Source organism: Vulpes lagopus, chromosome 23 (assembly GCF_018345385.1).
Source record: "Vulpes lagopus strain Blue_001 chromosome 23, ASM1834538v1, whole genome shotgun sequence".
NCBI lineage: Eukaryota > Metazoa > Chordata > Mammalia > Carnivora > Canidae > Vulpes > Vulpes lagopus.
This window is the reverse complement of record NC_054846.1, coordinates 6,947,430-7,019,518: the sequence shown is the minus strand read 5'-3', so window position 1 is coordinate 7,019,518 and position 72,089 is coordinate 6,947,430. Positions and strand designations below refer to the sequence as shown.

At 33.7% G+C, this 72,089-nt stretch overlaps 1 non-coding gene across 1 annotated transcript; it reads right to left on the bottom strand.

Annotated features, from left to right (window-relative positions):
* Positions 1 to 51,129: 51,129 nt before the first annotated feature.
* Positions 51,130 to 51,293, bottom strand: LOC121481739. Its single transcript, XR_005985397.1, has one exon. It is a non-coding gene; the product is annotated as a U1 spliceosomal RNA (small nuclear RNA).
* Positions 51,294 to 72,089: the final 20,796 nt, after the last annotated feature.

The following is a 72,089-nucleotide window of genomic DNA, read 5'->3' as shown; positions in this document are numbered from 1 at the left end:
ACCTAGGAAAATAGTAAACCAAAAATAATAGTGCGTTTCTGGAGAAGTCTTTGAGTTTAGTACCACCATCAAAACCTTGAAGGATGTGGGGATAGTATTTCCTACCACATCCCCATTCGACTCACCTGTTTGGCCTGTGCAGAAGGCAGATGAATCTTGACCAAGGTCAGTGGATTATCATAAGCTTAACTAGATGGGGACTCCAATTATAACTGCTGTACTAGAAGTGGTTTCATAGCTTGAGCAAATTAACATTTCCTTTGGTACCTCATTGCATCTACTGATGTGGTAAATAATTTTTTCTAGATATCAGTTAGTGAAGAGCACCAGAGGCATCTGGCAAGGCCAGCAGAAACAGACGTTCACTATCTGCTGCACGGGCATAGTAACTCTCCAGCTCTATGACATAATTTAGTTCTTAGAAGTCATGGTTGCCTTTCTCTTCCATAAGATACCACTGATCAATTACATTGAGGACATTGTGCCTTTTGGATCTAGTGAGCAAGAAGGAGCAAATTCTCCAGACTTACTGATAAGACATTTGCAGTGCTAGAAGGTGGGAAATAAATCTGACAAAAATTCAGAGGCCATCTGCCTTAATGAAATTTCTGGGGGGTCTAGTGGTATGGGAAATGTTGAGGTGTCCCTTCTAAGAGGAAGGATAAGTTGTTGCTTCTATCCCCTTCTGTAATCAAAAAGATTACACAGGCCTCTGAATTTTAGAAGTAATGCATTCCGTATTTAACCGTGTTTCTTCGGCACATTTACCAAGTTACTTAAAATATCTGCTAGTTTTGAGTGTGGTCCAAAAGAAGGGAATTTTCATACTTGTACAGATCGAGTAAAAATTTAGTAATCTTTCTATCAATTTCACTTCCAGGAATAACATGATTAACTGGCCAACACCAGGAGTCTGAATTAGACTATTTTGACTGTTGCTTCGGTGCTGTTGCTATTACAATAACCACATCCACTTTGGTAGTTGAAGGCCGCTTTTTACCTCTTCCCACCTTGGGATCCAATTACATGACATTGGTCTGCCATTATAGTGACTGGAGATACCACAGAGAAGAGTGATTACAGAGCTCTTTAGGGATTCTGAGACTCCCCTCACATATTTCTTTCTCACAGTACTGGTGAAAGATGTCTCCTGTACTCTTGTAGTGTGGGTGAGTAAGTCTTAAACAATAAATCCATTCTAACATTCCCCTCTAAGCCTTCGAATTCCTTCCCCTACATTAAACCAAGGCAGGTCTTGTATTTCCAGTTTATTTACTATGGGCAATATTTTGATCTATGTTTTAGCCAACGAAACAAATTTTTAGGTACCTTCCCAACTTTTTGAGCTGCAATATAATTGGAGATTCTCTCCTTAGTGAGTACATTTCAATAAATTTGGCTTGATTCAACTTTATGTTTCTTCTATCATTATCCCACACCCTTAGTAGCCATTCTCATACATGTTCTCCAGAATTTCATCCATATATATTAGAAAATTTGAGTAGTTCTTTTAGAGTATACTCATGGGTCATGCTTTATGCCTAATCTTCAGACACCTGCCAGGGTTTGAACTAGTTTATGTCTAAAAGCAAACAATGGAGGGGTGCTGGATGGCTCAGCTGGTTAAGCCTCTGCCTTTGGCTCAGGTCATGATCCTGGGGTCCTGGGATTGAGTCCCGAGTTGGGCTTCCTGCTGAGCAGAGAGAGAGCTTCTCTCTCTCCCTCTGCCACTACCCCTTCTTGTATTCTCTTTATTTCTTTCTCAAATAATAAATGGAATCTTAAAAAATAAAATAAAATAACAGCAAACAACTGTGATAAGTTTAGAGCCTGAGAAACATAGACATGGTCTTGCATGACAACTGCCTCAAAAGAGGTCGGTACAGTTTCCTCAAGCAATGCAGATAATCTATTACCAAAAGTCTGATACCATTATGGATCAGAAATTTGCTTCAACTGAGATTGGAGAGGCATTTAGCAAAGAAGACTCATCAGAATGTAGGGTTTCTTGAAACAAACAAGCAAACAGAATCTTACATATATTGATTAATTTAAAATAAATAATAGAATAATTATTACTGGTGTATATTCAGGTACTTTAGTTTCTAAAAATAAAAGAAGAAGAAAGAGAAAGAAGAAAAGAAAGAAGAAAGAAAGAAAGAAAGAAAGAAAGAAAGAAAGAAAGAAAGAAAGAAGAAAGAAAGAAAGAAAGAAGAGAAAGAAAGAAAGAAAGAAAGAAAGAAAAAAGAAAGAAAGAAAGAAAGAAAGAAAGAAAGAAAGAAAGAAAGAAAAAGAATGTAAGGTTTCAATGTCCCATTTTCATCAACATCTCCCCAGTTGTGCTCATCCCAATTTAGAGGATCCCATTCTTTCTCAATCAATGCTGTTAACAGTAGGCATTCTGCAAGATTGGGAGTTCATGTTGTGCTCTAATTCAGCCAGTCACAGGAAAAGAGTCTAAATTTTATTTTAGCAGTCTCAGCCCTGCAGCTACAAGAGATAAGGGTCTCCTTCAGGTCACGCATAGAAACATTCAGTCATTTTTGAGGCACCTGAGAGGAGGGAATGTGATCCTTGAGCTTATCCTTTCCTTTCATCACTTGTCCATAGACAAGGGGGAGCAACCAGACAATTTTATCAAATTTGTTAGTTTTCCAAAAAAAAAAAAAGAAAAAGAAAAAGAGAGGTTGGAGACTGTATATACCTAATTCTTATAGAATATTCTAACAATTTTCATTGTGACTATAATCAATTTGGGGAATTGATTTAATAAATTTTGTATTCATATTAATATGATTATATGACTATGATTATCCTGAGATAATATATATTATGTTGGAGGTAAATAGGCATTAATTCAATGCCTATGTTCCTTACCTCCGCAAAAAAATAAAAAAGTGAGGATGAGGAACTTTGAAACAAACAAACAAACAAACAAAAAAAACATTTGGAAATATACAATCATCATCCCAGATCTTGGGGCTTATAAGTGATTGATTAGGAATATCCAATGGTGAGATTTTGCATATCTCTAGTGTCAGATCATGCCATGAGCTATTAGTGCTCTCTTTATCACTAGAAAGAGTCATTAGCTTCTTTAAATATAATCAGATTGGAGATCTAATTCCCAAAACCCTAGAACCAATTCAGAAAACTAATTATTTTTCTTTCCTTTCAAGATTTTATTTAAATTCCAGTTAGTTAACATATAATCAGAAAACTAATTCTTAAAATTCTGTTCCTTTAGAATCATTTTCAGCACACATACACACACCCCTATATATGGTTTAATGTAAGGAATTGTCTCAGGCAATTATGTGGGCTAAGATATGCCATGATCTATGGTTCAAAGGCCTACAAACCAGGAAAGCTGATGGCATAAATTCCAGTCTGAGTTTGAAGGTAGAAAACTGATTTGTTAACTTGAAGACCAGATAGAAAGAGAAAATTCTCCCTTTCACAGTTTTTTGTTCTATTCAACAGGTTTCATGAGGCTCATCGTTAGGGAAAACAATGTCATTTTCTCAGTCTAGCAACTTAAATATTAATTTCATCCAGGAACAATCTTATAGACACACCCAGAATAATGTTTCATCAAATATATGACATCCAATGACCCAGTCAAGTTGATATATTAACCATTATATGCATAATTTTAAAATACTTACAAATGAATATTAAAGTAGTAGTTACAAGTAGAATTATTTTTCTTAAATGCTTATTTTTAAAAAGAAAAAATATAAAAATTAGTGAGCATGTTGTCTAATTTAAGAATTACAAAATAAATTTAAAAAGCAAAATATGCCAAAAAATTAGAAGGAGCAAGAAAAATTATAGGAAAAAAATTAATGAAATTAGAAAGATACATTGGAGAGGATCTGTAAAGGTAAACTTGGTTCTTAAATGTTTAGCAATATCAGGTTTCTTGAATGAATGATGTATCCTCATGTAAAAAAAAAAAAATGAAATTATTTAACTTCTCCACCAAGGAAATACTAGAAGAAAATTGCTCTTCAAAAGTTCTCCATATTTTCACAAATTATACCATTATTATCTAAATTCACTGAGAAAATAGGAAAGAAGAAGGAATGCTTATTTTGCTTCCTATGAAAGCAGGCCTAGAAGGAAGACACTGGGGTAGGGTAGTTTATTTGGGGTCTGATGGCCATGGATGTGTGCCACTCAGAAATCCTTTAAAAGAATCTTCTGCAGCTTAGGTAACTAACCACCACAACTATTGCCCTTTGGAACCATAATTTCATGTGTGCTGAGACCATACTATTGGCAAAGTCCAGGTCGAAGGGGAACCTGTACCACTACAATGCTCTCTGTTGGATCGCTTTTAAAAACAAAGGCTGGTGGTAGTAGAGCTGATCATAGAGCCAACCTCTTTAATATCAATAGGCCGAATAAGACTGAAGTAATAGGAGCCAAGTGGCATTAGGTTCACTAGGTCCATGGTTCCAATCTGTGGTCACCTCTTCCATTCATGAGTATCTTCTAGGTCTGTTATAATAAAAAGTACAGACTGGGCGACTTAAACAGCATAAATCTATTTCTCACAGTTCTGGAGGCTGGGAAGTCCAAGACCAAGGTGACAATAAATTTGGTTTCTTATGTCTCTCCCCTGACATTAGACAACTATCTACTGTTAAGTTCTCACATGGCCTTTCCTTGGTGTGTGTGTGTGTGTGTGTGTGTGTGTGCATAGAGAAAAAGTGAAAGATCTCTCTTTTTTCCTCTTACTAAAAGGCTGCCAATCTTATGACATTAGGAACCCATCCTTATGACCTCATTTAATCTTAATTACCTCTTAAAGACTCTATCATCAAATAAAATCACACTGGAAGTTAGGACTTCAATGTATGAATTTTAGGGAGACACAATTCAGTCCAGAACACTGAGTTTATAATAGACATCTATATTTAAGACTATATATTGGAAAGTTGGAGTGTATTCTGATGTGATCTTTAACATACAGAGTTAAGTACTATTACAGTGAGGGAAGCTAAGTAGAAGTTCTGAGGATGCCCTCCTTCTGTCTCCACCCCGTGCAGCCAAGAGAACAAATCAAAAGTCAAATAACATCCTTGGAAGGATGATGGGGATAATGATGTCATTAAAGGTGTAAAGGATGCAGGGAGGAGCAGTTACATCTCAGTTTAATTCACCAATCTGGTTCTGGCGGAAACTAACTGGATCTTGGGCAATGACAGTAGCTGCTATGTTTAGGTGCTATTATTGCCAGGATGGATTAATAAAGCCTTAGCCTATGACATATCAGTCATTGACATGGTGAGTGTGTCTTTTGTTCTCTATGCCTCTTGGCATATAGAAGACCAGAGAGAGTTCACGTTCATTTGGAATGGACAACGACACTCATTTATATATTTTTCCACAGGGTTATGTTAATCCTCCTGCCTTCTGTAATAGCATAATCCCAAAAGATGTGGGCCATGTTGGCCTACTGCAGAATGTTAAACTGATCCATGACATTGATGTCATCATGCTGTCTAGCTAGTGCAAGCCATAAGTGGCTCGTATGCCAGAAGTCTTGATAACAACATGCAGTCCAGATCTTGGAAGATGAACTCTATGAAGTTTTGGAAAGTTGGTTCTCAGTAAAATGGATATGCAAGGATATTCCTTTCAAATAAATGACAAATTGCTGTATCTTGCATAACCACAGAGAAAGAAGCACCTGGTAGAATTCTTTTCCTTCTGGAGACAACACATTGTGCTATAGGTATACTGCTCAGGCCCATATATTGGGAGATATGAAGGCTGCCAAACTCAATTAAAGTCCAGAGCAAAGGAGCGCTAGGCTGCAGGGGTCTAGCAGCCCTGAAGCTTGGACTCTATGTTCTTTCAGACATTGTGTTATTGCAGGTCTTAGTGATGAAAAAAGGTACATCTTGAAGTTTGTGGCAAGTTTCGGTGGAAGAATTATGAAGCAAATCCCTAGGGTACTGGGACAGGGTCATGCCATTGGCAGTGAAGGATTATAAATGCCTTTTTAAAAATGTCTCTTAACATGTTTCTAGACCTTGATAGACAAAGAGCACTTGATCATGGCATCCTACATGGACATGTCTCCAGAACAGGCTATTGTAGCTGAATATAATAATTGAGCAAATGAGACTAGAGTGTAGGCAGCAAAGGCAGAAAGGCAGAGATACGTCATAGAACAGGCTAACAAGCTTCAAATGCCATGGCAAGATAGGGAACCAACAGGGTCTGATCTTTAATTCTAAAGGAGCGCTGTGGCTGCTATGGCCAGAATAGATCATGAGGGAACAATGTGGAGTGGGAAGTAGATCAGTTTAGAGGTGGTAGAGAATTGGATTAGTAACAATAGAGATAGTAAAAAGTTATTCTTTTCTGCATTTATTTTATACATAGAGTCCATAATAATGGATATAAATTGAATGTAGGTGATGACTTGTGGAAGTGTTTCTCAAACTTTAATAATTTTATGAATTATCTGGGGATCCTATTAAAATCTAAATTATCCATCTAAAGGGTTTGATTTGGGGTGTATGGTATTCATCAGACAAGTTCCCAGGTGATGGTGGTCCAATATCACACTTTAAGTATCAAGTGTGTAAACATTGAAATTGAGAACAATTCTGGAGGTTTTGAACTGAGTAACTAGATGGATGATGAAATAATGCAGATAGAAGATCATTGTACTGCTGATGCTGATAGGACAGTGGATTGAGTATTTTGTTTTGGCCAAAATAAGTGTAAGATTGTCATTAAGTACCCATGCAGAGATGACAAATAAGCAACTGGCTGTCTAATTTTGGAATGCAGAAGAGAGAGAAAGGACAGATTTGATATCTTAAGATCATCAATTTACAAACAGGATTCCAAGGCACATAATTGTATGGATAACTTACAGACAATGGGTAAATGGAAACAAATTGGCCCAAGACCTGAATTCTGAGTCACTCTTATATTTACTATATATATTATAAACCAAACACACATATTTTAAGGTTTAGAAACTGTCAGCTTTTTATTGCTTTGTTTTTAAACTTTTGACAAAGGAAAAAAAAAAAAGAAGCACAGTATCACAGCCATCTCAAAATACAAAGATATATTGGAATGTTATTTTATTTTATTTTAGGACAAAAATGACAAAGAAAACCAAACAAGCAAAGAAGACAAGTGATTTTATTTATAAATTAAGTGAACAATAGCAGGTACCATATTTTATATGACTACATCTTTCCTAGACTCTCATTCTCAAAAATATGATTCTTAAAAGCTTTCAAATGAAACAGCAGAAGTTTTTGGAGTTAATATAAACTCAGTGTTAAGCTTTTATTTCAAATGACTAAAAGCAGTCTCAGTAAGAAAATAATTTGGAGGAAACATCATTCTTTTATATTGAATGAGAGAAAAATACAGTACAGGCATTTTGCCACTTATAATTGACCACAGTCAATTTTAGAGTTAATTGTTTGTCTCAACCTCATTAGACAGCAGGCAGACTCTAATTTTTTTTCATCCATGGTTTGTAAATACTCTGATCCTTAGCTTTTCTGAATAGCTAAAGGAAATGATTTATAAAACAGAGTATGAACAGTACAATTTTATAACTAGGTAAAATACATCATCATTTTTAAGTTAATGTTGATTTTATCCAATTCGATGGATACTTATATTTCTGATTTTTTATTGATGAAAGAAGAGGATAATATTGTTTTGTTTTTTATGAAATTTGAAAGCATTTAAAAATTTTTATTTATTCATGAGGGATACAGAGGGAGGCAGAGACATAGGCAGAGGGAGAACTAGGCTCCATGCAGGGAGCCCAATGCGGGACTCGGTCCCAGGACCTCGGGATCACGACCTGAGTCGAAGGCAGAGGCTCAACCACTGAGGCACCCAGGTGGCCCTAAATTCTGAAAATATTTAAGAAACTTCAGTTCTATTCTCTTAAGTTTCATTCTGATTAAAACTGATGGATCCTTTCTTAACATAAAAACTAGTTAGATATAGACAGTGGAAGAGAGAGTAGAGAAGTGCAGGAGACAGTTGTATGGAAAAGGAGGGTGTCAAAAGCAAAAAATATTTAGTAGTAAAACACAAGAAAAACTCTTAATAAAAGTTAAAGAAAGCAAGGATAGCCACCATCACCACATTTATGTAACATTATTCTGGACATACTATTATATGCAGTTAAAATTAATGCACACTTGTGTGTGCATTGGATTATTATATGATGTAAATGTATATAGTATTTTATATTATTAGATGAAGCAACATATGTCATTTTTAGATAAGATGTTCAGATCAAATTATGTATAGCTGAAAACCCAAGAAAAATAGCTGAAAAGTTTGCAAGAACAATGTAAGGAAACAGCATTGTGAGCACTATCCTATATATATGAAGTAATACCCATTAAAACCACTGTAAAATATCATATTCGACATAAAAAATAAAACTCAAAAAATTGAAATTTGAACCCAATAAATGTTTAAGATATATAAAAACATTTTAAAACTCTGAGTGCCATAAAAAAGATTTTACCAATGTTCATGGAAAGACATCAATCTTTTTGGTAAATCATTTGACTATATTACTTAACTTGTCTTATAATTTCCATATTTGGGGAAATATTTGTATTGTATTCAATGCAACTTTTTCCAATGTTCTTGGTATGATAGGGGAAGTTTTAAATGAAAAGCTTAATAATTTTTTTCTCAAATTATGCCTGAAGCAAATAAGTAATATATCAGAATAATTTAAACAAAGATGAAAAATTATATACTTTATTTTCAGCAAACAGCATGAAGTATCTTTTATTTCCTTTCCTGACCTATGAAGAATGTGGAAATGAAAAACCAACCTTTCTTAGACACAATAGAGAATTGAGATCCAGAGCAAACTGCTGCCCCTAAAACTAGAGATACAGGTAAATACAGAGAATCACAGCTTACCAGGAGCAGAATCCTCTGGAGCCAGTAACTATAGGAACATTTAAACCAAGATTGATGAGTTACTGGAGGCTCGGTGTGAACTAGTTGAGAGTGAAAATGCAGGACCCAGTTTTATTGGAGTCCTACACTTTCTTGAGTTTTACATCCAGGAGACCTACCAGGTTTACACTGTGAAGATTCAGGAATATCCCATCATACTTCCAGCAGAGGAAGAGTAAAAATAGCTATTTGAAATACACCCACAACATTCTGTTCTTCACTATATTCTCTGTAATAAAATTTTAAGCTACTTTACCAAAGTCTCATTTCACCTGGGGAAAGGGAAATTAGGCAACTTTAACCCACTCTAGCCCTGCTGCTTAATGTAAGTAGAGAAAACAAAAGGCTAAGAAATTATCTTGCAAGTCACATCCCAGGGCTCTGGCATAGGAAAACAACAGAGATTTATCAAAAGATTATAGAATGCCTCTCTACCCCAATATTATACCACCACCACTATAGAGCTTCAGGATAGCAGTTGATTGTAGCTGAGAAAACTGGAAGACACAAACTCTGATTCAGAGGAGTTTATAGAAAAATCTAGTAACAACAGCAGAGAAAAAGCAAGAATACTAGGGAAATTGAAGCTGCTGACAGCTTCAACTATAGCAAACATTAAACATATCCTGGCTCCTCACCAGACAAAGACAAAACCTCACACTAAAGGACTCTGTACTTCAATTCCTTTTATCCTGTATGTTGTACTTGGCTGTCAACAAAAATTACACAGCATGATAAAAGTAAGGAAAAAGGCCTGAAGAGATAAAACAAGCACTAGAACATATTCTGATAAAAAGAAATTTTGGAATAGTCATACCAGGAATTTAAAATATAATTAATATGGTAAGATCTGTAATGGTAAAAGTGGGTAATGAAGGAAAAACTTGATAATTTAAGGAGAGAGATGAAAAACCTATGAAAGGATAAAAAGAAAGCTAGAAATAAAAGTACCAAAGAATGCCTTTGATGGGCTCATCAGTAGACTAGAAAGCAGAGGATAGATTCAGAGATCTTGACGATATGTCAAGACATTCCCGAAACTGAAATAAAATAAGTGAAAAAAATGAAACAGGGTATCCAAGAACTGTGAGACAGTTATAAAACGGATAACATGTGTAATAAGAGTACTAAAAAAGCAAAGTAAGGAAGGGAGGTAAGTAGGAATGAAGTAAAGAAAGAATAATTGAAGTAATAATGGCTGAAGAAATTCCCAAAATTAATAACAAATACCAAACTATAGATCCAGGAAGCTCCGGAGAACACCAAACAGAATGAATTATAAAACAAAGCAAAAGAAAAACAAAACAAAAACACTTCACCTAGTTATATCATATTTAAACTGCAGAAAAACAGAAACAAAATGTTTTAAAGAAGCTGGGGGTAGGTGGGTGAAAGTATTATTACCTATAGTAAAACAAAATTAAGAAACAATGAAACTTCTCTTCACAGACTGTTAAGCAAAAGAGAGTGGAATAAAAATTTTAAAATAGTGAAAGAAAAAAACCACCAACCTAGAATTCTGAACCAAACAAACTTATCTTTCAAAAGTGAAGGAGAAATATATTTTTTTAAACTAACACCTAGGGAATTTGTAACCAGCAGAACTGTCTTGCAAAATGTTAAAGAAGTTGCCCAAAGAGGAAAACAACATATAGGTGAGAAATTCAAACCTACATAAAAGGAGAAGTTTATCAGGAAAGTAATAAATTTAAATAAAATATTTTATTTTTCTTATTTCTTTTTAAAAGATTTTATTTATTTATTTGAGAGAGAGAGAGAGAGAGACAGCATAAGCAGGGAGAGATAGAAGGAATAGACTCCCCACTTTGCAGGGAGCCCAATGTGGGGCTTGATCCTCAGACCCTGGGATTATGACCTGAACTGAAGGCAGACACTTAACCAACTGAGCCACCCTGGAACCTCTATTTTTCTTATTTCTAAATGATCTAACAATAAGTGTTTAAAGAAATAGTAACAATGTATTGGTGATTATAGCAAAGAGATAAGTAAAATGGCAGCAATAATGGATGGAATGGAGAAATGAAGAATATTCAGTTATAAGATAACTACCACATTTATGAAACAATATATTGCTATATAAAAGTGGACTTGGATTGCTTGTAAATGTACATTTCAAACACCAAGACAATCAGTAAAAAAGTAAAAAAAAAAAAAAAAGATATAAATGATGTGGTAAGAGAGAGAAAACTGAATGAAAAAGGTTTCTCAAAACCAGAGAAAACAAAGAATGAGAGAAGAAAAGTGTGTAAAAAATGACACTTTACTTCATGTCATCTATAAAAAACTAACTTTAAATATAAAGGCACAGATAGATTAAAAGTATAGGATTGGAGAAAGATACACCATGTTAACAATGATCAAAAGAACACTGGCATATTGTTATTGATTAGACATAAAGCAGACTTCAGAACATAAAGAGGAGCATTACATTATGATGAAGAAGTCAATTCTGTAAAACAAACAAAACAAAACAAAAAGCCAGAAGTCCTTAAAAATCTATGCATCTGGGACATGCCTGGGTGGCTCAGTGGTTGAATGTCTTCCTTTGGCTCAGGGCATGATCCCAGGGTCCAGGGATAGAGTCAGACTGCATCAGACTCCCTCCAAGGATCCTGCTTCTCTCTCTGCCTATGTCTCTGCCTCTTTCTCTGTGTCTCTCATGAATAAATAAATAAAATTTTAAAAAAGTCTGTGCATCTGGGGCAGGTGGCTCAGTGGGTTAAGTATCTGCTTTTGGCTCAGGTCATGATCCTAGGATCCTGGGATCAAGCCCCACATCAGGATCCCTGCTTAGTGGGGAGTATACTGCCTCCAGCCCTCCTCTCTACTCATGTTCTCTCTTTCTGGCTAGCATACTCTCTCTCAAATAAATAAAATATTTTTAAAAATCTATATGTCTAACAACAGAGTATCAAAATATACAAGGCAAAAACTAGAGTATCAAGGAGAAATACACAAATTACCAATTATAATTGGAGACTTAACCACTCCCCTTTTGATAATTGACAGATACAATTGACAGAAAATTTGGAAAGAATAGAGCTGAACTGAACAACCCCATCAATCAATTGAATCTAACCGACAGCCATTAAATATCCAACAGCAGGAAAATTCATATTTTTCTCAAGATAATATGGAATATTCACTATGATAGATCAAATTCTAAGCCATAAAACATACCCTAACAAATATAAGAGAATAGAAATCCTACAGCATATATTCTTAGACCACAGTGGTCTGATTTCTAAGAAACAGAAACAAGAAATCAGTAACAAGAAAGATGACTGGAAAACTGCCAAATATTTGGAAATTAAATTAAAATAAAATGTTAAAAATAACATTTTAATCAAAGAAGTCTCAAATGAAATTAAAAATCTATTTTTTTTTCTTTTTGCACTAAATGAAAATGAGAAACAATGCCCAAATTTGTGGGATGTACTGACAATAATGCTTACAGGGAAATTTATAGTACAGAATGCTTGTAAGAAAAGGAATATTTAAAATCAATAGTTTAAATTTTTACCTTAGGAAACTAGAGAAAGAAGTGCAATATAAGCCTAAAGCAAGGAGAACAAAAAACAAATAATAAAAATTATAACAGAAAATAATAAAATTGAAACAGGCAAATACTAAAGAAGATCAATGAAACAAATAGCTGGTTTTTGAAAAGATAAATTGAATTGATGAACTTCTAATCAAGATAACTAAGAAAATAAAGAAGAACCAAATTACTAACATTAGAAATGAAAAAAAAAGGTCGGGATCTCTGGGTGGCGCAGTGGTTTAGCGCCTGCCTTTGGCCCAGGGCGCGATCCTGGAGACCCGGGATCGAATCCCACGTCGGGCTCCCGGTGCATGGAGCCTGCTTCTCCCTCTGGCTGTATCTCTGCCTCTCTCTCTCTCTCTCTCTCTCTGTGACTATCATAAATAAATAAAAAAAATTTAAAAAAAATATTTAAAAATAAAAAAAAAAGGTCATCTCCACCTTTACTATGGACATTTAAAAACTCATAAAGGAATATGAACAACTCTCTATCCATAAATTTGATAACTTAGATGGAAAGAACCAATTCCTTGGAAGATTCATCTTACAAACTCACACAAGATAATCTGAATATATGTTAAATACATTGAATTAATAAATAATAACCTTCCAAAATGAAATCACCAGGCCCAGATAGATTCACAGTTGATTTACCAAAAAAATTAAATAATTTAGATCAATTCTCTGCAATATTATCCAGAAATAGAAACAGACGGAACACTCTAGCTCATCTATGAAGTCAGAATTATCCTAATATCAAAACTAGTAAAAGACATGACAAGAAAATAATATGCAAATCAATATTGCTCATGAATATAGATGCAAATATTGTCAACAAAGTAGTAGCAAATAGAATCTAATTATGTACAAAAATAATTATACATCAAAACCAAGTGGAATTAATTCCAGGTATACAAGACTCATTCAACATTCAAAATCACTTGATATAATCAATTATTCATAAATATAAAATAGAAAAATATGATTCTATCAATAGACACAGAAAAATTATTTGATAAAATCTAACATCCATTCATGACAAAAACTCTTAGTAAACTAGGAATAAGGAGAAACTTCATTTTGATAAAGAACATCTACAAAAACTTGCAGCTCACATCATGCTTGAAAGCTGGAAACTAAATTCTTTTATCCTAAAATTGAGAGGAAGGCAGCTTTATACTAAAATTCCTAGCTAGTGCAATATGACAAGAAAAATAAATTAAAAGTATATTGATTGAGAGAAAAAATAAAAGTGTCTTTGTTGGTAGATAGATACAGTTACCTATGATGAAAATCCTACAGAATTCACACACACACACACACACACACACACACACACACACACATCTTGGAAGTATTAAATACCGTTGTAAAGGATAAGTTAACATATAAAAGTATTGATTTCCATTTTAGCAGCAATGAACAATTTGGATTTGAAATTTCAAACATAATGCCACTTTCATTATCACCAACAAATAGGAAAGACTTAGATAAATATATTTAACAAACATATTAGGAAAACTGTAAAGGCTGATAAAAATTAAAGAGCTTATTGGGATGCCTAATGGTTCAGTGGTTGAATATCTGCCTTTGGCTCAGGAAATGATCCCGGGGTCCTGGGATCCTGTTCTGCCTCGGGCTTCTGCAGGGAACCTGGTTTTCCTTCTAACTATGTCTCTGCCTCTCTCTGTGTCTCTCATGAATAAGTAAATAAAATCTTAAAAAAAAAAAATAAAGAGACTATAAATGAAGACTTATTCCATGTTTATGAATAGAACAACTTAATATTGTTAGTTTTTTCCAAGTTTATGTATAAATTCAAAGCAATCCCAATCAAAATCCTGGCAAGTTATTTTGTGGATATTTAAAAAATGTGCCTAAATTTTTTATGGAAGGGCCCAGAATAGCCACCACAAGGGTGAACTGGCACTAACATTCTTCATGTATAATAAAGTTCTGGCATTAATGAAATAATAGATCAATGGAACACAATAGAGAGGCAAGAAATTGACCCATACAAATACAGTCAACTGATCTTTGGTAAAGCTGTGCAGATAATTCAATGGGGAAATGAAAATCTAGTCAACAATTGGCCTTAACCTAAATTACTGACAATACCAAATATGGAAAGCATATGGAACAATAAGAAATCTCATTCCACAAAAAAAAAAAAAAAAGAAAGAAAGAAAGAAAGAAATCTCATTCATTCCTGGTGGGAATGGGAAATGATGCAGCCACTTTGAACGACAGTTTGGCAGTTTTGACAAAGCTGAACATAATCTTAGCATAATCCAGCAATACACAAATATGTTGAAAAATTGGATACACAAATATGTTGAAAAATTGGATACCCACAAAGTTCTGCACATGAGTGTTTACATCAGCTTTATCCATAGTTGTTAAACAATGGAAGCAATTAGTATACCCCTCAATAGGTGAATGCATAAACAAATTTTAGTTCATCTACACAGAGGAGGGTTATTCAACAGAAAAAAGAAATGAGCAATCAAGTCACCCAGTGATGTTGCCTAAATGCACATAGTTAAGGAAAGGAAGGCACTCTGAAAAGGCTACAGTACACACTGTGTATTTCCAGTTGTAGGACACTCTAGAAAAGGCAAAACTATAAGGACAGTAAAAAGATCACTTTTTCCCCCCCCACAGGGCATGAAAGAGGGTGAAGTAAATAGATGAACTGCAAGAAATTTTTAGGGTAGTAAAGATATGAAGGATGATACTGTCTGTAATGATGTCTAAACATCCTTAACATGCATGATGTTATGCATTTGTCAAACCCCATGGAACTGGATGACACAAAGAGCAAACCCTAATGTAAATTATGGACTTTAGTTAATAATAATGTATTGGTATTGGGGAATTGGGGTGGCTCATTTTAAGTGTCTGACCAGCTTAGGTCATGATGTCAGGGTGCTGGGATTGAGCCCCACTTTGGGTTCTTTGCTAGCCGGGGTGTCTGCTTGTCCCTTTCCCTCTGCCTTTCCCGCTACTCTGCTCGTGCACATGCTCTCTTTCTTTATCAAACGAATAAATATAATATTTAAAAAATAATAATAATGTATCAGTACTGATTCATTAATTGAAACAAATATATCACGGTAATATAGGAAGATGCCAAAATTAAGTGGCAATGCAAGAGAGGGTGGTTATATCTGATCTCTGTACTATCTGGTTATTTTTTCTGTAAACCTAAAATTGCTCATAAAATAGATTAAGAGGATGAAGTAATTTGCAAGTATTACAAAAAAAGGGTTTTTTTAATGTAAATTTGAGCTTAATATTGCCTAAACACTGCAAAATCTGTAGTAAAAATGTTTTTCCATTGCTGTATCTGTAAGAAATGGACTTTTCTTCATTATACTAAAAACAAAATGAAATATAGAAATATATTTGATATAATATCAAAATAAATACCTTCTAGACAATTCTGAATATTGAGCAGATAATAAGGACAAAAAGTATATACATATATATAGATGTAATAAATGAGAGCATTTGTAATTTTATAATGTGTGATGAAATGCAAATGCTTACTTGTATCTCTTATTTAATTCTCACTTCAGGGGCATCTGAGTGGCTTAGTCAATTAAAGCCCTGACTCTTGTTTTTGGCTCAGGTCATGATCTCAGGGTCTTAACAGCAAGCCCCATGTTGCCTCCCCACTGGACCTGGAATCTGCTTAAGATTCTCTCTCTCTCCATCTCCCTCTGCCCCTCCCTACTCATGCTCTGTCTGTCTCAAAAAAAATATCAACTGGGTACCTGGGTGGCTCAGTGGTTGAGCATCTGCTTTGGCTCAGGACCTGATCCATTTTTCCTGGTATCAAGTTTGGCATCAGGCTCCTTGCAGGGAGCCTGCTGCTTCTCCTTATACCTGTGTCTGCCTCTCTTTCTGTGTCTCTCATGAATAAATAAATAAAATCTTTTAAAAAAAGTTTAAAAAATTATCTCAAAATCTATTTTTATTTATGTATATATTAAAAATGTAAAATTTATTGTTGTATAGGAATCAAATTTTGAATCAAAAGGATCAAATCAAACTTTGTGGTAAAAAAAAAATTTTCCCATAAGACTTTTTTGTTTTGTTTTATCTAGTTAATCCAGATATATATTCTATGTATGGGTTTTAATTAGTGTTTTGTGAACATGGTGTTACAAATATACTCCTAGGCCCGATTTTTTTTTTTTTAAGATTTTATTTATTTATTCATGAGGGACACACAGAGAGAGGCAGAGACACAGGCAGAGGGAGAAGCAGGCTGCATGCAGGGAGCCCAATATGGGACTCAATCCCAGGACCTCAGGATCACTCCCTGGGTGGAAGGCAGGCACTAAACCGCTGAGCCACCTAGGGGTTCCCCCAAAATATTTTTACATTAATCAACTCCAGCTCACTTTAGGACCGCGACTTCTTGGGTGACACATCTTCAGGTTTAATCACAAACATTACATTTAAGATTTCTTTTTCTCTTACTTTTCTCTATAAGCTCCATGTGTCTTATTTACTTCTGTTTAAAATATGCTCAAGATGGCTAATTTAAAAAATAGTGTGAATCTTAAACCTTTGTTTTATTAAAAATTCCCTGCACTCATTCAACATAGAGTATATTTCTCTAAGTTGCTCATGTAAAAGCAAGATGTAAATCAACTTTCAGTGCTCTTCTTTATAATTTAATTTGGGCTTGTGTTCAAGGCCAGTGCTAATTTTCTCTGTCTCAGTATCCTACTAATCTGAATGTGTTCTTCTAATCATGATTATCCAGGCTCTGAATGCATCTTAGTTTTAGAGGCCTAGGCTGCCCCTTCCTTAGAGATGCCCAGAGGAATCCCAATTTCAAAAACAACCATTTAGGTATGTTAAAAACTATTTGAAAAAAAAAAAAAAAAAACTATTTGACATCTTACGTTACATATGTAACAGGAAAAAACCGGATTACTAGAGAGAAACCTGAACTACTGAAATACATAACAAGCTTTGGATTTACAGCCTAGATTCAAAATCATTATATTTATGTTTGTTTATTTTAAAAATTCACATTCTGTATCAGAGGCACCACATCCCCAAGAAAATGAATGAGAGGATCTTTCTAACTATATGTATAAGAAGTCTTTGGCTTGTTCTTTTCACTCCTTATTATCCATAGATGTCACAAGCGCATGATTTCTGGTGAGTTGGGGAGAAGCGCAGCTGGTAGCTCCCATCACAACTCAAATCCACATCTGCTGTGTTATTGCCAAAAAGATTCGTCACTAATTTTTATGATGAAACATCTTTTACCTACTGCCTCTTCTCACAGAAGTGCAAGATATTTCCAAAAACAAACAAACATTTGGGATCTCTGCTAAAAGGAGATATTTCTTATTTTATAAGACATTGTTTTCATTGGATTTACTAGATTACCTCATTAGATTTTATTATTTTTTCAACAATTTGGTATCATTAGCATTGAATCACTGACAACTATATATTCATGTTAGATATGTTAATTCAAATATATCTTTTTGAAATTTTTTTGAGGATCCTTCTTAATTATTCCAGCTAAGACTTTACAAGATACTAAGGAAGAACAAATTACTTCTTTTCCCAGTTTAGCAAATTCATCATTTGGTCTCATTTTTTTTTCTCAAGACTTGGCCTTCCATAAATCTTCAAGTCTCCAAAAATTGCTTTAAAATGATTTCAAGACTAGAATATAAAATCAACTGTCTATAATCACATATTTTAAAAGTCAAAGTTTCAAATTTTGTTTTTTATTTGCTATATTGCACAGTAATTGTAGTTTTTATTTGTCCTTAAATATATCAAATTGGCCACATGATAAATGATGGAGTTAGCATTGCTCTAAGAGCTCTAACAGGCATTTTCTAAATTCTTTAAGTTTACTATTCAATATTTATTAGTTATATAAGGCACAGATCTATTTTAATTAGGAGCAATGGCATTAGGTGATATAAAATCATGGGCACTCTACTGAATGATAAGAAATATTTCAGGAATCAAAATAATTCCCTAATTAGAGCTGTGTATTAAAACTCTGAGGTTTTCAAGTATAAAAAAACAGTTATGCTCAGAAATGTCCAAAATGAGAACATGAGTAAATTTATATAATAGTGCCCTTGAGTACAAGATATAAATTCTTTTCATTTCTAGAAGTATTTTTTTTAATTTTCATAGTATATTTTCAAAATTGCTCTAGTGCTGTTAGTCTTTAAACAGCTAATAAACTAGTCAAGTCAACTTTATGCAAAGCTTTAATCCAATCAGTAAACACATACCTCCCCCCACCAAATATTACAAGCAAATAAACTTACAGATTTCTACAGTGGTTATTGAGAGGAAGAGAGGTAGAAAATCGATCAGAGTCAGGAGCCAGATGAGGGGGCATACTGTAGGCATCTTAAAGAATTTGGATTTAGTTTCAATGTAATGGAAATAATTTGGAGAGATTTAGGCAATAGAGTATCTTGTTCTAATTTACCTCTTGTTTTTCTTAAGTTACTCTTTCTATTGTTTTGAAAAAAGTTATAGGGAGAAAAGGGAGGAAGCTGGAGGATCAAAATGAGACTATATTAATGTCAGTGACATGTTAAGTCAAAAATATACATTTTTGAAAGTTGGATTATCAGTAGTTTCAGACAGTATAAAGTATTTGACCAAATGTCCCATATGCCATATCAAATTCCCTGTTGCATCAATACCTCTCCTTCAGCTCATACCTATGGCGTCATTAGTTTTTCTTTATGATCTTCTTTGATGCAGTAAAAAAGATTAAGCCAGGTTCAAGATTGGATTATTTCTATATATTATAATAGAACAAAAATTAGGTGCTGCCAATGATAGTCCCACAGTGAAAGACAGAGACTAAGAAAAATAATACACAGAATTTCAAGCAGTATATCTAGTCATCATCTTTGCGTGGAGGAAGAAGTGGTTAAGAGCAAAGTTGTACATAGACTCATAAGAAGATGTAAATACCTGACTATTTTGTCTGGTGTTTAATGAAACAAGGTTGTAATAATTGACAAGAGAATCTTAGAAAAAGGCTTGTGAATGAGTTCATGGGAATCAGCACAAATGTGTGAATTTTTATGTTGCATATCCTGAGAGCAGTATCTTCCACAGAAGAGATACTGAATCACTGTATTTTTTTTTTTTCACCGTATTTATAATATATGGGTATTAACCATCCTTGGTCTCCATCTTTGGTCACTATTGTGTTTGTCTAGCAGACTTTGAGCAGTGTCCAAAATGAAGGGCAATGCATGGGCCCGATAGTGTGAGCTCTCTCTTGTTAAGGTTATTCTAGCTACTGCCAGAGCTAACGTTACCAGCAGAGATCAAACCATCCTTCCGATGGCATGTGAACTCATGAGACTGACCCTTTTACCCATGGAAGGAACAGGAATTTGTCTGAGGATGTATTTCAAGTATAAGGAAGAGATAATAAACCGATAATAGCATTGTGGCCCTTTATTACTATTGTAATTATTAGTCTAGAAGTTGTGACCAGCCGTTATGGTGGATAATTAGTAACTTAGCATAATGAGTGCATCCAAGTCGTGGAAGGAGAGGCCCAGAGTACAGAATAACTTGTTGGTGACTCCATCTGTATATGCCTTGTCATATAGTACAAGCCAACTTGATTGTTTCCTAATGCTAACATTGATTCATTATTGCTGAAAACATTCTGATTCTTAGTCTGTACACTTGCCAGGCTAGAAATGTCAAGAGATTAATGACCCTAGAACCCCTCTCAATAGGAAATTATTACTTAATATTTGCATGTAAAAACTACTCATAAAACACACACTTTAGTAGCCATCCTTCCTATGTGTTTCCTTTTATCACCACAACAAAATGTTTTTTTGCACTCAGATTTTGTTTTCTTATCTAACTTTGGGGGGAGCTTCTTGAAGGCAGTCAAATAGACATTCCCTGACCTTTGTTTTTTATCAGTATGTACAGCAGTACCAGGGAAAGGTCCCAGTTTACTAGAATCTTGTTTGTATGCAGCTTGGCACATCTCTCTGAAGAGCACTGAAAGTTAAGAGGATTTTGTGTATTTTGATATTTCCTTCTCTATGATCATTGGGATGCTAGCTATATATGTTGGCCACATTCCCTTTTCCACAGCAATCACTATATCCAACTCTTGGTGATGATGTTCATTTCTCTTCTAATTCTGTTCCACACTGATATCCTAAACTAAAAGACTGAACTACAAAGTTTGTGGAAATATACACTTTATGTAAAATAACAGGGAAAGAGGAAAGGGGAATCTGGATTTATTGGGTCTTTTGGTTCAAGTAGCAGGGCTTGCACTGAAGTTTGGATCAATTGAAACATTTCCTCTTGTCCTGAGCCTTATTCAAAATGTGTAGCTTTAGGGCACCTGGATGGCTCAGTCAGTTAAGCCTCTGACATCACCTCAGGTCATGATCTCAGGGTCCTGAGATGGAGCCCGCATGAGGCTCACTCAACAGGGAGTCAGCTTGTCCTTCTGCCCCTCCCCTCATTTATATTATTTCTTTCTTTCTCAAATGAATATTTTTTAAAAAATTATAGCTTTAAAACTTCTTTAAAACATGTCAGAGACACATGTCAACCTGAGATATTTACTTCCTCTGAAATTCAAGAGGATTGACCAAGTGTTTTACCACCTTCTTAGAGGTAGAGAGAACAACAATTCAGCAATTGCTGTTTGATTTTAAATTTTTTTTAAAATTTTATTTATTTATGATAGTCATACAGAGAGAAAGAGAGAGAGGCAGAGACACAGGCAGAGGGAGAAGCAGGCTCCATGTGCCGGGAGCCTGATGTGGGATTCGATCCCGGGTCTCCAGGATTGTGCCATGGGCCAAAGGCAGGCGCCAAACCGCTGTGCCACCCAGGGATCCCTGCTGTTTGATTTTAGATAGCATTTTGACATGCCCCAGAGCACTGCATTCTAGAAGCTTCACCGTAGTTTTTGTTTTATTTATCTTATCACCTGGTCTATCTATGTATTATCAGGTTAGCTCTGATACCTGCTACTTCTGGTTTTCCAGGTTTTTTCAGCCTGCTGTACAATCAGTATGGTGGTTCTTGATGATGGTCCTTAGGGAGCCTGTAGACGAAAATATGACAGAAAGTTCAAGTACGGCAGAAAGAAATGTTGCTGTTACTGTCAGTTAAAAACAAGTTGTTTATAGTACTTGTGGTTGCTTGAGATAGAATATAAATCATTAGCCTGAGAGCTTATAAAAGATGACAGGATCTCTGTTGATTTGTTCAAGTGAAGAGATTATATTAGGAAATGATCTGCCATTTGAGCTAATACCAGTTATGTTTATAATAATCCTCATATATTCTCCAAGATTTATGTGTTTTCTACATAAGCCAAAGAAGACAAAAAATTAGGGAAGTGGTAGCAATCACCAGTCCTCAACATTTTAACTCACTTATAGTGGCATTAATTTTTGAAATCCACAACTGACATGCTGTCATATGTTTATTACTATTTTAGTAACAAGGGAAAGGGCTTGCCAGAACTTTTTTATCACCAAAAGCCAACGTGGATATTACGCCAGGTTCCAATTGTGGTTAATTCACATTTGCATGTAGAAACGAAAAGAATAAGCAAAATGTAGGCTCACAAATGTATGAGATTTTTTTTTGATATATTACTCAAGCCATTCTCTTCCTTTTCTGCTTTCCATCTGAGTGACAAATCACAATGACTATCTGGGACACCAGAAATTCATGTCAATTCAAAGTCCATAAGCCAAAAATCCCATAAACTGAGTATTCTCTTTCTTCAGAACTAGAGGGTTTTTATATACCATCTATCTATTAAATATCTATCTATCATCTATCTAATCTATCATCATCTATCATTTATCATCTATCTAATCTATAATCTATCATCATTGTTTGTTCTATCTACCATCCATCTATCTATCATCTATCTATCCTCATCATATATTTATGTATCTTTTTTTTTTTTTTTATTACAGGCCCAATAGGATTTTCTTTAGGTTGGTCATCCATTTTGGTTTTTAGGGGCACCATGATCCATTGTTCCCCACCAAAGAAACTACAGTTTAAACCATTTTGATTACAGGGTTAACCCTGATCTTTATTATGGCTATTCTGTTTTTAGTGGTTACATGCTGCAGTTATTAACGGTCTCAAGCACAATATCACTCCAGATTGATACAAAATCGGAAATCACTCCAGTTATTTCTAGACAAAAGAGATTTAAGATAAGCAATTAAATACTTAGAAAATCACACAAGACTGTGTCTGAACTGTTGGCCTTAAATTCAGTGAGTCCATAAGAGAAAGGTCAATAAGTAGTGCAGCCACTGTTGCTTTTCTGTGCTCTCACTGTTAAAGCAGCTTCTGATACCTATAAAGCTAGTAACCAGATAATAGAATGTGGGGCCTACATAGAATATATTCTCACATGTGGTCATGTCTGCCTTCATTCTGCTTTTCAAGTCTTATGCTTTTGCGTCTAATTAATTAAATCTTCTTTTCTAGAATGTTAGTTGCAAAACATCATGAAAATGTGTTTTTTGCTTAGGAAAGTTTCAATACAGGAAGAGGAAATCCTTCCTCAATAATTGCTTTGCCTCTAGTCTTTATTACTTTACTTGCATGTGTTTTGTTTTCAATAAAAATGACAAAAAATGATGGAAAATAAAAGCATCTAAATCTTTTAAGGACTTAGGATATGCTGAGCAGCTTTTGGCATATTACACGTATTGACTTTTATTTTTCACAAGAACCCTAAAAGCTACTGTATGTATTTCATTTCACAGATAAGGAAATTAAGACATGCTATGTTATATAAAACACATCACAAATATTACAGCAGAAAGAAGCAGAATAAGGTGTGAAACTCAGGTAGTGTGTCTTTCCAGGGTTTGTGCCCTGAACCACTGTGATATGCCATTTCTAGTTTAATATTTTCTGAACATAAGGTTCTACCTGGCTGGACTCTGATTATTCTCATGGCTATTTCTCTCCAGCTGTTGGAAGACTATAAAAACTTTTAAAGATTGAGGCTCTTCACATTGTTTTTCAGGTTCTTTTCAAGGTTCTCTTGACCTGTTGCACTCTTCCCTGTATTCATTAAATGAATTTGTATTTTCTAAGTAAACTTGATACTTCATTTTCCTTCATAAATTTTTTAATAAAAAAATAAGGATGTCTATTGGGTATTCCAAATAAACCAAATATCTATCTATCTGTCACCTATCTCTTATGAATTTTGATGGTAGAAAAATTATGTTAAGTTGCTACAGGAAGAGAAGGTATAGAATTTTTGGGTTTACAATAACTTTGGAAGTATTGAAATTAAATTTGGACATCAAAATACATTTCCAAATACATTGTTTTTCTTCCCATCATTAAAACTATCATTTTTCATCATCAGAGTTGTTTTGTTTATACATAAATGGAATGAAATTCTGAAATAAAAGAGAACAACGATTAAAAATATTAAAAAGAGAGCAGATGTTATGGACCTGATGTAAAAAGGATTGCTCCCAAGTTAAAAATCGATTAACTTCCCCATGAAAATATATATGAGTATCATTACGACCATGCCATATGTGTGATTCTCTCAATAGGGAAGAAATGATCAATTAGCTGGAACTCCAATGTGGACATTAGCTGGTATCCTTTTGCTTGCACATCTAGGTTGTCCAACTAAATAGCTAGCAGCAAATAGAGAGGTAATATCTATAGCAATTTAAATAAGCACAAATTTGCAAGCATTTGTAATCTTCCCTGAACAGATAACCAGGGACATAAGTCTGACTTCTCTAAGTGTCAAATGTTACATTTGTGAAATTAGATTACTACGTGCTAGGATCCTTTAACAAAAACAAAAAACAAACAAACAAAAACAACAAAAAACCCCACAAAAAACAAAAAAACAAAAAACAAAAACACACTTTTTTTTTTCTGAATCTCTGCTCTTCCTATGTAGTTGAAAGGATAGATCTTTGTCATCCATTTTTGATGGATGATTCAATTAATGTATAGTCATATGATATAAGTTATTTCTTAAAAAAGAATGATTGAAGAATCCCATTATAATAGAGATGACTGAAAACATTATTGTCATGGCCTTCCATTCTGAATGTCATGGAGACCTCAGTACATTTTTGTAAAAATGTAGCAGTTAGCACCCTCTCATGTCTAAAGTTGACCCTTTCTAATTCTACTAGTTATTTTTAAATTCAACCCAGATATTATCAGATCAGATCAGATCAGAACTGTCTCATACACTTAGCAAAAAGAAATCTATTTTTATACTGAAAATTCATTTTAAAATTGCCTTCACTATTTCTTTGAACTTCAGAGGGCGTGTAGAAACAGACTGGGAAATTCTTCTCATGCAGTTCTGATTTTCTACATTCTAAGAAGAAGTTGGTTCTCTCAGGAAATATTACTTCTAAACATTATTTTTGTTTGGAATTTTCTCCATAGGAAAAAGACATTAGTGTTTGGTATCTTTTTGCTCAGAAGCAACCATGCCCCCTGTAATCTTTTTTCACTTTAAATACAGAATCTAGAAAATAAAGGTATTTTATGAGATTATCCCATGCTATCCTTATACCAACCAGATTGTTCTCAATTCTATTGATAAAGATGATTGAATTTATTACCTTTGATATCTAATATAAATATTTCATAATCATTATAGTAAATAATAAAAGGTATGAATAATTGTCAAACTGTTTAGAAATGACTGAATACATAAAATAATCAAAACATTTTTAACCTAGTGCTCTAGAATATATAATATCAAATAAAAGCGTTTTGAAACATGAGCCATTGTGTTAGTATTCTAATTGGTATACAGTCTGCAACAAGAAAAAAGTCAGTCATTCTGACATATTGTAAAATGTGCAATAAAAACGTCCCTCCTGAACACTTTTGGCTATTACTGGATAATGATACTTAGTATTTTTCTATATCACAAATGTACCCTTTCTCTAACCTGTGACAATTGACTTGAGTTTAAATTAAACCCATTTAAGCTGCCAATCTCATTGAGCTCCATTTTCACTGAGCACTATTAATTCATTTATTAATATCCTATTTCTATTGACTGTTTGAAGCTTGCAGTTTCTGGAGAAGTATGGATCTGAAACTAATATTAAACTTTCTTCCTTTATAATTTCAAGTTGCAATGATTGTTTCATGGTATGTCCTGTTTCCTATTTCAGATCATCAGGGGAACCTCATTTAGAAACAGAGATAGGTGACTTCCTTTATCTTTTCAGGTTATGGAAAATTTGCAATTATCAACTCAGATATCATTTGAAAATTTTTCTTGTTTAAATGTCTTTTCCTTTTTAAAAGTAATTATTTAAAAAATTTAACAGCCTTATTAAGGTATAATAACTATACATATTTAATCTATTAGATATTTTTCATTTGTGAATTATTTTGAATTTGTTTTTAATTCTTTAACTCAATTAAATTTCATACCTCAGAAAAATCAGCTTTGATTTCAAAAGTCTCCTTTAATCTTTTGAATTGCAAAGAATTCAATTGGCTACCTATCCATGAATGGTAACTATATGTATGGGCCAATCTTCCTTTTAATCAAAATCTAACAGTATTCGTTTTGCATGACTTATTTTTAGTGTTTTTCCTTCTTATTTTATAAATAACTACAGAGGTGAGAATCTAGCTTTCAGATTTCATACACATTAAATGTACAAAAACTAGCATAATACTTAATATGAGAACGATGATCTTTTAAGAAGTCTACTCTTGTCTTTTCCAATAGGTTGAAAAATCTTAAATACATAAAATTGAATAGTTTTCATTCTTTAATTTTTTTTTTCACTGATAGCTTCAACCTATTTCTGTCGTGGACTTTTTCCTCAGAACTGCTCTGAACCAATAAATGTAATGGGTATACTTTTCATCTTCCTTCTCTTACATACTGATCTTCAAACGGGTTTATCAATGGGCAACTATCTAACCAAACATGATTGTATTAGGGAGGTTAAAATAAGTATTGTTGGATGATACAAAATATGACTTAAGCTAACTTGAAATCACCATGTTGAATATTTAAAGTGGGTAATAAATAGAATATTTCTTTTTCTTTTTAACAGTTTAATTATTTATTTTAGAGAGAGAGAGAGAGAGTGAGCATGAGGAGGAGGAGGGGCAAAGGAAGAAGGAGAGAAGCAGACTCCCTGCTTAGCCGAGAGCCCAATGCAGGTTCCATCCCAGGACCCTGAAATCATGGCCTGAGCCAAAAATAAGAGTTGGACACTTAACCGACTGACCCAAGATCGGCCATGGATTTGGAACATTCCTTATACCAAAGCACCAGATACACATGGGAACATGTGGGTTCCCTCCTGAGAATCTTAAAACACTGAAATTTAGGTATAAGACGTCATGCCCCAAGTATTATATTCTTATTTGTACTGGATGTTCACCCTTACAGTTTTATCTACACCCCTAACAAAACTCTGCATAGGTCGCTCTTGTGAACTTGGATGTTCCTTTTACTTTGGTCATTAACAGTGTCACTAAAAAATATATTTTCTTAGTTCACCTTTTAAAAAAAAATGTCCCAAAATAGAACATTTCAAATAGTTTATTATGACTTCTTGTAAACATTCAAACAATATGCTATTGATTTTGCCACTATTGACTTTGATTCCACACATTCAGTTGAGCAGACACAATACATGCTTTGTTTCTTAGTTGAATTTTACAATTCCTTGACCAAAGTCCTAGAAAACTGTTTGCTCTTCTGACAATAATACAGTTCTGTATAAGCTGCTAACATAACAGCCTGATTCTTTTTTTTTTCAGCAAAGAATGGGATGGCTCCATTTAAAGACTTCAGAGCTGAAGATTTTAATACGATGATAAACCGTAAACTGATTTTTCAAAAGTACTTTTTAATTTTTTAATAAAATAGTTTAGAAAAACAGAAAAGTTGTAAAATTAATACATGCAGTTCCCATATGCCCCTCACCCAGTGTTCCCTATTATTAACATCTTGCATCAGTATAACGTATGTGTTCCAACGGACTGCACAATATTGATACACTATGTTAACTAAAGTCCACATTTTGTGCAGATATCCTTAGTTTTCACCTAATGTCATTTTTCTCTTTCAGAATCTCATCTGGGATACATTTAGTTGTCATGACTCTGTGGGCTTCTCTAGACTGAGAGTTTCTCAGACCTCCCTCACCCCTGATGATCTTAACAATTTGAGAAGTATTAGCTAGATGTTTTGTAGAATGCCTTTCAATTTTGGTTGGCCTTATGTTTTTCTCTTTGTTGGGCTGGTGGTTTTGCAGGGAGAGAAAGACCATAGAGGCAAAATGCCATTTCATCCCATTTCATCATAGCATATACCGCACACATTACTTACTTACATACACTACTAGTAATGCTAAACACGATGACCTCGATGAGTAGTGTTTCTCATTTTTCTTCATTGTAAAGGTACTTTTTCCCTCTTTCCTTACTGTGCTGTTTGAAAGGGAGTCGCTATGAGCAGCCCACACTTAAGGAGTGCTCCACCTCCTTGAGAGGAGAGTAACTGCATAAATTATTTGGAAATCTTTTGTATGAAATATTTATTTGTTCTCCCTTGTTTATGTATGCAGTCAATTAATTAAATGAGTATGGACTCATGGGTATTTACTTTAAGCATTTGGATATAATCCAGTTCTCTGTTATTCATATTTTTGTTCAAACTATTTCAGCTTTGACTACAGGCAGCCCTGTCAGGTGACTACTGTGTTCCTTTAATGTGTCCTCATCCTTTTGTTTCATAAACACTTGCTTTCTGGCACTGCTCCTGGCTCATTCTGTATATTTCTTGTCCTAGCCCTACCAGGAATCATTTTTCCAAGGGTCCTTGGTTCCTTTTCCTGGAGAATGGTATCAGAAACCAAGATCCAGACACTGATTGTGCTCACTGTTACTCGTATGAATGAATTTTGAGGGAGAAAAAAAATAAGTCAATGACCTAGAATCTTATAGATAAGTTAAATCAATGATCTCAGGTGAAGTCACTGACTCATGTTCAGAATGGGTAATTCAGTGGTTAACTTCCCAGCTACTAACTACACAGGTGGCCATAAACATGTTAATATACCTGTTGGACATCCATTTATTCCCTATTAAATAATGTGCAAATTTAGTGCACAGGGACTCTCCGGGGGATAAAAACCTGATTTGTAAAGTTTTATATTCTATAGTAATTTTTTACCATTAGATAAACACCTCCATGATGGCTGATTTGAAACTACCCATCAAAAGGCTTGCAGGTATTTCTGAAAATTTAATTATTGGTTGTCTTGAGCTGGTATGAGCTAGCTGCAGTCACATCACAGAGAAATCACATACAAGCAAACACTCAGAAACACAGACACATGCATACAAACTATACACATACATACACACATGAGCATCTTTAAAAAAAAAAACATTAGAAAGGTAGTTCAGTCTTTAAAAACAAATTAAAAGGAAACATGTCAATGAAGGCTGAGGGAAGGGAGAACTGACACTATGCCCCTCAATCTAAAAATGACTCTAAAGTGAGGCCAGGGTTTCCTGAAACAGGTGCCTTCTCACAGTCACAGCCAAACAGGTGTTTGGTGCTGGGAGAAGGTGCTGGGAGAAGCTATGGAGATCCCCGTGGCTTGGGGAGAGACCTGTTTTGTTTTCATAGTGCCAGGAACCCCTGTAACCTGAACTGGAGAGGTCAGTGGTGTGGCCCTGCTTTGCTTCAATCTTAGTAGTCTGGGGAATGGCAGGAGGGAGAAGACTTCCTGCAAAGGATGAAGTGGCACCTCAAGTCTCCTGGATGTCATTCTCAAGCTCACGAGCTTTCTCTCAAGCCCCTCCATTGCTTCATGTAAACCTGAGAATGGACATGTGAATATCCATCCTTCTCGGGGCAAGATGAGTATCCCCCACATGTGGCTGGGCTTCTTGTCATCCAGTAACTGTTAGATTTTCTCCTGGATGAGTATCTGGTCCTTTATTCTCCTACAGGCTACTATGTCCCAGGTGTTGGTCAAAGGGTAGCTGGCAGGACGTGGTTTCAGGTTTCAGGGCTTCTAGGTTTCCACCTGTCTCAAGTACTGCCTGCAGCAAATCCTGGTTAAGTCCACTGTTGTCCTCTTTAATATCTAAAAACACAAGATTGCTAGAATTCCTTGGGCCATTGTTAGCTGGTTCCTCTTGGAAGATACAATCATGGGCAATGTGGTCACTACCAGCTTCATGTGCTCACCCACCAGGTCAAGGGCTATTGACCTCCAGACTTTCTTGATGAGGTTCCATCAGAGCCTTGACTTCCATTATCTGAGTGTAGCACTTCCTTCAAGTCTTTCCCCAGGTGCAGTGGATATATAGATATATAGGTGTATTCACACACACACACACACACACACTATAGATATATATAGACATATAGATAGATGTGTACACATACATACACGTGCACACTACATATATGTATATGTATATATTCAAACCAGGTTAATAACTGCAGAAATAAAAATTTATTACTTATTTTGTGTGTACTTTGGGACAAAATTCTTTTTTTCCCTTAATTTTAATTTCCCAGTTATTAGTGGGGAAAATGAACCCGCATGCACTATCATAAACTTAGAGAATCAATTGATATAGCAGCTTTGGAGGAATATTTAACAAAATCCCTCAATAGTCTAATAATTCTTTTTATATTTTTGAGTTAGTAATTTCATTGTTTGGAAGTTAAATTAAGCATCAAGAAGATAGTATAAATGAAGAATTTAGGCACAGAAATTGACATTGTAGGCTTACATCTAAACTTTGGACCTTAGTTTCTTCCTTTATAAAATATATATGCTGATAATAGTACTGTTTCATAGATTTGTTAGTATCACATAGCACTTGGAAATATTAATATTTAATGATTATATACAAGCTATAATAAAATTTCTAAAAACCAAACAATTTATTAAATGTGGATAAAATTCTATGCAACCAGAGAAAGTTGTTTTGAATGTGACATTCTTTCTCTCCTCATACTTCCTTTTATTTTCAATTTTTTCTACAGTGAAGCAATTTTTTGTCATGTTATTTTAGAAATGTATATATATCTATAGATAAATAGTGTCATTACTTAAAAATATAATGAAATTATCGAACTGAGTCCATATACTATGCCTTTCAGTCCTTGATTCAATATTTTAATGGTCCTATGTAAATAGAGTGATTTGCATGTCAAGTGAGCACACATTTTCCAATGTTACTTTAGATAATATTGTTCAGTCATTTTCTTTCCCTCTTAAATTCCTTTAACCTTGCTTTGTAGGGCATTTTTTGATCCAATGTTTCATTGTCCCTACTGTTAAACATTTTTCCACCTCCAGTAATGTTGGATTCTTAACCTTTATGTCCAATATTAGCCTGACCTTTAAGACACCCAGGAACACCCAGAGGAGTTGGGTAGTTATAAAAGAGACTTCCTCACAGGGAACGCTTTATACTCTCCCCAGTATAAAGGGCCTTCAGCCTTATTTCCCAAGTGTGCAACAAATGGTAGATGCCATGTCTGCTTTTCACTTATTGCAAATGCAAAAGGCGCACTATATTTTCTTCTGTGGTCCCAGGTCCACTTCAACTTTTGTGCTTTTGCCACAGGAATTCTGACATGTAAGATGGTTTACCAAACAAGTAATGTCAGATCTATTTGTCATGTCACCTTGTTCTTTTATAGCCACAGATTTAAAACCAAGTATATTTTTGGTTTTATAATTCATATAATCAAAATTGCTTAGACTGTCAATTCTCCTTGTCATTTATTTGTTCTCTATTTTGGTCATAGTCCTTCAATTTATCCTACTCAAGATCTAAAGGACAATAAAAATTCAGAAATATAATTAATGACAAGATTACTTCATGACTCTCTGAGTGTCAGCAAGGTGTTCAATTGCTCTATTCCTGTTACTGTAACATCATATTAGCACAGGTACTATATGATCAAAAATGTCTTAAAAGCTAAGATTTTTGTCCATTTGGAGGATACAATGCCTCTGACCTTTAAAAATTATTTATTTATTTATTTTTTTACTTTTATAAAGTTAATGCTAATCATTCATTTTGGGTTTGGAATATTATAGAGAGCACAACTGAAAAGTAAGACACAGGTAAGTTTGCAGGTATCCTGTACAGATAGAACATGCCATGTGTTTAATGCTTTATCTTGCGTCCTGTGATAAGTTTGTCAGGACTCCTTAAATATCTCATTTGCAAATATTTTTTTCATTATATTACAAAAATTTAGCACCTAGAACTATTTTTCAAATGTAACTGAGTGTCTTGTGTTTTATGTGGTATATCTGACAATTCTAGACATGGGCCTTTTTATTATGAAAATGCATTAAGACATCTTAAATTATAATTTAACTTAAATAATCTCTTGTGTAATTTCTGATTTCTTTCATGAACAGTATAGGCAATCATAGTAATATCTTTTCTTAGGAAACATAACTGAAAAAAAAATAGACAAAGAGCATTTTGGATTTTAGATTTATTTGATTGGATGATTAATTTCTTACTTAGCCTCCCACTGACTGACACATTCCTAATATTGAGATCCCTGATATTGTCAGTTCTTTAAAATGTGAAATGAGAGGAAAGGGGACTGTGTGTGAGTGGGTTGATATTGACAAGGGTTTAAGTTGTAGACTCTGATCTGCCTCTCTTTATATCCTAGAGAATAATTATCCCCAGTTCTCTAGTGTTTATGTCATATATAGCCTTTTTCGATAGGAAACCTACCTGTATGCTATTTTTTTTTTCAAACTTTATGTTCTCATTTACTTTTTCTTGCTGTAACACTTCAGAGAGTGTTATAGACTGAATTATATCACCCCAGAATTTTATATGCTGAAGACTTAACTCCCCATGTTTGGAGAGAGGGCCTTTGGGAGGTAATTAGGTTGAGATGAATTCATGAAGGTGGGGCTTTCATGATGAGATTAATGCCCTTTTAAAGAATGGACACTAGAGAGCTTACCTCCTCTCTCTACCCGCACACACTGCAAAAGGGCCATGTTACTGCCTGCAGAATAAGGTGAGAGTCCTCACCAGGCATCACCCTACCAGCATCTTGATCTTGGATTTCTAATCTCCAGAACTGTGAAAAATAAATTCCTGTTGTTAAAGACTCCCAGTCTATGGCAGACTGAGCTAACACAGAGAAGCAGCTTAGTTAAAAGGACTCGTGTAATTGACTCAGATACTCCAATTATGCTTCATACTGCTGACGGGATCCAAACCACTAGCACAGAAACATAGCCTGGCTTTCTCACTACGTTTCCAAAGTTTGATAACAGAGTTTAGACTAAAATGTCAGTATGCATGAAAAAAAATACCAAAACTCTATGCGATACGTTGTTTATTAATTTTAATAATTTTAAAAAACATTTTTATATCATCTATTTTATTTTTAAGAGGGTGAGTGGTGAGGGAGGGGCAGAGAGAGAGAGAGAATCTTAAGTAGGCTCCACGCTCAGTGCAGAGCCCAACTTGGGCTCAATCTCACAACGCTGAGATCATGAGTGAAATCAGGAGTCAGATGTTTAACCCACTGAGCTACCCAGGCACCCTTGATTAACATTTTTAAAAGCTATGTTTATTTTACTGGCCATTCTGTACATCTACTAGTAATCCTGGAAGAGGTAGTTTTTGTTTTCTCTTTCTTTCTTCCTTTCTTTTTTTCTTTTCTTTCTTTTCTTTTTTCTATTTCTTTCTTTATTTTTTCAATCAGAAAATAGAAGCACAGCAATATTTCTTTGAGTCTTGCAAGGGTTCATGTGTTTTAGAACCAAAATTCACATATTGAGACTCTGTCATGTAAATATCATTCCAAAGCAAACGGTAGACTACTAATACCCTTGTGATATATAATTACATGGTAAAGCTGCAATAATTTTGAAATATGAGGCTTTTCATGTTCAAGCTACATGAGCTCCTGAATTGTGGAAATCCCTAGGATAGCAATCTTGAAATTAATTAGAATCTGGTTATAAGAAGAGTATCTCTACTTCAGTCAGAGCACACTGTTAAGCTAACCCAATTTTCCATTTATTGCTCATAATTTGTGCATTACGGAAGTGGTTTAATATTTCTGAGCCTCTGTGTGAAGTACTTTATAATTTCATAAGCACAGTTCATTGCACAAACATACTAGCACACATTCAGATATATTTTCCACAAATTGATGATCAAGAATTGCCATGCCTAATTAGACAAAGGCCAGTATGTCCTTTATCAGATTCTTCAACCCTCTACCCTTAAATTACCACTGATGCAGCAATAGATGTTATATTGTTGAGCTTAACTAATTATTATTGATTACAATTTGGTAGTTTGTGTCTTTCAAGGAATTAGTAAATTTCGTGTAAGTTGTAAAATGTGTGTTTTTGAATATTTTATGACAGTCCCTTATTTTTTTTTCCTTATTATTTATTTTATTTTTTTTTTATTTTTTTTTTTACTTATTTATGATAGAGAGAGAGAGAGAGAGGCAGAGACACAGGCAGAGGGAGAAGCAGGCTCCATGCACCGGGAGCCTGATGTGGGATTCGATCCCGGGTCTCCAGGATCGCGCCCTGGGCCAAAGGCAGGCGCCAAACCGCTGCGCCACCCAGGAATCCCTATTATTTTTTTTTTTAATGCCAGTAGGGTATTAGTATATTTGTCTTCTCTCATATTTTTGGTTATTCTGGCTAGAGACTTATCTGTATTGATCTTTTAAGAAATAACATTTTTATTCATTAATTAATTATCTGTGTGGTTTTATAATTTGTTTTCCATTTCATTGATTTATGGTCTTACTTCTACTACTTTCTTCCTTCTGCTTGTTTTAGAATTATTTTGCTATCCCCTCACCCCTCCTCCCACCACCAACCTGCTCAGTGTCTTAAGGTATAAACTTAGATTATTGATTTGAATTTTTATTTTTTTTTAAAATTTAAACATTTAATTTCTAAGTATCTACTAGTTACCTTCTTATCAGTTTTACAAACTTTGGTATGTTGTATTTTCATTCAGTTAAAACTTCTAAATTTCCTTTTGATTTCTTCTTTAATCAGTGGAATACTTAGAAGTGTGTTGCTTACATTACAAAATAAGGTCTATTAATGCTTTCTAGTTTAATTTCTTTTTTTTAAGTTTTTTTTATTATTCATAAGAGACATACATAGAGAGAGAGACAGAGTGTGTGTGTGTGAGAGAGAGAGGGGCAGAGACACAGGCAGAGAGAGAAGCAGGCTCCCTGCAAGAAGCCTGATGTGGGACTTGATCCTGGACCCTGGGATCACATCCTGAGCCAAAGGCAGATGCTCAACCACTGAGTCACCCAGGCGTACCTAGTTCAAATTATTTGTATCATATTTAGTGAGATTTCAATCTCTTCAAATTTATTGAAAAAGTTTTATGGCCTAGAATATTATCCAGCTTGGTGAATATTTAATGTGTATGTGAAATCAATATATATTATGGTGTTTTTTGGTGTAGTGCTCTCTCTATATCAATTAGTTCAAGCTGGTCAATGGTGCTTTTCAGATCTTTCATATTTTAGTGTTCTTGTTTATGTTGTACTGAAATAAGAATGTCAATATATCCTAATATAATCGATGATTTTAAGGTTTCTTTCAGTTTTATCAGTTTTGCTTCATTATTTTGAAACTCTGTTATTGTTAAGTCCTTTTGATGAATAGATCTTGTGTTATTGTGAATGTCTTATGCATCTTTATTCATGACAATATTCCTTTTTTTTTTTGCAATACACACCTTTATTTTAGCAATATATAAAGCAAATAACTTTAAATGTTCATAACCACAACTGTACATTAAGAATGCTGGTGTTACTCAGCTTGCTCAAATTTGGGGTGAACAGCTGATGTGTAATTCTTGAAATTCACAGACCTTTATAAAAATGGGTTGAAATGCATGTACATGTTTTAAGAGTATTTCACTGTTCACTCTCCTGACTTTATTCCTAAACTTGGCCCTTTCACACACCCTTAGTGAGTTAACCAAACTCAAAGCTTTTTGTTACTAAGAGAAGCCAGAAGGTTATGTTTGCCAGTGGCAACATCTTTACAAGTTAATGAACAATAGCTGCTGGTCAACCTACCTAGTCTGATACTAATATACTCAGCTCATCTTTCCTCTGTTCAGTGTATGTGTGCTGTATATTTTTCCATCACTTTTACTTTATTCTATTTTTAACCTTGTTTTGTATTTAAGTATTTTATTATAGGTTTTGGGGAGATTTTTTGTACTTGGTTTTTTATTTGTTTGTGAACCCAATAGTCATTTTTTTCAGTAGGAGATTTGTAGCATTTATATTTAATGTGATCATTAGTGTGATTATATTCAAATCAATCAGCGTGTATTTGTTTTCTATTTGTCTCTTAAGTCTTTTCTTTTTAAAATGTTGGTGTTTCCTTTCTTTCTTTCTCTTTTGGTTTATTTTTGTCCATTTTATCTTCACTACTTATGTGTTAGATGCACATTGTTATTTTTATATTTTTAAGTGATCTCTACACCCAACATGGATCTCAGACTCACAACCCCAAGATCAAAAGTCTGATGCTCTACCAACTGAGCTAGTCAGGCATCCCACACACTTTTAAATGTGCTATGTTCTACCTCAGATAAGTTTAATTTATAATCTATCTTCAAAAAATCTAAAACTTTATTGAAGTCAAAAAAGCCTTATGACATCTTTCTATTTACTTCTCAACCTTTGTGCTTTGGTCATGTACTTCTAAATATTTTGGAGACCAATTCATTGTTATTATATTTGATTTAGATCAAATTCCTTTAAAAAATTACATTTGAGAAAAAAAAGCTTTCTATATTTACCTAGATATGTATAGTTTCTGCTACTCTCTATCTTTTTAAGTACAATAATAGATCTGTTAATAATTTTCTGCTGCTTGAATATGTCAACATTCTTTATCATTTCCTAGAGTGCAGATCAGATGATAATGCATCATCTCCATTTTTGTCTCTGAAAAAGTAATACCATTATCTTTTTTTTTTTAAAGATTTTTGTGGGAATTTAAAATAAAAGGTTCATAATTTGTTTTCTTTTCTTTCAGACTATAGTTGACCTACAACTTGCATAATATTGCATGAAAAACATGTGGTTTTCTTATTGGTTCTCCTCTTACATAAACTCCCTTTCTTTGCTTTTAAGATGTTTCTTCTAAGATATTCTCTTCCAAAATTTGGTTATGATTTTCCATAGTATGTGCTTATGTTTCTCTTTCTGGGGATTGATTGAAATTCTTGGATTTGTGTGTTTATAGGTTTTATTATTATAAAAACTATTTTGGCCACTGGTATGTCAAATATCTTTTTTTTATCACCCTCTCTCTCCCTTCAGTTTTGAAACTCCAGTTATATGTATGTTAGATTTCTTAATATACATTAAAGGTTACTGATGATCTGTTGATTTTTTTTCCCAGTCTCTTTAATATCTGCACCTATTTTGAATTTATTACTATTATTTTGAATATTACTGCATTTCTTTTGCAGTGCTAAATAAGATGTTAATACCATCTAGTGTATTTATTTTCCACTTCCAATAGTGTGTTTTTATTTTTCAGAATTTAGATTTCTATCTTTTTGTCTTCCATTTCTCTTTTGACATACTCATATTTTCCTAATCCTTCTTGAATATATGAAGTATATTTATAATAGCACTTTCAACTTTTGTCCTATGGGAATTTTATCATCTCTGTCATTTTGTCTGTTTCTATTGATTGGTTATTTCATCTTGGGTCATATTTTGCCACTTCTTTGAATGCCTATAATTTTTGATGAGGGACAAACATTGTGGATTTTACACTGGTGGTTTCTGTATTTCTTTCTTCGAAAGAATGTTAAAATTTGTTTTGGAATAAATAAGACACTTGGAATCAGTGTAATTCTTTTGAAACTTGCTATTAAGCTTTGTGATTTCTAGAAATTTTTAGTAAGAATAGATTATTACTCTGCCCAAACCTTGTGAGGACATCTTGAAAAGTTGTCAGTGATCTTTTTCTTTAAGGATTATTCCTTTTCATTTCTCCACCCTTAGAATTCTAGCCATTTTCTCCTCATTGATCTCTGATTTGTGCATTTTCAACTCAATGAGACTATTGGGCCTCCAATTATGTTCTGAAAACTGTTCTCAGGAAGTCATTTGTAGGGTTTATCTCAGTTGTATACTTACTGCCACTGCTATCACCTGTGCTGCCTACTGTCTTACGTCTGAATACTAGTGTTTCATATATTTTGCTTGGCTTTTAATTTTTTAAGGCAGCAGAGTATATCTGATACCTGTTATTCTATTATGGCAGAAATTATCTGTAGGTAATTTGGTAATGAATTGATAACAAGTTCATTTTCTTCATTAGATTTAGGGCTATTCAGAGATTTCTCGTTTTTCTGTATCTGTTTTGAGAAATTTTATTTTGTAAGGTTGCCATACTTGTTGAAATAAGTACTTTTGTTATTTTTTTTTATCTTTAGCAACTATAGGGTATATAATGGATACTCTTCTATTTCCTGTTATTTTTAATTGTTTTTATTTTTTCAAAATCTCAGTTTATCAGTTTAATCACCTTTTTAAAAGCCTATTTTCAGCACCACTTTTCTTTATTGTGTGATTTTCATTTCATTGTTCTTGTTGATTTTTTTTTTATTTCCTTGTCCTACTAATAATGTACTTACTTTCTTTTCCTGTATCTAGCTTTTTAAGGTGAAAATTTATCTCATTGATTTTAGACATTTTCAAAATCTCCTAATGGAAGCACTTAAATTTACTTCTAAACATCACCTTCAAGCATCCCACACATGTTGATATCTTGGCATTCTACATTACAATGTTAGTTCTCTGTGGCTTCAACGATATAAGGGGTGTCAGTGTACATGGCTTTCTTCCTTGATTGGGTAAGAGGGATACACTTTCAAGATTTCTATATTTTAGATAGAAGTGGAACACTCTGTGTTATTTCCACCCTTTTAAATTAATTGAGGCTTGAGTAATGACTGGATATGTTCTTTTTTAATGGTGAATGTCCTATGCAGACTAGAAAGGATAGGCTTTCTGAAGATGTTGTGTGTATCATTCTTTAAATATCAGTGTAGTCAATATAGTTGATTATAGTGTTCTTCTGAGATTGTTTGCTTTTTAATTTTTCTAGTTTCATCAACTGCCAGGAAAAAGTGCAATAAAATCTCCAACAATGCTTAATGCAAATGTCTTTTTCACTCTTCGCTTCGGTGTTTTCTTGTAATCTGATGCTCTGCTACTAAACAAATACATGATTAAATTTGTTAAATGTTCACGATGAGCTGGATCACAACTTGAGCCAAAATCAAGAGTCAGATGCTGGGACATCTGGGTGGCTCAGTGGTTGAGTGTCTGCCTTCAGCTCAAGGTGTGATCTGGGATCCTGGGATCAAGTCCCACATCAGGCTCCCTGCATGGAGCCTGCTTCTCCCTCTGCCTGTGTCTCTGCCTCTCTCTCTCTCTCTCTGTGTCTCTCATGAATAAATAAATAAAATTCTTTAACTAAAAAAACTAATAAGAGTCAAATGCTTAACTGACTGAGCCACTCAGGCATCCCTCTTTTCTAAATCTGCTTTAGTAATATGAAGTCCATATATTCTCCATACCTTATTTCTGAAAAATAAATGTAACTCAAATATCCTAAAATTCTTATATTGAGGTTCTTTCCCAGTATTTTAATTTGCTACAATCACAAATTCTTTTGCATTTACTTTGTAAAATGTGTAATACTTTCAGATTTACATACTTATTGAAGAAATTAATGTTTTATGATTGCTCTGATGATGACAGAATTCAAAATATACCAATTGTTTGAGAAATAAGATGGAACTTTTTAGAACTCAAGTGAAACTATTATAAGATTTAGAAGTCTGTTTTGTTCACTCGAAAACACCAATTATTTGGAACGTAAAACACGATTCAGAAATCTGTTTGGTACCATATAGGCCAACATTTTCTCATGATTAGTGATTTACACAAACTATTGCAAAACACACAAAAATCATGCTGCTGTGCAAACAAGATATCATGCTATGATATATTTAAATAAGTTACAGACATGTATAATTTCCATGGTATGTTTTACATTCATATAAAAATTAACTATTCATAAAATATAATAAAATGTAGTGTTTTTCTTACTGAGCTTCAGTGATCATAATTTGTATATTAACTTAATTACCAGAAATAATTAAGTAAAGCTAGTTAAATCCTTGGAATGTTATGGATTATGTTATTTGGTTGGCTGTTCAAGATAAAAATCCTAAGATTCACGATAGCTACTCTCAGTTTTGTAAAACAACTAATATTTTGAAGCAATTGATTTGTCTTATTTAGAAGAAACTTCAAAAAAGTGGCCTCAAATTTTAATAGTTGTCACTAGATTTGAATCTGTATATGACTGATTGTACCAAATTATTTCTATCTATTGAGGTTTGAATATATGCTTCACTTGGCTGACCTAGGCAATTCAGGTCTTAAATTTGCTATTGCATAGACCTGTGCTCAGAGAGCACACAAGGTATCTACAAGATATTTATAGTATAGTACATTATGGTTAAAATAATTCAAGCTTAATATTTAATCAATTGTTATTAAGTATTTCTGATGATTATCTGATCTCCTTTTCTCCGGTATATCCATTCCAAATTTCTGGAAACTTTACATGATGACTTCCTATTAGCTCTTTTCATGAATTCTTCATCTATTGCTTTATGACGTACTTTGAATATATATGTTTATATTTATTTTCTTTCTCTGGAAATTCTCTGAGGTACTCTCTCAGGGCCTTTCCCTCTGTCTGTTAGATATCTGGTTTCAGTAAGTGTCTCATTTGCTTACTCTAAAATATTTTTGGCATTTACCCTTGCATGTTTCATGTGGGCTCCTAAAATGACTGTCAAGATCCAGTCTTATAGAAGACAGTATAGACATTTCTAAAAAAATTAAAAGTAGAACTACCACGTGATCCAGAAATCCCATTTCTAGGTATATATCTAAAGGAAATGATAGTAGGATCTCAAAGAGATAAACAAACGCCCATGTTAAGCACTATTCACATTAGCCAAGATATGGGAACAACATTATCTATATCTATATCTATATCTATATCTATATCTATCTATATCTATATCTATCTATATCTATATCATCTATATCTATCATTTATATCTATATCTATATCATCATCTATATCTATATCTAATCTATATCTGTATCTATACCTATATCTAAATCATCTATCTATCTATACAGATATATACGGCCATAGGAAAGAAGAAAATTCTGCCATTCGTGACAACACAGTTTAAACTTGAGGGCGTTACACTAAGTGAAATCAGTCACACAGAAAAAGACAAATATGATATGATATCACGTACATGTCAAATCTAAAAAATGCTGGATTCACAGAGAGATGAGTTGAATGGTGGTTACCAGGGGCTGGGGTGAGGGAGGAGTAGGGACACATTGGTCAAAGGATACAAGATTCCAATTATAAGACAAATAATTTTTGTGGGTCTAATGTATAACATTGTGATCATAGTTAATCACATACTATTAAATGCTTGAAAGCTGATCAAACAGTAAATCTTAATTGTTCTCACCACAAAAAAGAAATAGCAATTATGTGACATGATGAAGGTGTTAGCTACCACTCTGGTGATAATCATCCTGCAATATATAACTGTATCAAATCAGCATATTGTACACTTAAACATACAGAATGTTGTATAACAATTATAGCTCAATAAAACTGGAAAAAGTAAAAGAAAAATCTAGTTTTATGTTTTATACTTTTCTAGCATGTCACTAAAGATTGCTACAGTTCTTTCTGCAGCTTAATCACCTTACAAACATACCTAATTAGATAGACGATAGATAGATAGATGATAGATAGATGATAGATAGATAGATAGATAGATAGATAGATAGATAGATGATAGATAAGATTTTGTTTATTTATTCATGAGAGACAGAGGCAGAGACAGACATAGGGAGAAGCAGGCTCCATGCAGGGGGCCTGATGTGGGACTTGATCCCGGATAAAAACGTGGCAATTTCATTATATTTAGAAACAGAAAATGTGTAACAGTGCCTGACTTCCAGTATATTATAGAGATCTTTTTTAAAGACAATTTATTTATTCATAAGAGATACAGAGAGAGGCAGAGACATAGGCAGAGGAGGCTGATGTGGGATACAATCCCAGGACCCCGGGATCACGCCCTGAGCCAAGGGCAAATGCTCAACCACTGAGCCACCCAGATGCCCCTAGAGTATGGAGATCTTAATGAAACTTAATTCTGGCATTCAGTGGATATGAAAGTTTGGCCAAGTTAATTAACTCCACTGTCATAATTTTCTTATCTGTGAAATGGGATGAATAAAGACAATTTCCTAAAAATACAGTCAATGACTTAATACATACAAAGCTCCTAGCTTGTCAATTTTCCTATCGTTGTTACTGTTATTAGCAGAAGGAATAAAAAAGCTTTAAAGTTACAAGTGTATGTAATTAATATGCAAGATATTTTCATTTCAATGTAAATAATATAGAATTAATTAAAAGTTTGCTTGATAGATTTGTTCTACAAAGGAATGAATGTACTCTATATTAATAGTTTGAAACTAATTTTTAAAATACACTAAAGAACCCCAAATATGTATGTTCAAAGAACATATTAACTTAAAAACTTTCTAAACATTTGGAATTTTATCTCAAGAAACTCTTTGGACTTTTATTGTTGTTAATTTGTTACTGTATTTCTGAAAGTATAGGGGTTCATTTATAGAAAATATTCTCTAGTATCATCTATGTCAAAGGTGTATTATACAACCTTGAGGAACAAAATAAATTTATTTCTTTGGACAATGGAAGTTTATATGTAGAATTAATCTATATTTTAAAAATTCTATATCAGAGGCTATACATATATTTTATTTTTAGTAAGTAGTTCTAATTTTCAAAGTCCTTGCCAAAATATATTTCCATATTTATTTGTGTTTAGTGGGGAAAAATCATTTTCTTTATATAGAATGTCATTTAATGACTGACATTTAATGCTGAATTAATTCAGAAACTTTTCAATGTGTATAGAGACTTCTTAATATGTTACTTTTTATATGATATACTTAAAACTTTCTCAATCAAAATAACTTTAAGCCATAAAAAGCATGCTGTCTCTAGATGCATTACTTTTAGGGATATGAATACCTAAAACACTTATGTTTCTGATATATTAGGTGCATTAAAATAAAAACAATGAACAAACTATTCAGTTTCTGCTAATTATAAATAGTCCACAGTCAGCAGAAACACTGCAAATAAATGCAAGTCAAAATATAATCACAAAAGATGGTGGTGCAATCGGCAAAGAATAAACAAAAAACTTTGAATCTAAAAGGTAAATATGGAGAATCATTTTTTGATCAAGGTAGAGGGATTTCCATTACAAATTCTCAAATTTTCTTTGCAGTATAGACACTTTAAATGGATTGTGGGAGTCTATGATTAATAAGTAAAGTATAGGCTTTAGATAAGCTGCACCAATTACAAAATTCACTTCTTTTTTTCCTTGTTTTTGAGCTACTAGTTTAAGAATAAGAAAGATTCTGGATTAGCTAAAAAAGACACTCACATGACTGCCTACAATTATCAGTCAGATATAGGCATAAACTCTCAAGGTAGATTTGCTATTGATGATATACATGATCTCGCTCTGAATCAAAGGCAGACACACAACTGCTGAGCCACCCAGGTGTCCCTAGTTTTTGTTTTCTGTTAGTTTGTTTTACTTGTGTATTAACCCAATTTTGAAAACGAATCTAGTTGTTTCTTGATTTTCTAAACAAATTCAATTATTAGTGAAATATTTGGGGAACAAGACTTCAAATCTATCTCTTGTACTTTGGGCTTGGAATGCTCTACCTCAATCCCCTCCCCCCAAATGACATGTTGCCTTTTTAATAAAATGCATTAATACATGCATTCCATGCTTTGAATTATCCTCTAAACATTGTTTTCATTGTATCTCACAACATTTAATGTTACATTTTCAGTTTCATCACAAATATCTTAAAATTTTCTTCTTTGATTTGTATGTTTGTTATGTGTTGCTTGATTTCCAAATATTTAGGAAATTTTCAGCTTTTATTCTATTCTTGAATTCTAGTTTAATTTCTAGTAAATAATTCTTAGTAACAAATTCTAATGTAATTGTTTTCTGATAATGCATTTGTATGATTTTGATTCTATTAATTTTTTAAGGTATGTTTTCAGCCAAGAATATTGGTCTTTCTTGGTTCCATATGATCTTTAGAAAAATGTATACTATGCTGTTGTTGGATGACATATTCCATAAATATCAATTAGACCAAGGTGATTGAAAGGACAATTCAGGCTAACTATATATTTACTGATTTTCTGCCTGTTTCATCTATCATTTATTGAAAAGAGATTGTTGAAGCTTCAAAGAATAATAATGGATTTGTCTATGTCCTTTGTAAGTCTATCAGTTTTTGCCTCACATATATTAGTGCTTTGTTGATTAATAATTGAGTCTTTTTGGAGAATTGACCACCTTTTGATGATTGTAATACTCCTCTTCTTGATTAGTTTTCCTGTTTTGAAGTCTGCTTTGTCTGAAATTAATACAGCTAGTGCAGCTTTCTTTTAATCAGTGCTAGCATGGCATGTCTTTTTTCATCCCTTTACTCTTAACCCATCTTTGTCGTTGCATTTAAAGCCTATTTCTTATAGAAAACATGTATTCAGATTTTTAAATCTAGTGTTTCAGCCTCTTTTATGTGTAAGTTGATTGTTTCTATAATTGGCTTAATATTTATACATAAAGATCTCCATACTCTAGGGGCATCTAGGTGGCTCAGTGGTTGAGCATTTGCCCTTGGCTCAGGGCGTGATCCCGGGGTCCTGGGATTGTATCCCACATCAGCCTCCTCTGCCTATGTCTCTGCCTCTCTCTGTATCTCTTATGAATAAATAAATTGTCTTAAAAAAAAGATCTCTATAATATACTGGAAGTCAGGCATTATTATACATTTTCTGTTTCTAAATATAATGAAATTGCCACGTTTTTATCTTAAGTGCCAATACTTTATTTATGTTAAAACATCGGTGACAGTTTGTCTGCTTTGGAACACAGAATATACTAAATATAGAATATATCTTCATCAGTAGAAGGTCAAATAAAATAATCAGATGCTAAAGAACATTTTTTTCTTGACATACTAGATTAAAAGTATTCTCACATTACAGCTGCTTTTCTTTCTTTCCTTCCTTTTTGGCTCTTTTTAATTTTTTTTTTTCATTTTTGTTTTTTGAGGTTGTGCTACAATATAAGAAAAAATCTGGGACTTTTGAGTCAGGTAATATCCCAGGGTTGTATCCTATGTCTGTTTCACTACAGCTAGATAATTTGGATGTGATGTGTATTTTCCCAATGGCTTGACCTCCATCCCATTCCTTGAACTAAAGCTATCATCAGCATCAGACTGTTGTTTTGAGAATTTAACTTAGGCAATGAAATAGGGATAGGCACTTAGTGAATGTTTATTCTCTCTGTTTCTTTCATAAAGTAAGACAATATAAAACAGTGTGTATTTCTTTTTTTTCCCTTCTTTTGTGTCTACTTTAGTGGAAACAGTTTGATATGGGATACCAAGTACTGTGTAGCTCATTGTGCTGTTTTTTCTATTTAAAAGAAAATTGTCAGGACTCCTGGGAGGCTCAGTGGTTTGAGCATCTGCCTTCAGCTGAGGGCATGATCCCAGGGTCTGGGATCAAGTCCCACATCAGCCTCTTTGTGAGGAGCCTGTTTCTCCCTCTCCCTCTTCTGCCTACGTCTCTGCCTCTTTCTCTGTGTCTCTCATGAATAAATAAATAAATATTTAAATATTGTAATGAGAATAGATTACTTTACTATAATAATTTAATAACATATATTTTTGTCAAAAAATTACTTCATAATATTAGGTTTAGTATGTGGTATGAAACACACAGTGAAAAAAAGCCATTCTATAGATAATAATATAGATAATGTTTCAATTTATTTCCATTTAAAAAATACAACTTTGCATGTTCTTCTCTATTATTAATATAAAGAAGACATGATGAACAGAAAATTTATCATAGAAATATTAGATCACTAAAATTGTTTCTTAAACATGGTCCAGGTAGATGCTTGATAGTTTTGAGTGAACAGGTTTGAAATTTAGTAGCTATTAACTGGCTATTATGGCTTATTTTCTACTTAATTTTCCATTATTAATTGCTCTATTTACCATATTTATATAATTTTATAAACTACTTACATCATTTAATCTTTAAGTGTACTTGAGGATCAATTTATTGCTTACATTATATTTCTATTATTTAACAAAATTGCCCTCATTTCAGAATAAACATATATAACTGAGTATATATAGACTAATATGGTCCATTTATGGTTGAATTTCTTTAAAATAATTTCTCTTTATCTTTTTTACTCTTTATGTCTATTTCTCTCTCTCCTAACATCAGTCTCTTTCTTTAAAGTGAGCATCTATTTATAAAATAATTTTTTAAATCCTAAAAACAACTTTAAAGATCTCCATGTGCTTCTAATGGAAACTGACATCAAGACAATAATCAACATGGTTTTACATTTTTATTCAAGACATTGGATAAGATTGTGTTAAGATGTTTGAATTTCAGCCAAAATAAATCACCAACACGATTTTATTTTCCATATTTTTAATTTAATACTTATTGTTTCTCTTAAGTCCTAATATCCTGTCACTATGTTCAGATGTAAACTGAGATTTACAATAAAATTCTCTGGTCCATGTAAGAGTAATGTAATATAGTACTTTATCAATCACTTCCCCGAGTAGGTATTTCATCAGCTTTCAGAACTTATCCTTGAGTTTCTTATTTAATATCTATTTTGATGCCAGCACCTTACATACTAGTGTTATGTCTATGAAAAAAAAATATATGTATGTGAGAGTAGACATTTTTATATTGCAGAAATTTACTGTGTTCCAACACAGAATCTGATAAGTATCTCTGAAATTGTTTTATATATCTTTGCCAGTCTTTAAAAGGAATAGAGCAAAGATACTATCAAATACCATAGATACACTCAATACAGAACTATTTCATACCAGCCATTGGGTCCTTAAAACAGATTCCAACATGATCATTTCATAGAGCTCTAGCAGTGTTAACGAATGCTTAAGCTATGAGTTAATCTTCACCATGGAAACACAAAATTTATATAGTAGTATAAACTAAGGTTTATCAATGAGTCTTCTTTTGTTGTTGAGTACAGTATCTTATGGGACATTGATCACCAAGTTAAAGAGGACAACAAAATTCTCAAATTATCCCTGGATATTGGAAAACATGAGTATAACCTCATTCAACAAAATATTGAAAGATCAGTTAAATTAATAGTATACACGTATTTTTTTTTTCTTATAAGTTAATCACGTCTTGTGAAATTTTTCTTTTCTTACAGCCTAGGAAAACTAACTGATGAATGGCCTTTGATAATACCTAGCTGTGTTCAATTCCTCATTTTATAAACTCATAGAAAGTAAATTACCATCAAGCATATAGAGCTAGTTTAGGGCCAGTCAGGATTAAAAATCCCATTTTAAACTCATAGAGGAAAGATTTTTTACTATTCCACATTGTGCAGAAGAAACGATCAACAAGGTGTTCGACATTATTAGAGTAATGATCTTTGTAAAGCAACCCTGATGGACTAGATAATTTACACATACATATGACAATAAGTTACTCAAAGATATTGTCAGAAGACAGTTATAGCCTCTGAGAGGAGGGCAATGAATATATTTAACTCATCAGCAAACAGTGAGGATCATTGAGGTTAAACATTGTAGCAAAGCAATACGAACATTTGCCCTTAGAAATAGGCTGGTTCAACTAATGAATAACTGAATTCTACCTCTGAAACTAATGATGCACTACATGTTAATTAATTTAATTTAAATAAATTTTTTAAAAAGAAAGAGTTTGTTCTCTCCAAATATAGGCTTTGTCTAAAATTTAGTCTACCGTTCAGAGCTGCTAACAATGCCAGATCTTGAAAACATACTGTAGACAATGAATAGGATTCTTTATTCTCATCTGATAGGGTCTTTATGGGTAACTTGAGAAATGTTAAACAATTACCGTGATTATAAGTGATAAGTGAATACTTGAATAAATCAATTGGAAGTCTAAAAATATATCTATTTGGACTTATTACAACAAAAGAATGCGGATATTTTACTGAAATGTTACTTTTATTATATATACATATATAATATGGTGGCAGTTGTGGAACAGGAAGATGACAAAAATCTAAGCTTAAAGTAATGGTGTATATGAAATGAGCAATTTATAAAGTGTCAGGAAGCTTAATTTTGTCATTAATTAAATGGGAAAATTTATTTGTCTTAGTTTATTTATTTGTTTTCATTTCTTATTTGTTGTAGTTTCTTTTTTTTTTTTTTATTTATTTATTTATGATAGTCACAGAGAGAGAGAGAGAGGCAGAGACACAGGCAGAGGGAGAAGCAGGCTCCATGCACTGGGAGCCTGATGTGGGATTCGATCCCGGGTCTCCAGGATCGCGCCCTGGGCCAAAGGCAGGCGCCAAACCGCTGCGCCACCCAGGGATCCCTGTTGTAGTTTCTTTAACTATGTACAGTGGTTTTTATCATGACCTTTGAGTTTTCTTCCAGCAAGAAACTATATGATTCCTGAACTTTTTTATATTAATGAAATAGTCACATCATAAGAAATATCATGACTATAAGAAGACTAGATAGGGATAAATAAAAATTAAGAATACCATTAATAATCCTTATTCATACCTAATCAATATAATTGAAAAGATCCTTTGGAATTAATTTGATGACTTTGTCACAAAATAGTTAACAAAATTGAAGTCAACTCAATAAATATCTTGAGTAGATCCAAGATATTTTTAAGACATAGGCCCTATTTTGAACATCCTCTAGATGGTTAAAACTATATAACATATTAATCAATTATAAAAATAAAATGTCACACATAAAAGAAAATGTTATGTGTAATAATTTTACATCCTGTATCTTGCTGCAGTTAAGTAATGCTCTCAGATAACTTTCTCAAAAAAAAAAATAGAAGCTAAAAAAATGAAAAAAAGAAGAAGCTAAAGAACTATAATAGAAATATATCTGGCTTATAGTGTTGAAAGAAATAGAAGTATAAGATTTAGGAAAATATTAACAAAAAATAATTAATTCTCCATCAAGAGGGCAATAAACGATTCTTCACCTCCTTTTTGTTTCCTGTAAGTGCAAAAATATAGAGAGAGGATTAGGGAATTGTTTATAGTAGAAAGAGCCCAGCAAAATACGTAGGGTTTGTATGGGTTTCTGAACAAGAGGGGAATATTAGCAAGAGGTACCCTTTGATTAAGTTTTAGTTTTACCCTCTGTAGCTGACATCAGAGATAGAGTCATTCATTCCGATATCATTCTAGTTGCTTTCTTTTACTATAGAAACCTGGGCAATTATAGATAGAATAATAGAAGTTACTATTTTTTCTTCCCTGAGACGGTTGCTGAATGGACAGATTTATTATCTGGAAGTTGTTGCTGGTTCTTTGCAAGCTCACTTTACAGATGGATACACTCGGTTCCACAGGGATGTTATGGATATTGATCCTGGTAGTTTTAAAATCTAGAGTATGACAGAGATTCACAGTGTCTGAACCAACTAGTAAGAGCAGAGCAGGCTTTCATGTATTAAGGTTGACTTCCTTATTATTGCCCTGTTCTTCAGTAAATAGACATCATAAAGCAAAAAAAAATGTGTTGTGTGTGTATGTGTGTGCATGTGCATGCGTGTGTGTGTGTGTGTGTGTGTGTGCGCATCTTCTGGAGGACAGATACAGAATAAAGGACTCCTATAAAGTAGAAGAAAACAATACAGAAATAAACTAAAATTGTTTAGCTAAAATAGCAATGCCTGGTTAAGTATCATTGATAAAATTACAAAATAGGGTTAAGGTACAGATTAGTATAAGTGAAACCTCATATCTGTTTAATTCAATTGATAAGAATGTTTTTGGATGTTTATCTTTCCAATCTTGATATCATTTCCATAATTCCATATTTATTAACTTTTAATTTATTAATATGAATGTAGTGACATAAGCCAGCATCATTTATCATCTCTAATTTCTTAGCAACTTTTATGGTATTTAAAGAAATTGGCCTTAAGGGAAAATCCATGCCACTTGAAAACTTTTTCACAAAGAAAATGCAAATATATGAATTTATTCCCAGACATTTTTTTCCCTGTTTTGTTTGTATAATTTCTTATAAAATACAAAGTCAGGCAATTTACAGAATGTTACAGTATGAAATCTTAAGCTCAAATATAGAGAAAACATATGGATTAATGTTCTGAGGGCCATGAAAAAAGAATATGAGAAGTGAATAAAAGTTTGGCAGATGGAGCTAGAGTAAGTCACTAGAGGTTGGAAACATGAAAATGAAGCAGCTATTGATACTGTTTTGTGATTTTCTCCAGAAGCCCTAAGCAGTCCAGAAGTAAAAGGAGAAGGCAGATGGTGGCATTTAAATAGATTCAGAATCCAGGCAAGAAGGACAAAAAGAATAAAAAAGATGGACACATGCTGGCAAAACTAAAACCAAGATTTTCTCCAACCACATTCCTTCCAAGGAGAGATTTACTATATAAGTCTACTTCTATCCTGATATTTGGTAAACCCAAATACAATGCCAAGTTGGCCAGAGATAACTTCTCTAAAAGCTATGGGTTTTCTGTGTTTCTAAAAATTGTGAATGTGATACCAGTTTGTGATAGTCTTGCAGATTTTGTTAACTTTTTGGATTTTCTTTTTCTAAAAAAAGAAGACATGGAAGACTTAACCAATGAACTAGTTCAACTTTCACTGTCTTGAAGGCATCGCATCAGTTTCAGGGAAGGACAGTCCAGACTGCAGATGTGGTACCAATTTCATTTCCCTGGGGGAAATGTGCAAGGGGCCTGGGGCAGAGACCAACCTGAATTAGAACTGCAGAGAATGAGGATCAATGCTGGGTTTCAGTTAAATAGGACACATCTTGGTGAGTTTTGGCTTTGAATCCTTTGGGTTCCAAATCAAACATTAAAACTTCTTCAATTAAAAAAAATGATTTTTTATTTTATCAAATTCCAAGTCATAAAACATTCTTTAATTACTCTGTGGGAGATTTAGAAAGTTCATATTCTAATTTAACTATTTTACGTGATATTTTTATACTCTGCAAGTTTTTTTTTTTTTTGAAAGCCTTAAGAATCTAAATTGACCCTTTGTTGGGAATGCTAGATTTTTGCTCAAGTGCATTTTTTTTTTTTTAATTTCAGGGGAAAATACCAATGCACTCCCCCATTACCACAAATTATGCAGTTGAGTTTCCCACATTTGGGGAAACTGCAGGGGTCAGCACATCTGGAGTGTAATGGATAAGCCTGGCCTTGGGAAAACCACCTTTGTTATCATGGTATCTCCTTTGCCAGGTAAGTATTGCTCCTGTGCATTTTAACATCACAGCATGAGCAATTTTACCTGAAGAGTTTATGGATGGATTCTAGGGGAAAACTTGGCCTCTGAAGAGTGCTTTGCATTTGCTTTTCTGAGTACACTGGGAGTATCGGTACTCAGGGACTGATTTTTATGATAGTTTCTCATCTTGGGTCTTCTGTACCAGAAGTAGAGCATGAATTCCAACTTCAAAACCATGTGTAGTATAGCTGATGGCTACCAATTACCTAGGAAGGTTTCTTTGTTTGTTTTCAATTTAGAATCCAGGTGGTGAAAGACTTTGTGATCTTCCTTTGCTTATAGATAGTACTTTGTTTTGCCTAATTTACCCTTCTACTAATGATGGGGCCCATTGAGGCTTCCTGCTATGTTTATGAAGGTCTAAACTCAACTCACATCTCTCATAGGCTCAATCTCCTGTCCTTCCCCTGTTTAGGTATTACCGCACTGACCTTTGGTTACTGGTCTGGTCCTCTGACCCAGAGTAGCCAGCAGATCCCCTCAACTATGTGCTAGCTGAACTGGTTTTTGTTCAGTATTCTTGGCACCAAGTCTTTTTAATATAATTTGATTTATTTGAAGCTATGATTTTTAAAGAAATATTAAAATTGTATGTGTCATTTCTAGATATTGGAAGTAGAATGAATTTCCAGCTGTCTATTAACAGGTTGCTGGAACCAGAAATTTTTGTTTGGGTATTCTTAAATATTTGAACTTTTTTTGTTGTTACTGTTTTTTTTTTTTTTTTTTCTTACGTTAATTACAGTTGACCTTTGAACAACATGGGGGCTCGTGTTAGGAATGCCATCCTCTGTGTAGTGAAAAATCCACATATAACTTTTGACTCCCCAAAAACATATCCAGTAATAGCTTGTTATCCACCAGAAGCCTTACTGATAGCATAAAGTCAGTTAACACGTATATTTTTTACTTTATATGTATTATATATTTATTATAAATTGATTATATACTTTATATATATTATGTGTTCTTGCAATAAAGTAAGATAGAAAAAAAGAATATGTTTATTAAGAAAATCACGAGGAAGAGAGGACACATTTACAGCACTATATTGTAAAATTCTGAATGTGGAGCCCTGTGCAAGTGAGGGGCCATGCGTGCACAAAGCCATGCTGGCAGAAACAACCTAGGACTGCCAGCAACAGCCATGCAGGGTCTCACATGGGCCAGGGCCAGACCAGGTGGGAGCCAGATGGCAGCCTGATGCCCAGCAAAGCCAAGGCTGAAGGAGTCCTCATTGCAGCCAGGAGCTGGGCCCCAGACAGTGGCTGGGGGACCTAGAGCGCTGCTCCTCCACCACCAGCGCTGCTGCTGACCCTGGTCCCTGCTTCCTTTGTGGCCAAGCTGGACCTGGCAACCCGCAGGAAACCAAGAGACATTCCAGAAGTGGCAAAAACTCACTTTTGCAAGAATACCAAGTGGGTGCTAGACAGCCTGGGATACCAGGACTGGGGAGCACACAGGAGGCACAGTATGCTGTGGGGTACTTCACTTTGAAGTTTGGGCGTCAGAAGACTTACACGTCTTTGACTGCAACTACAGCATGTTGTGGAGGCAGAGTGGACACTTCATTGTCCCCGCTTCCCACCTCCAGCTCCTGGGTGGAGTCAGAGCATAAGGGCATCCACATCCAACATGCACCAAGGGCAGTACATCTTCTGTAACACAGGTGGCCTTCAGAGCTTTGACTCCTTGCTCAAACCCTGGAGACTTTCTTTTTATGTATGCATATATGCATGTGTATATTTATTTATTTAAATTCAATTTTCCAACATAATATAACACCCAGTGCTCATCACATCACATGCCCTCCTTAGCGCCCATCATACAGTTACTGTATCCCAGTACCCACCTCCCCTGCTTCAACTCTTTCTTTGTTTCCCAGAGTTAGGAGTCTCTTATGGTTTGTCTTCCTCTCTAATTTTTCCCCACCCACTTCCTCTCCTTCCCTTATGGCCCCTTTCACTATTTCTTATATTCTACATTATGCATGAAACCATATGAAAATTGTCTTTCCCTGATTGATTCATTTTCATTCAGCAAAATACCTTCCAGTTCCATCCACATCATTGTAAATGGTAGGTATTCATCCTTTCTAATGGCTGGGTGGTATTCCATTGCATATTTATATAGACCACATCTTCTTTATCCATTCATCTGTTGAAGGACATCACGGCTCCTTCCACAGTTTGGCTATTGTGGACATTGCTGCTATAAACATTGGGGTGCAGGTGTCCCAGCATTTCACAACATCTGTGTCTTGGAGGTGAATACCCAGTAGTGCAATTGCTGGGTCATAGGGTAGCTCTATTTTTAACTTCCTGAAGAACTTCCACGCTGTTTTCCAGAGTGGCTGCACCAGCTTACATGCCCAACAACAGTGTGAGAGAGTTCCCCTTTCTCTACCTCTTTGCCAACATTTGTTATTTCCCATCTTGTTAGTTTTAGCCATTCTAAAACTGGTGTAGAGTGGTATCTCACTGCCGACAAGTGATATTGAACATTTCTTCATGTGCTTATTGGCCATGTGTAGGTCTTCTTTGGAGAAATGTCTGTTCATGACTTCTGCCTATTTCATGACTGGAATTTTTGTTTTTGTCGCTCTTCACCGCCTGGATGAGGGCACGGCCTGGAGTGTGGTCACTGTAGAATTCAGGGTGGGGGTGAGGGCCTGGGAGAAGGCCACTTCACTCACAGGTGCTGTTTTCCAACAGAACTCTAACTGTGAGTGAGGATGGGAAGTTTGTTTTTACCCATCCAGTCTCTGCTGTACAAGGAGAGAACTGAATTGGTGGGATGAGGGTGAGTGAAACAAGCAGCACCTAATGCCCACATCCCTCATATGCAACCTCTCTTTATTATACTATTTAAGATGTTTTGTGCAAATGTCATAGCTGAAGTTATTTTTTAAGTTCAGTCTGACATTTTTTTTTTTTCTTTTTTGGTAGGGAAAGTCAGTCAGCCTTTTCATTTTTTTAAAGTTTTATTTCTTTAAATAATCTTTACACCCAATCAAGAAACACATGTTCTTTGGACTGAGCCAGCCAGGTACCCCTCAGTCTTATTATTTTTAGAACAATATGGTAAATTGATATTATTTCTCCCATGTCCTTTCATACATAAGATAGCTTGAATAAATGTTTCCTTTTCCCCTTGCCTTATTTTTCGTGATAATTCAAAGTACTCTTCTTCTCAGTCTGTGATTCTTATTCCTTTAATATGAAAACAAGATACCTAGTTCCTTCACTAATAGTTTGCCTTCCTGCTCTGCCAATGTATCCTTGTGAAAATAATTGTTTTCTCTCCTTCCTCGTCTCTCAGTGAGACCTCTAGAAAGGTTTTAATTCTCCTTTTCATCATTTCATTTTCTCCTTCTTCCTTCTCTTTTTCTCCTGTCCCTCCGTCCCTCTTTCCCTGTCATCTACTTACCTCCAACTCTGTGTCTTTTTGATAGTGAAGTGCTTTTAGCTCCAGAATCTGTGTTTGGTACTTACAGTAGGTATTCCTTTGGAGTCTATCACTAATTAGTTAGAAAAATAGCGAGTCTACTTCGAGAATTCCACTTGACACTTTTGTGACCCATTGTTAGGGAGTTCACTGTTGTCCATTTGGACTTCCTAACAGTTGGCTGGATAGATAACAGCATTCATTGATCATCTCTGCTTCCTTTTTTCTCCATGCAATTTATTAACATAGTTGTTCATCAATATAGAGGCAAATGCAGCAAAACATGTTTATTATTCTGATTCCAGATACATATAGAGAACTAGATATAAGAATATTGTAGGAAAACATATGAATTAGAGAGAAAATGAGAGTTGGAAGGAAAAGAAATGTTGATCTGACCAGGCAAAGTCATGTCTTGAGGCCTTTTAACAAATGTTATTTGCAGTGATATGATGGTTAATGCATAATGCTTCCAGAGGGTTCCTAAGATGGATTGAAAATTTTATTTTGAAGGGATTACCAATGAAATTATTTTTACATATTTGGTACATTGTAAAATGATATAAAATATAAAATAATATTTAATCTCTTTTCCCTTCTTTGCTTTTTTGTCTTTTCCGTTTTCCAATTTGATTGTCATTATTTAATTATTGTGTTGCCAGAACATAATGCCAATACTTAATTATCAATATTAATATTAGTGTGTTATTTGATAGTTTAACATTTACTAAATATTGAGATGTTTTGGAAATAACATGTAAACACATCATAGAAAAAAATAAAAATAAAAAAACACATCATAGAACACAAAATGGAAGTATAACTAGGAAAGATGAACTTTAACAGGCATTGTAATTCTCATATAAATTAGTAACAGCAAAATATACAAAATCTATATACCATGTAAGTGAAGAATATTCAATTAATCATCAAATGTTTAAATGAAACAATGTTATATGACTTTATTTTGATCCTTGCATATAAATTTGTTATTTGTGTAATAATCAGACCGGGAGCATATTTTTAACTAATTTTCCAGCAGCTGAAAAAAATTGTTTTTAACGCTAGATGAGTCTTGATGAAGAATTTAGTCAGAATCTAATTCCAAATACTGTCCCCTTGACTTTTTCATCTTAAAATAATCTTTTGCTTGATACTTTTGAGATCCCCAGATTCATTATGTATAGATGGATATTTCAAAGTAGAATTAATTATAACATTTTTAATACCACCACATTAATTTTTAACTTAAGAAAGTCTTTGCACTAGAGGAAGAATTCTTATAATTCGTACTTTGTTTACTATCTTTTATTTCTCCTTTTGAAAATTCTAAAAATATGACAATGCACATTTACTTGATATAAAATTTTAATGTGTATAACTCAGTTGGTACGTTTTTCTGTTCTATATATTTTGAATATATAGAAATGGAATTTTATACTAAAAATTAGGAGTGATGTATAAACTGCAGTGCATATTGGAACATGAGATATTTAAAAATATATTATAATGATTGCATTAATTATTATAGTCATCACTATTTGATATTTTTAAGAATGTTGATAAACAATAGGGTAAAGGAGATCATGAGTGAAGTTTACAGCCTTTTGAAACCGGAGAAAGTTGTCAAAAATTCAATTAGAAAAAGAACTATAAAAGTAGATACAATTTATCTTTACTAAAATAGATACTAATAATCTCTATGTGTGTCTCTGTCTCTCTCCTATCACTCTATTATCTATGTATCTGTTTATCTATCAACCAGATGAAATTTTTGCACCACTTATTCTCAATCTTTGAGGATAAAACATGAGGAGATTAAAATTTTTCTTTCTACAGTTTGGTATTGTTTGAACATATATAAAACATATAATAGTGAGATTATCACTTAACAGTTTGATTATCACTTAACCAGACTTTTTACAGTTACAAACACAAATAAATACCCAGGCACACAAATGCAAACTAGCATTAAGTTTTTATTGGCTGATGTACTCAAAGTAACTTCCCCCTTTTCCTTAATGATCCTTCAGCTAGGGATGGCTGTGTGATATTATTTCTGGAAAATGAAATGTAGGAGGATATCACATTCTCATTTGGGTTATCTTAATAGAAGCCAAACATACCTAAAACATGGACACCTTCAATGAATTTCCCATTTCATAACTTTTTAAAGTTATTAATCTGATTCTATCCACCTAAACCAGAAAAGTGGCATTGTAAATAAAATGAACTAAATAATAACGCTAAATATTTGAAAGGCAGAAGGAAAAGCATGCATTACTAATCAGCTAGCAATGAAAGGTGAGGAGCACGGATCAAGATGGAGAGTGAAAAGTCAAAGTTAAAAAATGGGTTTCTGCTTTTGAATAACTGACTAAACTTGACTCTACAAAGTAAAATCAAGAATCTGGGAGCACATGTAATCTGGGGAAAATAAAATTTAGTTGACAGGAAATTCAAAGAGAGATCTTTATAGGGTATGAACTGTAGCTATGTGTTTGAGATGTAAAGAGGAGAGTGAGCCAGCAGAAGGGACTGAGAACAGTAATGATCAAAATCATAGGTGCAGTGGAAAGCCAGAGAAGCAAAGGTTTCAGGAGAGAAGGAAATGATGAAGATAGTGAAAGGTCCTAATTAAGTATAGGGAACCAGTAATAATTCACAACCTCAGCAAGAAGCTTGTATATGGTATAATAAGGGAGAAGAGAGTCTGTCAATAAATGAGGTGTCTCAGGGGAGTGGAAACTGAAGGTAATAACAATGTATATGCCTTATAAATATTGAACAGTAGGAGTACCTAAGTGGCTTAGTTGGTTAAATATCTGCCTTGGCTCAGGTTATAATCCCAAAGTCCTGGGATCGAGTCCCCTATCCAGGTCCCTGCTCAGCGAAGAGCCTGCTTCTCACTCTCCCTTTGCCCCTCTTCCCTGCTCATTCTCTCTCTTTCTCTCTCTCTCTCTCTCAAATAAATAAATATTTTTTTAAAAATTAAATATTGAACATTAAAGAGTGTTGGATGTCAGGTATAATCACTACAGTGTTCTCAGAATTCAGTGAGAACACAGAGTTAGATCAAAGTTATTCCACTTTTTAACCTCTGGAGGACCATTTCAAATAAGATATTCCTCATAAGAAATTACCTGATCTATGTCTTCACCTCTACCAAAATCATTTTCTTCAGCTTTTTGTTTACTTTCCATTTTTTATATAACACCACAGCACTTTTCTTCATGCATTGGACATTTTCCTTTATGACCTATCTCAGCTGATAATAAAAAAGTCCCTTTTTAAAATATTTTATTTATTTATTCATGAGAGACACAAATAGAGAGGCGGAGACGCAGGCAGAAGGAGAAGCCTTATGCAGGACTCAATCCCGGGACCCCAGGATCACAACCTGAGCCAAAGGCAGATGCTCAACCACTGAGCCACTCAGGCATCCCAGTAAAAAAATCCTTTATTCATATTTATACTTCTAGTGTCCAGTGCATTTGCTGGTATTATCTGCTTGCTGCTGGTTAAAAGTCAACAAACTAGAAGAAAATATTCCTGAGATTTTTATCAAGATTGGTTGTGTAAAAGAATATTTTCCCAGACCTCTGCTGGGTTACAAAGGGAAAATCTAGAGTGAATTTGTATGATAGAGCACAATGGGAACATTTATATTGTGAACAATAGATACTTATTCACCGAGCTACGTTAAAGGTAAAACTGCTGTTCAAGACATTAATCACATGATGCTTAAGCATTTGAAATACAGCTATTTCAAACTGAGATATGTTTTAAAATTAAAATACAGACCAGTTTTTAAAGATTTAGTATGAAAAAAGAATGCCACCTATCTAAATATTTTATATTGATGGTATGTTAAAATTATAATATTTAGATATACTGAAATAAATAAATATATATTATGAAAATTAACTTCATAGGTTTCTTTTAACTCTTTTTAGTGTGGCTATTAGAAAATTTAAAACTACATCTGTGGTTCTTATTTATGGCTCACATTATATTTCCATTGGACACCAAGTGTCTGTATAAAAAATAATACCAAACTAAAATTTATAGTTGTGTTGCCTTTTATTAATGCTTTCTTTTTTTTCTGTAATGGTAATAACTGTCTAATATCCTGGATAATCCAATTTGCAAGGGTGACTGAAGAGACTCCATATTCTTCATATGACATACCACATAATGCATTCAATTTTTATATGAAATTAGTTTGAATAATTGGTAGAATTGCAATAAGAGTATCAGAGTCAAATGCTTTAATAATATGCTGCCTTGAAATTATTCTCATACTAATTACCCATATTTTTCATATAATCCAATGTCAGCATTCTGTTCTTCTTACAAGTCATTGAATTTCTAATTGCAACATAGAGACAGATTGAAATTATTTAGTAATGTATTTACTCCTATAATATGATATCTTTTGCAACAGGATTATTTTAAAAATTTAAATATTAAAATCCTGCAATAGTCATCAGGTTTTATAATAAAATACACATTTATAAAATCATTTATAGAATGGCAACAAAAGTAACATATGTGAAAAGAAACAAAATTTATATGACTAGACACCAACATAAATTATAGGAAATGCTGTTTTCAATAGTCTGCAATAATATTTAAGCATTAAAAAAGTGTTTTATAGCTTGATGGCATATAAATGAAAAATTGTTAGTTGTTTTTGAAAGAACATATCATTTTTGTTCTTACACGTGTCTACAAAATATGAGCTATGTTTATCATTTATGATTGCTATTGCTGTTATGAAACTTCATTTATATATTAGAAGCAATAATCTGAAACTCAGTTAGATTTTCAAAATATTTCTTAGACCTGACTCCATTTTCTCTATATTTACCATCTGTCCATAATGCTATTAAAGTTGTTCACAATACATTGTACCAGAAGAAAAACCATAACACCTAGTAGAAACAATTTATAAGTGCTTTTACATAAATAACTCATATATACTCATATTCAAAAGACTTCTCATTGTCTTGTTTTTTGTATTTTTCTTATAACTTTTATAAGAAAGTGTATATATAACCTGAATATAATTTATTTATCTTAAAATATCCTATAAGTTAAACAGATGATATTCAAATTAAATGTTTATTTATTTTAGTATTTTCACCATAAGGAGTATAGTTTGTGTGGATATGTTCCTCAATTTCCGTTAATAATGAATTACTTAACAGAATCAACACTTTATTGGTATTGAATACTAAGTACGAAACAGATAATGTTTTAAGTTTTCTCTTATAAACCAGTGCAATCTGAATGACAGATAGATCCCACTGAAGCCAGAAATATAAGCCCCATTCTGAGGAGAAACAATAGATATAACAATTATGGAAAAATAGACATTTGTAAATATCTATCATAATGATCATTTGCCTTATTTATGGTCACCCTTGTTCACTGGATTATTAGAAAATCAACACTATTTTTTAAAATAAATGTGACTATTAAAGAAAGAAAATGTAAACATAAATCTTAATTCAATATTATTCTCCATCTCAAGACTGTCCACTACAAACATAATGAGGGCCACATATGTAATTTTAAACTTTCTAATAGCCACACTAAGAAGATAAAATGGCAGTTATTAGATTTGGTAGTATAGTTTAATATACCCAAAATGCATTTATTTTGAGCTTAATCAATACAAATATTAGAAATTTCTAAAATTTCCCTTTTTTGGGGTGCTAGAACTTTGGAATACACACTTTATTTTAGAATTATGGTACATTGCAATTCAGACTAGACATATTTCAAGCTCAATAGCATAATGTGACTAGTGTCTGATGTTTTAGTCAGCGATCTTTTTTTTTTTTTTTAAGATTTATTTATTCATGAGAGACACAGAGAGAGAGAGGCAGAGACACAGGCAGAGGGAGAAGCAGGCTAAATGCAGGGAGCCTGATGTGGGACTCCAACCCGAATCCTGGGATCAGGCCCTGAGCAGAAGGCACCCCAGCATATCTTTTGTTTTTTGTTCAGAAAGCCACACCTTCATAATTATACACGCATGTCCCTATACATGTGGATTATTTAGCTATCACATTCCCGGAGCAGAGAGAAATGTGAGAAAAATAATGTGGGAGGATTTGAAGAAGATTGAAAGAGAGAAATGACCTTTGTTCCCCACAGAATTACCTGACTTTGATTTGAGTTCATGCTAATAGAGGCTAGCAATATAGGCTGATGGAAAATCTTGGTGAAAATCAGGGCTCAAGAATCAGCCCTGACACAGAATTAGGAAGGCCTTCTTTCTCTCCAGTTCTGCATAGAACTCATTTTGGACCCTGACGAAATAAAGCTAAGGGAGTATGAAGGCATTATATCATAACTATGGACAAAGCCTTCTCTTTAAGAGAGCCAGAGAGACTTTGCAATAAGTTTTACAAACAAAGTAGATATATAAAAAAAAAAAAATGGAAACTGATAAAAGAAAGGAGAGGTAAGTCAGACATCTAGTGTAGACTAACTGGCATTTTGGTTGAGGAAATTCTGCTAAGGAATACTTTAAGACTTCCAAAAAGGAAGGAAGGAAAAACAAAACAAAACAAAACAAAACAAAAAGGAAGGAAGGAAGGAAGGAAGGAAGGAAGGAAGGAAGGAAGGAAGGAAGGAAGGAAGGAAGAGGCATTTTGGCATAGCAGTGTGGAAGGTAGAAATCTTGCTACTAAAACTGAAGAAAACTGAGCATATAGATATTTATGCTACATGTTTTTGAAATTAAATAGTGAGTTTCTTATCACTCACTTAGCAACAACAAATGCAGTAGTTGGAGATGGTTCTATTTCAAATACCTAAACTCATGGATCTATGCTTCTGCCATTAGTGTTCCTACTTACTGAAGCAGTAATCAGTTTAAAAAGTATATGTAACTGAATAAATAACCCCATACTGAGAAGCACATTGCCAGCAAAGATACAGAAGTGAGAACACGATCACATCCATGAGTCGTCTTTCTAAAGGATGAAGTTGAGTGACCACAGCTAGAAGGAGAAGAAACTGAAGCAAATGATATCCTTTATGTTAGTAAGAAAGTCAAGCTCTAGTTTGCTGCCAAAATCAGAGTGGAAGAGACAGACTTGCAGTGTATTCAATAATAAGAATTCAAAACAACTGTTGGGCTAAGCAGTTTCTCTAGAGTAGATTATGATTGAATATTCTCTTAATAAAAAAAAGAGGATAGGGGAAAGTACACGGTGATAATGTAATATCTTATAGAGATCTAGGCCTTAAGCAAGGCTTTGGGAAACCATGAGTAATAGTAAAATATGAGAGACAGCATTAATTAATAAAATATAAGGCCCCAGTCAGGCTCAAGATTATTATTAATCAGCGGACAATACTCTATAGAAATAGAAGCTACCACAAATCTTTAAGAAGATTCAGTATAAATTCTGTGCAGAAATATTCAAAACATGGCTTACAGTAGAGTACAATAATCTGAAAATGCTGAGGAACTGCTTAATAGAAACAAGTATAGACACTTTGAACGTCGTGTGTTGTATTCCGAGCAACTAGTGCAAATCAATATATAATTTTAATATTATTTTTCCTATGGAAAAATAGGAGAATACTGTGTCTTGATCTAAAGTTGCATAAATATCTAAGCACGTGATATTTAATTATATAAAGCTATGTGCAATTTATGTATACTTATAAGTAAATAATTAAATAGGAGAGTCAAGTAACTAATTACATATTTCTTTAACTCTGCTATAATTCAATTGCACTCTTGCCTACATGACACCGAGCTAAATTTTGTAATGTAAACAAAGATGAATAAAGGCATGATTCTAGTTTCAAGGACCATATAGGGTAGAACAGAACATATCCAATCAATATTTGCCCAAAATAAACTGAAAAAAGAAAAAGTACAGAAAATGAAGTGTTTATATAAATCATAACAGAGCAAATCTTAGCCAACGCTTCCTTGTTAGTGTCCACAGTGAGTAGCTATGGCCCTAAAGTGACCCCAGTGCGGTGTTGTCTTCCACCAGTTGGATCTGTGAAGCTGGGAGGGAGACAGCCATAGCTGAGATCCAAATAGTGGTGTTTTGGTGCTTGCCAACTCACACCAATCTACTAATACTGACTTTTTGGATCATTATGATAGAGAAAATGATAGGCATAACCAGGATTAATCACCAGTTGTCTCTGACTCCAGAACTGGGTGCTAAAATAACGTGCTATTCTGCTTCTGTTGTTTCAATATTCTGTTGGAATATTGAAAACATTCATACAGGCTATGAAATGAGAGGAAGAAAAGTAGAAAACAAGTAGAGAATTTCAGGATTGTGGTAAAAGAAACAGGACAGCATGGCAATATGAGACCTAAAGGGATACTACTTCATTCGTATAATACAATATTATAATACAATATGAAGTTGGAAGTTTAAATTTTGTGCAGTTTGTCCTTTTTTGAGATCTGAAGATTAGAAAGTAAAAAGATACTTTCAACAAATTTATGGAATTTAGAATAGTTTCTTTTGGGACATTTTGCCAAGCATCTCTGGCAATGTTCTTGGGAAAACACCTAATTTTTTTTTTTCTTTTTGCTTGTTTTTGTTTTTGTTGTTGTTGTTGTTTTTGCTTATTTTAGTTTTTTGGTTTTCCTTTTTTGGGAACAGGAAATAGAGAATCTATTTTATTTTTCTTTTTGATCTCATTTTAAATCTCTCTCCAGCATCCAAAAGTATTTGTGATTTAATAGCTAGTATTTTTTTCTAAATTCAATGGCATGGTATCTTTTTGTATATACTTTTGAGCAACCCATGTTAATTTATATTCCTGCTTGCATAAGTGGTTTTAGCAAGTCCATAGGTATAATTGGATGAGCACTATGTGGGTCTCTCTAATTAGAATTTTCAGGAAGTTGAGCAGGAACAGCATCTACTCTGATATGCATGTGTAATTTCCACTAAAGTGAGCAAGCATAACTAAGGACAATGTTTTCCCCTTTGAGCACTTTGAATTCAATGTGCTCCAGATGCTATGGAGACTCCTATAACTATTTCCTTATTCAAACTGTTGATTTGTTATGGCAATATAATTCCTTATGAAATCACTTTTGTTTGTTTAAATGAAGTTTTAGGCCCCTCCAAAGTAATATAAGTTCTGGTTATAGAGGCGTTAACTTTTCAGTGATGGAAGAAATATTTGCTAAGTGAAATGGAAATATTTGTCAAGGCCATCATGCTTCTAGTTTGATGATTCTGGACAGGATGCTGATACTAGCTGGCAGAAAGATATGAACATCCCTGCAGATTAAAATGCAAATTTTATTGCTGAAAACAGCAATACACAGAAAAGCCATAGAGCCTTTCAGCTTTCTGACAGCAGCTTGCAGGATCAGTGCACTGAATCACTCAATATCTTTAAGTGTCTATCCTATTCTGGAATTCTCATAAACATCTGCTCGCACTGTACCCATGCCAAGTTCCAGTTTTAAGAATATACAGTCTTCAAGATTAAATAACTGTTGGGCTAAGCACTTTCTCTAGAGTAGATTGTGATTGAATATTCTCTTAATTAGAGAAAAGAGGGTGGAGGAAAGTACAAGGTGATAATGTAATATACAGAGATGTAGGAACTCAGATATATAATTCCTATTCTAAAAAGAAATCACAACTTGAACTTGATTTTTACTGAAGTAGATTGTTATATTGCATACAAAACTTAAAATACTTTAATCCTGCAATGGGAAGGAGATACCAAGGCGAATTTCAACAAAAGCTTAGTGAGTGATTTGTAGATACTTGGGCCTCTACTAGGTTGAGTTGCTACAAAGAGGATAGTGAAATAATCTGTCCTTCAAACATTAGCCCCGTAAGTAAAGTCCAGAAAAATGTGATAATATGTTGTTTAAATGGCACATTCTATGCCCAAATTGGTTTTGTTGCAATCTCTCAATATAGAGAAGTCCCTCTTCCTTAAATGGAAGAAAGTTTGATTTTTAAGCTGGTTCTTGGAGATACACATTAGGAAAAGGGTTTGCAGATAATGACAAAATGTAATGCTGTTCACACCTTATAATAACCAGTTGTTCTCTTGAATCAAGCTACTAAGAATACAAATTGGATCTTGGCTAACATTGGAAACATGGTGATACATTTGAGGCTCCTTTATCTCTGGTTCTTGTTGATTTATTAGAGGATACACTATAGTCACCTGGAGGTCTATTGAGGTTTACTCAGATATCCATTAATATATGGTTTTGGGGGAGGAAATGACACTTCCAGAAGTCGCTGATCTTGTTCTTCTCATGTCTCTAAATTAAGTTTGTAGAAGAGGATTTTAATTTCAAATATGTGAAATACCTGATTGTTGTCCCATGATTTCAAGTAAAGTCACACTTTTGCTTTTGTCTGAATTGTATGCAGTATAGTTAAGGCTGAATCATAGGTGGACATTTACTATGAAGCATATTTTAAGTTTCTCTTATCTACTAATCTAATTTTAGGTTACTATAAACCATCCACATGTTAATTTGATATCATTGGGCAAAGTATAATAATGAATGTATACACGTAAAACTCCTTATATGTATTTTTAATTCAAATTAAAATGATCAGGAAAGTTTTCATTTTATCATTTACTTTTTAAATTTATTCATGCCTCTGTTTTTCTTCATCACTTTGAGTAACCTAGAGTTAATTGTATTTGCCTTCTCTTTAATTCCATTTATGTGTACTTTAATTTTGTTCCTTTCTCTTCTACTCTCTCAACTTTGATTAGGATTCTAAGAGTGTTACCCAGCATAAGCGAGTTCATAAAGCATATTTTTGACATTTTCTTGTAGTGTTCTTTGTTGCTAATATCTTCCTATTATATCACAACTGATTCTGAAAAGTGTGAAATATGCATTGGATTTTACAAAACTGTTTCTGGTTTACATGTAGCATAAATAATCCCATGTGGTAGAAATTCCCAGGAGAGGCTAGAAAAACAAATATACTTTATGTGAATAAATATCTCCCTTACAGGTGGAAAGAGATCTTATGAGAGAGAAGAAGGTTGAATATTGACCTGTAATCTGAGGGAAGAAAATCACATGAAAGAGTCTTCACAAAGCACTGTTGATTTAATTTTTTCACTGTGTGAGGGAGTCTGTGTTTTAAAAATTAACGAGTGCCAGCCTTAGGCGTTAAAGACAATAGTAAAACAAACTATGCATGGATGTATTAGATGGTTTCAGTGTTGTCCTAGTCCATTAATAGTTTTGTATAATTAAAACTGTTGAATAAGGGGAGTGACTTTGTCCACCATTGGCCATGCATGTCAATGAGAACTATCACTGCCATCACCCAGAATTGATGGGTGAAAAAAGGTCTAAAATGTGGTCTTTCTATAGATCCTTCTATGAAGAAAAACTTTCAAACATCAAGGACTAATGAAAAAAATAGCATTTTGGGGGTTTACATATATTTGATATTTAAAAATGGCAATGTGTGAAAGAGCATTCTCTCAGCTAATAACCCCTCCTTATAAAGGGAAACTTTTATATGCCTATAAATCTATGAGTTGGATAAGACACACATTCCGTAACACACATACTTAGATTCAGGTAGTCATAGCTTCATTTGTATTTTTTCCTATCTCAAATTTTACTGATGATTTTACTTAGCTTCAATGTTCTCTTTGACCTAACTGAGATGCTTGAAGAGAGACTGAGGCCAAACACACCATCATTCAAGAATTTCATGGTTCCCTGGCCACCAGAAAGCGTGGTCAGATTCCAGCCACTGTAACTCTAACTATACAGTTGTTACAAGTCACTGACAGGGAATGACCAACATGTGGCTGATATATTTTGAACGAAAATTCTTCCTTTTTTGTCTTGATGATCCAAAGGCTGTTTGTTTCCTCTGGCAAAGCTTATCTCACAAAATTCTGAGGCTTTACTATTCTACTTGAAACCCCCATGTTCTTATATTTAAGACATTAAATTCATTCTGTGCTTTAAAGGGAATTTGGTGGGTAGAGGTCTCATAATATTTTACCATAATTTGGCACATATTTGATAAATGTTGAAGGCCTAATAATATGTATCTAATTAAAGTCATCTACAGTGCAATTGAGAACACGAGATGAAGGTGGATATGATAGGTACCTATTCATATATATATATATTTAAAGAGCAGCACAGAAAAACAGTCTTTGTCATAAGATAATGAATGACAATCATTCAAGTCATAAGATGTCATAAGATAATGAATGATAATGAATGATGGTGCACATAATTATAAGTAATGATATATATTTTATTTATATATAACTATATCTCTGTATAGTATTTGAAAATTATTAAGTAGTTAATATTTACAAGGTACTGGATTAAGCTCTTCATATCATTCTATCCTCACAAAAATCATGTAAGTTATGTTGTAAAAAAATTATGTCGTAAGTCCTATGAGTCCAAAAGATACTAAAGAGATGAGTTTGGCAGTTGGAAAACAGTGAACTTAATGTCTGGGAATCGGTATGATTCTGGAATGAGGTTTTCAGAAAATTTTGTGCACTGGGCTAGGATTACTAATCTTACATGTTGCTTAATATATGCAAGCATCGAATGAAAGGCTGTACACATAAGAAATAATACAATTACAAAAAAAAAAAAAAAGAAAAGAAATAATACAATTACACTTGTAAGGGCCATTTCATCACTGGCAACGCTGAAGCGTAGAGCATGACTTGCCCAGGGTCACACAAAGAGTAAGTAGCAGGCGAATTTTCTCACGTAGGAATGGGGAGTCATGGTATCTGATTAAGTGATTAAGTGGTATGCGAGGGAAGAAATGAAGATTAAAGGTTACTGAGTTTTTGAGGCTGGTAAAATAGGAAAATTATTTCACCACTGTCAAAATAGGAAGTCCAAAGGAAATCCAATAGGGAGAACTTAACTGAAATAACATGCTTTCTTCTATAGCTTCAAGACATGAAGGAACTAGGTTAAAATTCTCAAGGGCACTATTATGAAAATTGAATCAAGGTCTACTCTTTTTTTTTTTTTTTTAACTTTACTTGAGTCTCTACAAAGACGGAATCACCATAAGAATGCTAAAAGTCCTCAGAGGGATAGTTTTGGATGATTTATTATTAGAAAATAGCCTCTAATTTACATGTAAGTGTCAGACTTTGGTACATAGCCAATTTATTTATATATTTTCAAGTTAGAGAATGAAAGTATGGTCTCATGAGAAGAAAAAAGAGGAAAAGCTTCATAGCGTATTTACACTAAGAACAACAGTGCCAGGGTACCTGGGTGGTACAGTTGGTTATGCGTCTGCCTTTGGCTCAGGTCATGATCCCAGGATCCTGGGATTGAGTCCTACATCTGGCTCCCTGCTCACAGGGGAGCCTGCTTCTCTCTCTCCCTCTGCCTGTGACTCCTCCTGCTTATATTCTCTCTCTCTCTGTCAAATAAATAAGTATAATCTTAAAAAATGAAAAAGAACAATGGTGACAACATCAGTTCATTTATGTTCTAGTTTTCAATTGTTGAAAAGATTGTAAACCAGGGTGTTGGCAAGGGATCTACGCATCTCCTGTGGAGCAAAGTTACCATCTGTGGAGAGGCAACCTCTAAATTCAAGTCTGATTCTACTACTTATTAATTTGACACCAGGCACATCTGTTTCATAGTCTTGATACGTTCATTTAAAACATGTGAATAATTTTAGAGATCACCGGATTAAATGAGATAGCACATGTAAGTATACTTCGTGAATTATTTTATAGATGTGGGCAGTTTGTACAATAAGCCCAATTTCCATGGGTATCCCCTGTAAGTGGCAAACAGATACTTATCCGCGGAGGGAGAATGCAAGTTTGTTGGATGAAAGAAACTGGTCTCATTATGAAACAGTCCAATTTTCCTGGGTTTTCAGTTATGTGTTTTAGAATATAGGTAGCATTAGTCTAATCAACAACCAGATTTAAAAAAAAAAAAAAAAAAAAAAAAAAACAACCAGATTTAATTTTTGTTTTGAGAAAGTTGCGTGGATCATCTTATGTTTTATTTTAAATAAAAATATTTAGAGACAATATATTTTCTACATTCCCCCAGCTTTGGTGTGTGTTGCGGAGGGAATAAAACCAAAGCATTTCTGCATTTGAGGTTCTGTGTGTGCCTACTGATTTTGTAAGTTAATCAAAATAAATAACTTATTCCTGTAATTTCACTCTTTTGATCCGGTCACCCATTTCCCTAATGTTTAATATCCTGCTACTTTTGTTTTGCTGCAGCACAGTACACCTACACTGAATTAGGCTTTGAAATAGGCATTTGCCTATTTTAGTAATTTCTGTCTAATTTAAAAATGTTTCATTATTCATCTAATCTTCTTAGCTATTCAGAGTTCTTCAGTTTGGAATTTTTACAGTTCAAAATTAATGTTAGAATTTCAGCCTTAAAAACACAAAGTCTAACCAGACTAGAATGCCATTGATGAAATGTCCTTGACAACTACATTATCAAACAACATCAGTTGGGTTGGCAAAGGTTAAGACCCACAATTACCTCTGGTTGCTGCTCAAATGGTCACTGTGCATTCTGGCAACTTATTCATCTTATTTCAATGGAATGAGAGTTTAAGTACGCAAAGTAATTACCTGAAGGCCGAACAGATTGGATTGGATGTTGCATCCTCATCAGGATTCAGAAGCAGTGTAAAAGAATGAAAATGAGTATAAAGTGGAAAGGAAATAAGAGATTGGCATACAGAAAGAAAAATCTATGTGATTCCTTAATTGATATGAAGAAGAAAGCGCGTTTGTATGACTTTAAATTGTGTTTTTCCATAACTTTTTTAGATTGGCATATGACTACCAACTTAATTGCTTTGAAGAATTCTAGTTATCATTCATGCAACCTTAAAGAATCAAGTCTGGAGAAAGGAAACAGATGGAAAGGGCACTGCCATATAGCCCTCTGTGAGCTATGTCACTGCATTGTCATTCAGAGCATAAGTCCACAGAGTTAAAACAGCGTCGCAAGAAAACATGTGCCACCCATCATAATTGAGCTATATACGATTGTGTCATAAAGCATAGCTGTATAAATAATAAAGATCCTCAACTCTGTCTGGTGATTTTCCTTAAATTAAAAAGATCTCTGAAATAAATCCAACTCATATTAAAAGAAAACAGGTGTTTTATTTTATATTTACTCAGACTTGGATTGACACCTAATTATTTTACATGTGAGTCTGGAAATAAATATGTACTGCAGTTTGTTTCTCAGAATAATAATAAAAAATAAGGTTGACAAGTGAAACAAGTAATAAATATGACAACGAGTTCTTATAGGAAATTCTTTGTAGTTGTCATGAATTTCAGTTATGAGATATTGTCACTAATTTAGAAGTCTAGAAATAGTTTGGATAGATAACATTAAATGTAGCTGACTATTGAGGGAGAACTTCATGATCGAGCTAAGTTGAATATATTTTTATTCTGAAACTGCCCTTTGAGCATACACATAGCAGTGGGAAAAAAAAAATCAACGAGACATGAGGAGTGTGTCATAAACATAAGATAAGCAGTGTGAAATAGAAGAAGAAAGTTATGCTTTCTAAGGACACATGGTACAGTTGCATAACAAATAATAGAAACATATACAAATTCTTTGCAGGATTCTCACTAATAGAATGAATATATAGCTAAAAATGAAATAAATACTCATTGATACAACGCTAATTATGGGGCACCCATAGGATGAAGTGACATGAAATCCTAAAAAAAGAATGAAGGCTATTCATTTGCAGTTAATGTAAAAAACTTTTTATGGCATATGCATATTTTAGAATAAGGTTTCTAGCATAATCCCATTTGTATGTAAATAATAAAAAATAAATTACTAAAGTTAATGATTCCAAATTTAAATAAATATAAGTTTTGGAAGAAAAAGCAAGAAACTGCCATTACTTCTAGGTACTGACAGATGCTAATAAATATAGGGAGGGACCTTCTAATATTTTCCTTATACTCTTCTATAAAGTTTGAAATTTTTGGAATGATAAAATATTGAATGTATTACAATAAAATGATTTTTTAAAAGATGACTTCTCCATTTCACTTCACCCCTAAGTGTGTTCTTTCATAAACTCTGGCTTCAAATATCTTTGGCCTTTCAAAAAAACACTAAATGTTCTTTGAGGATTTATTCCAGGGTCTTCCTATGCATTTCTTTATATTATTTTGATAATAAACCTTCTCTTGTTAGAAAATTTCTATATCAAATTTACCTGATTGAAAAACTGATTTCTAGGAAACATATTTAGTGTTCCTATTTTAAATCAATTAGAACATGGCAATGATGGACATTCAATTTAAATCTCTCTTAGAGGATATGTCTAATGATTTTTTAATGACTACTCTAAAAGCATTTTCAATATTCTGAAGTATTTAGTTCAGTATTTCTTGAAATTTAATAACTATTTTTATTATCTATATTGTAAAGTGCTGTATATATAATGACATAAAAGGAAGCATTTACATCTGAGATTAAATATTTAACCAAATGGAAATATAATTAAATGCCAATGTGCTAACTGAATGGATTTCCCCTTGTGGATTGATCTTTAGCTGTCTTATTTGCTCCTGTGATCATAAGCCTTCAAATATTTAATGATGAAGCAGTACTATTTCCTGAGTAGCCTCAAAATTTAAATTTATATTACCTAGAAAGAGAAATGTGTGGTTTTCAAACACTAAAACTAGCTTTGAAAAAGCACACCAGGGGGATCCCTGGGTGGCTCAGCAATTCAGCACCTGCCTTTGGACCAGGGTGTGATCCTGGAGACCCAGCATCGAATCCCGCATCGGGCTCCTTGCATGAAGACTGCTTCTCCCTCTGTTTGTCTGTCTGTCTGTCTGTCTGTCTCTCTCTGTCTATCATGAATAAATAAATAAATAAATAAATAAATAAATAAATAAAGCACACCAGGCTAATGTTATTTATCTTTTTCCAATAAAAATTGGGAAAAAAACTAAGCAAATCTTCACATACCATACACTTTGGCAAATTTGATCAGTTTTGGGGTTAATATTCTTTGGTTTGTAATGCTTAGGTTTTGAGGCTGTGGACTAGTGGAGACATTTATTAAATATAAATAAACAGGAAAGAAAGAAAGAAAGAAAGAAAAAGAAAGAAAGAAAGAAAGAAAGAAAAAGAAAGAAAGAAGAAAGAAAGAAAGAAAGAAAGAAAGAAAGAAAGAAAGAAAGAAAGAAAGAAAGAAAGAATCAAAGCCAAGGAAAGGAAACTAGGCTTGAGATG